At 41.9% G+C, this 72,089-nt stretch overlaps 1 protein-coding gene across 9 annotated transcripts; it reads left to right on the forward strand.

Moving 5' to 3' along the window:
- The first annotated feature begins 16,922 nt into the window (after positions 1-16,922).
- DET1 (DET1 partner of COP1 E3 ubiquitin ligase) lies at positions 16,923-59,605 on the forward strand. Of its 9 annotated transcripts, XM_069984814.1 has the most exons (9): positions 16,923-16,994; positions 17,950-18,015; positions 18,088-18,170; positions 23,460-23,533; positions 25,680-25,757; positions 35,508-36,613; positions 40,652-40,842; positions 43,297-43,488; positions 58,958-59,605. In XM_069984814.1, exons 6-9 carry the CDS (start codon positions 35,516-35,518, stop codon positions 59,145-59,147), a joined length of 1,671 nt encoding a protein of 556 aa, XP_069840915.1. In that variant the 5' UTR covers positions 16,923-16,994; positions 17,950-18,015; positions 18,088-18,170; positions 23,460-23,533; positions 25,680-25,757; positions 35,508-35,515; the 3' UTR covers positions 59,148-59,605. The 9 variants fall into 9 exon arrangements, with proteins under 9 accessions (XP_069840915.1, XP_069840906.1, XP_069840958.1 ...); XM_069984805.1 differs by lacking the exon at positions 25,680-25,757; XM_069984857.1 differs by lacking the exon at positions 25,680-25,757 and having other exon boundaries at positions 16,924-16,994; positions 35,508-36,607.
- The last annotated feature ends 12,484 nt before the right edge of the window (positions 59,606-72,089 follow it).

Genomic DNA, 72,089 nt, shown 5'->3' on the forward strand with positions numbered 1-72,089 from the left:
AGCGGCACTCACCATAAAATTCATCTTTATTGAAGTACAAACATGCTGTATTGGAAACGAGAGGACGCTCCCTCCCCACCTACGAACGTTTCACGCCTGTCTGGCGCTTTCTCAGAATGCCTTGAGAAAGCGCCAAACAGTACTTCAATAAAAGGTGAATTTTATGGTGAGTGCCGCTGAAGACAATGTTTCTTTATACATAAATAGGATTTATGTTCTTATTAACATATTTTATATTTATACATTTTATTATACAGTATACGCGCACACATATTTACTATGCAATATCAGATTTACCTGTATATGTGCCATCTGTATTGTAGCATAATATCTTTCCAATATCAGGAGCCTTACTACGCATGTATTCCCTTATTTTGCCATGTGTAACAATTATGTATATGTATATATGTCTCAATGTGTTTAATTTGACCCCATCATGCAATTCCATTTCCAGTCCCAAAATTATTTACTAGAGTTTATGTTCTGCAGTATGTAGCTTGCTTTCCGCTTGAAATTCCGCCCCTGAAATATGAACAAAGCAATGTCCCATTGTATTCAATGGTATTTCCACACTGTAAAATTTTCAAGCAGAATTTTCTGCTGCAGATCTGCTTTCCACTCAAAGAATTGACATGCCAATTCTTTGGGTGGATTCTGCTAGAGAAATCCTATAGTCAATGGGGCTTGATTTCAACTTGAATTCTTCTTGAATTCTGCTCCTATTCTGCCAGAGTTGGATAGGCGTGGAATTTCAAGCAGAAAACTTTCCTCTTCAATTCCTCATCTATTCCTCAGTTTGCACATACCCTTATAGTTTAAAATGTGAGAAATCCAATTGTTCCATTCTATTGAAGAATTATTTATTTTTTCTATCATTGCCTGATTTTTTTGTAAAGGTGTTAGAAAAACATAGCCTTTTTCGAGAAACAGCTCCAATCTTGTCCTCTGTGTGTTTGGTTTGCACCTCAGTTCTAATAAAGTGAGTGGAGCTCATTGATACTACTCACAACCCGAGGACAGGAGTGACAACATTTTTTGGAAGAAGGCAGCTATGTTTTTTTAATCCTGAATAATGCCTTTAATGGTCATTTTAGCTGAGTACAATAGAATATGACTAGTTAGATACATGAACCAACCAGGGTTATAACATACAGGGTTTTGAGGGGGGGGGGGGGGGAGACTATTCGGTAACATTGACCCGCTACTTTTAGGATAGCGAGTACATGTTATTACTGGAAATTTATTACAATTAAAAATTTACACTAATATCAACTTTGTCAGGAGTATTTAAACAAAAAAGTCACTATTTTATACACTACTTAATTGATAAATTCATGTATAAACAATATACATTAAAGAGGAATGACAAAGACTTGGAACAAGAATGGGCGGCATTATGGTAAGGATGATGAGGTGTTGTTAAATACATAATATTTTTCTAGTATTTGATTAATACAAATTGATTTTTAGTACCTCATTGGGATGTCAAAGGTATTGCCAAAAGATGCATCAGATTTGGCATCTTTCTGAAGTGTTCCTTGCATTATCGGAATGGTATTCATTTAGATATATACCCACTAGAGACACCGATTTTTATAAAGAATTGTAACCCATTGCTACTCACATTTGTCTGTTTATTGAGGACGTAAATGGAAATTAATTTATTAGAGACACTGCAGATATATCTATATAATTCTGGAACTGGCCTCTCGAAGGTACCCTGAGCACTATGGCCATGTGTTCCAACACAGGAAGATGCTGGAAGGATTAGCAATATGGAACATATAGCAGTTTGTGCAAATAGACTGAATTTAATTTCCCTGATGCCCCAATAAAAATACACTATTGATCATTTTAAAAAGTCTTTAAAAAAGGATTTTAAAAAACCCAGAGCTTCTTTCTTGCAAAAACAGCACCACCCCTGTCCCCAGGTTGTGTGTGATATCGCAATTCAGCTCCGTTCACTTAATTGGAACTGAGCTGCAAACCCACTTCCAAATGGAGGAAAGGAGAGGTGCTTTTTTGGGAAGAAAGCGGCTATGTTTTTGTAAGCCTGGGTAATCCAAGAGGGGATAACCCCTTTAAATCTAAAAATACTAATTGCAGATATTATTAAAGGGCTTATCCAGTGCTACAAAAACATGGCCACTTTTCCCCCTACTGTTGTCTCCAGTTCAGGTGCAGTTTGTAATTAGGCTCCATTTACTTCAATAAAACTGAGTTTCAAAACTGGAGACCCAAACTGGAGACAACAGCAGGGAGAAAGTGGCCATGTTTTTGTAGCGCTGGATAATCCCTTTAAATACCTGTCAGGTGATTTATCCTTCCTATCTAAGAGGAGAGAAGCTGAGCTCCATGATACATAGGTTTATGTGATTTGCTGGAAAAACATTTACTATGTAGACTGGAAGTCACTTTCTTTATCCACTCCTATGGGACTGACATTTTTTCCTATAAAAAATATAGGTTATTTATTCCTTTTTACATTAACTAGCTTCGGATCCATGTTGATAAATACATATGACATGAATATCATCTATGGCAATTTACTACTCCGAAGAAGGATCTGTCAGCTTATATAAATGAGCTGCAGATCTAGCAGATAGGTTACAGGGCAACAATATCAAACATACTTTTGTTACAGCTGATGGTTTTAACACAACTTAAGTTGATGATTTTTGCCCAGTGTTCAAGTGTCCAGTAGGTGGGGCTGATCTGCTTAAAGTGTCACTGTTGTTATAACTTTAAAAATCTAAATCAACAGTAGACGTGATATAAAGCAATTTTGCAATATACACTCATTATTTTTGTTTTAATCATCATGGAAAATACAGCACTTCCTGTTTTCTGACTTTCTTTTTTCTAAAAACAGGAAACAGTCAGAAAACAGGAAGTCCTGTGTATCCCAGGCCATCTGAGCTCTCACAGAGAAGACAATCATGTGATTCATGGACACATTGAGCAGTGACTCTCTGTACTAGCCGGAATTCCTGTGTTTAGTCTGTTTTTGTCAACCAGCACAAATCAGAAAATCTGCCTTCAAGAGACTGGACCTGGATTTCTGGTAAGTACAGCTTTGTTTTACAGCATGAATACAAAAAAAAAAAAAAGATTGTATATGGCAAACTTGCTTTATATCACATCTACTGTTGATTTAGATTTTGAAAAATGTAAAGAAAGGTGCTGCAGCATCACACACCCCTTGGCTTCCTTGTTCTTCCTTGCCTTGGTTGATTGACATACAGGGGTCATCTTAAAGCGCCGAGCCCTGTCTCCAAATTCTGTGAATGAATAAAAAGTATCTGAGTCCATTTTTTTTTTTTTTAGATTTATGACTGCCATGTAAAACATATGTAACATCACTTGTATATTAAAAAGAAAATGAATTGTTATAGTTGGTAAACCTTTGCTTATAGCTTGGGGCATAAGTCTGCATGTACAGCAGATCTCTAATACATATAAATATAACCTATTAGCAAGTTTTCTATTTACAACCCTTGCACAGCTGCCCCTCTCCTCTGGAAGAACCCAGGTGCTGTGAAGTGCCCCTGTATTGTATTAATGGCATTGGGTAGAGGCAGTGCGGAGATACAGATTTCTCTACTCCCTTATTAGATGACTCAATCCTTCTTGTAAAGATGGATTCACAATGTGGTGTCATTCTTTGCTACAGGTTTGTCTGCAGGAAAGCAAAGGGCAAAATTCACATGGTTTACACATTAATTCTATTGTGGATTTGGGTGCAGATTTGCATTGCAAAGGGTGAAGACTACAGTCAGGTTCCAGAAAATTCACATTAAAATCTGCAAGCAAGTGTGGACTTTGTTTTAATCCACCCTAAATGGAGTGATTTAGCTAAAAGATGTAGATTACATTTATTTTAGGAACTGCTTTGGTTCCAGTGATTTTTCCCCCTTTTTTTACCTTAAATATCATTTGTTTTGACACTAATTGCATAATAGATAGATACAGTAGATAGATAATGGATAGATAGATCGTGGATACATAGGTAGATAGATAGATAGATAGATAGATAGATAGATAGATAGATGAGATAGATAGATGAGATAGATAGATAGATGGATAGATAGATAGGAGATAGATAATAGGTAGATGGATGAATAGATAGATGAGATAAAGATAGATAGATAGAAGATAGATAATAGGTAGATAGATAGATAGATAGATAGATAGATAGATAGATAGATAATAGATAGATAAATAGATAGATAGGAGGTAGACAGATAGATAGATAGATAGATAGATAGATAGATAGATAGATAGGAGATAGATAGATAGATGGATAGATAGATAGGAGATAGATAATAGGTAGATGGATGAATAGATAGATGAGATAAAGATAGATAGATAGAAGATAGATAATAGGTAGATAGATAGATAGATAGATAGATAGATAGATAATAGATAGATAAATAGATAGATAGGAGGTAGACAGATAGATAGATAGATAGATAGATAGATAGATAGATAGGAGATAGATAGATAGATAGATAGATAGATAGATAGATAGGAGATAGATAGATAGATAATAGATAGATAAATAGATAGATAGATAGATAGATAGATAGATAGATAGATAGAGAAAAATAGATAGATAGATAGATAGATAGATAATAGGTAGATGGATGGATAGATAGATAGATAGATAGATGAGATAAAGATAGATAGATAGATAGATAGATAGATAAAAATACAACTTCAATATTACAATTTTTTCGAATTCAAATTTTAGATGACACAATCTGACTGTTCATATAAGATTACTATATCAAATGTTTACATGCAGCTCACATTTTTGTTGTTCCGATGAGCATTTAGTAAGAATATATTATCCCGTAACTTCCCCGAATCACTGCCTCTTAAAAAAAAAATTATATATTTTTTTTATCCATATAAAAAAATAAAACGCAATTGCATCGCATTTCCCATAATGGCAAATCACACTTAATTTAACAGAGAATAGGTACCTACATTACTTGTTACCATAGTGACAAAAATATGTAATGTTCTGCAAAATGCTTTCAATTGCTTTAAACTATAAAAACCTAAAACAGCCACCCTATGGTATAGAGGTAGAAATAAGGGTAATTTTGTGCCTTGCTGATTAAAATGTTATCCCCTTAGGCACCTTACGCTCAGCAGCAGGTCAGCCACAATCAGGTGATGTAATTCTAGCTAACAGATTTGTCTGGATTTCTTGCCACCTGTGACTCTACGACTTAATTCTTGCTATTTTATTGTGCCAGTGCAAATCTAATACTAGCATTGCATACCTCAGGCGAGATCACGGATTAGGAGCACTTTGTGTTTCTGTAAGCCCTGTCCCTTACATACATTGCAAAGACGTCTTGTTACAGGATGCATTTAAGTGAGCATCACAAGGTTGGACAAGGGGTAATGACTAAGGAAACTACAGAACGGTACATATGGCTTTGTGCAGTCCATGTGCAGTCTATACGCTTTGTACATTGTTATATTTGATGTATCTATTGTTACCTATTGATAAGGAAGATATTTTGGAATGTGTCTGTATTCCATATAATCTGGATAGATTTTCTGACCCATAGGGTTTTATTGGGCATAGACACCCTTCAGAGTTTTTCCTGAAGGGTGTCCAGGGCAGAAAATAGGCCTGGAAATTATAGGACATGTCCTATAATTGTCCTGAATTCCAGAACGGTTACCCCATGGGGGAATTCAGAATTCCGGACTGTCTGAAATTCAAGATGTATTGATTGGCAACACGGGCCAGGGCCAGCCCCAGCACCCTGGCAAGTGCTGCCAGGTGCTGACTCTGGCCCTTTAACTGTAACGCTCCTAATCAGGGGCCCATACAGTTAAATGCTGCACTGTGACAGAGATGGGAGCCAAGCCCTGTCAATCGCTCTGCTGGTCAGAGGCAGCATTATACCTTCAGCCACAAGAGGCCCCTCTTTCGCCCCCAGCATTGTGACCTCACTTGCTTGCACAATATGAAGACAGAGGGAGCAGCAGTCCGGGAGCACCGCTGCAGCAGGTATGTATTTTTTTTTCTACTCTGTTTTTATGGTAAGGAAACACCGATGGTTTCCTGAAACCTCTTGAAAGGCTTCCTGGTCTGTGATTCTGACCGTATAAACCCCTGCAGAAGTGTAAAGGCAGTCTCAGAGTTTGTGACAGTATAAACAGCAGCTGCAGCATTTAGGGATACCCTATCTACTTCCCTATGACGGACATGTGCTAAAGGGTTGCCATAGCAGGGGGAGCTAGAAAAGAACCCAGTATAGGTTTTAAAAAATTTTTTCCATTAAACTATAATTACTACATCAAGTCAATGGAGCCAAAGTTATGAAGAAAAGAAAAGCTTCTCCTATAAAGTCTAAATAACTAGGAAATGGTTAATTAATGTAACTAACATTAAACACAAGGCAATTCCGTTGAAGCCTAGTGAATGAAGCATTTTATGATGCATCTTCATTGCCATGCTTCTTTGTCTAACAATTCAACCAACAATTAAGCTTTGGATCTTTAGAATAAATTTCTATTGAAATAAAATTAATTTATTCTGTTCATTGTATATAAAATGTTTTCTTCATCAACCTATTTAGCTCACTTGACTTGTGTTTCCTTAGATGTATGAATGCAACCTCCTGTTTAGTTATGACATATCGATTACATTTCATGCTTGTTGCTGTAATCATATGAGCCACCCTATGCATATATGGGTTTCAAGAAGCCTGTTCAGTTACATGGCAGGCAGCCTTTGTAAGCCAGTCATTTGCCAATCTCCTGATATAGGGTATGTTCACATTGAAATCGGTGAGGAATTTGAAGTGGAATCCATGCTTAATTTCTAGCGGATTCCGCTTGAAATTCCGCCCGTAAAATATGAACAGAGCAATGTCCTATTGTGTTCACTGGGATTCACATGGCGGAATTTTCCGTCACAGATCCGCTTTGACATGTCAATTCTTTGGGCGGTTTCTGCTAGAGAAATCCTATAGAAGTCGAATTCTGCTTGAAATCCACCAGTACTCTATGAGTATGTTCACACTGAGGAATAGGCAAGGAATTGAAAAGGAAAGTTTTCTGCTTGAAATTCCTCACCTATTGAGCTCTGGTGGATTTCAAGCAGAAAACTTTCCTTTTCAATTCCTTGCCTATTCCTCAGTGTAAACATACCCATAGAGTACTGTGCAAAGTTTAGGCAGACATGGAAAATGCTGCAAAGTAAGAACGCTTTCAAAACAGACATGTAAAAGTGGTCATACACCTTCAAAAACTAAATAGTGGGTTTGTCTGAAAAAAAGTATAGGGAATATGGACCTTTAATAGTTTGTTTCTAGCAATTACCAAAATAAAGAGAAGAGAAATGTAAATCAGAACAATCTTTGGGCTGACAGTATCAGCTCTTAGAGGTACCTATGTGTCTGAAGGAACTCAGCAGGGAGGCTGTTCAAAACATCTTGCAGAACTAACCTCTGATCTTCTGTGGATGTTGCCCCTCCTGTCCTTCTGTCTCTGTAATCCCAGACGTGATCATATTGAGATCAGGGCTCTGTGGAGGCCATAGCATCACTTCCAGGAATCCTTGTTTTTCTTTATCTTAGTAATAGTTTTTAATGGCAGGGGCTGGATGTTTGGGGTTGTTGCCAATCAGATACTTGACTGAATTGAGCGTCAGTCAAGCATACATGCTTCCACTTTATTCAAAGTCAATAGGATTATTAAATATAGCTGAGCGCTGCATTCAGTCTGTATTCTGTGTTATTTGTTCAGCTACACCATGTTTAGTCATTGGTGGTGTCACATAGTTACGTAAAGTATGGTGATATGATTCAGGTACTGTGCTAGTTATGCACTCACTATACAAGGGTGTTAGTCATGGCATTTAAGTTTATAAATCACGCTACTGATAAACATGACACAAATTATGATGAATATCAGTGAGTGCAAACGTAGCTTTAAAGGGGTACTCCAGAGGTGAGCGAAAAAAATACAATTGCTGGAAACAATGTGATATAGTCATACCTCTCTGTCCAAGCGCAGTATGTCTTAAAATCCTCCTCCTATTGATTCCATACCACCTGAAGGTATAGACTGTAAAATGCTCGACTTCTGGGTTACACATCGGGGTGCATGCTGCCTCCTACTTCTAATCCCTTGATTCCTTGCCCCTCTCTGCATTCCACCCAGAATCCCTGTTTTCTACCGCCAATGCCTCCCATTGTATACTCCCCTGTAAAGCCAGAGGTTCCTACAGGCCTGGGCAGGGAGAGTAATCAGCAACATCAGAAAGAGGGCCGGTCACAAGCCGACATCAATGAAGGCCAGGCCCACTCACAGGTCCAGATTTAGTGATGTATTGTCACAAAATAGCTATGGGAGCGGAGGACGGAGGGGTCGAAAGAAAGACCCCAGGTATAGAAGTATGTAACTTCTGGCTTAAGCATCGGGGCAGAAAAGTGGGAGTGGGAGTGTATCCATATTGCATTGATATATATTTACAAATCCTTTTTATCGCAGGATAAATTTAACAAGAGTGTATTCAGGGTCAGGTGCCGCGCCATAAATATGGCCGGGAGGTATTTACATAACTCTTTAATATGTCTCTGCTGGAATCAAACATCCAACTTCTATAGTAAACTTAAATGCGCCAATTAGAAACAATGAAAGATAAAAAATAAAAAAAGTCAAGTGACTCACCAAAAAGGATGTAAACAAGCCACTTCATCAAAGGCACATAGAGAGAAAAGCAGAATCCAGTTAGAAAAATCAGACCCTTATCTCCTAGTGACGGATACAGCAATAACCTGTAACATATTGTAACCATTGATTCTAGAAGATGTACATACTCAGATACTTACTGTCTAAACAAACAAAATGTGATCTACACAACAAATCTCTCCTATTTCTTTTCTTTACACCAGTTTGATAAATTTCCCCCAGAGTGGCCAAATTTCAATCCAAAACCATAGGTTCACCACCACTGGAATTTACCATAAATATCTGATGACACCAGCTTTGGGAGAGCTGCTGCACTGGCACCTATACACAGCAAACAGACCCCATCAATTATTTATGATACACTGGGCCCTCCTTAATTAGTTACAATGCACTCGCCCACTTAATAATGTGACCCCCTTTAAAAGCACTTAGAACTCTGGGAATTTTTTATTTTGCTTATAAAGTACAGCATAGGCTATTGTGTTTCTAACGCTGACTACATTTCCCATGATGTCTTTGGGATTGCCGAAAGAGGGGATGCCGAGAATTTGGGGGTTTGTGAAACAGAACTTACTGTAAGTTCACTCAACTCTAATCCTGAAGCCATCCAGATAGCAGCAGCATACAGACAGAGGTGGGAATTAACTTATATGAACAAAAGGGCATAGCATATATAAAGTACTTATAAAAATGCATTTTTTTGTAAGAAATAGTAATGTTTAACTAAACCAAAGGAAAGGTAACGGTGGACACATTGAGAAAGTGGCCAACCCCTTTAACCCCTAGACGAGCCAGGACGTACCGGAACGCCATGGGTCACTGTCCCCAGACGACCCTGGGCATATGGGTATTTTGAGCAGCCCAGTCCTCACCGCTAATGACAGACTGCAGCAATCATGCTGCCACGTGTCATTAACCCCTTAAACGCTGCGATCGTAGTCCCCTGTCACTTACCGATTGGGACCACCGACGGAGATCTTTCACCTTCATACGTGCGGTCCGGTCGGCGCTCTGATGATTAAATCTGCCACAGGCAGACTTAATCAGCAGAGCGCCTATCACACTACTCAATGCTATGCCTATGACATAGCAATGTTCAGTGTGTATAATCTAATAATTGTATAAAAAATTCCCCCAAGGGAAATAAAATGTGTAAAAAAAAGTAAAAATGTCTTTATAAATACCCCAAAGCCCCTCCCACAATAAAAGTTTAAATCACCCCCTTTTCCATTATATAAATAAAACCTATAAAAAAAAACATATAATATACCGTAGCGTGCGTAATTGTCCGATCTATTAAAATAGAACAATTGTCATCACTAATGGCAAAAAGAGGGAAAAAAGGATTACCGATTTTTTGTTATATTATATATATAAATAAATAATAATAAAAAGTGATCAAAACGCCACCCCATACAGCCCCATAGGTGAAAAAAATAAAACCATTTTAAGCGTCACAATAGGCCCATTTTATTAATAATTTTAAAAAAAGGATTTCATAAAAAAATATATATACCATTAGAGAATCTGAGTAAACCTGCATATGTTTGTGTTCGGACTGACCTATAGAATAATGGTATCATGTCGCTTCCATCATACATGTTATGGTAGAATGAAAGATGCCATTACAAAGTACAACTACTCCTTTAAAAAAACAAGCCCTTACTTAGCCCTGTAGATAGAAAACTGAAAGTGTTAGAGCTCTTAGAAGGGGAGGAGGAAAAAACGAAAACACAAAAATGAAAATTTGTGCGGTCTATTGGGTCATTTTGGGCTTGGTCCTCAAAGGGTTAAGGTAATTCAGGAAAGTGAATAGTACTTGTGAGTTTTACATGGGCAAGTGCAGGAAAGGGATGACAGCATGTGGATAGAATCCACAGAAAGCATTAATGGGTAATAGGTCTGAAAGCAAATAACAGCTAAAATAAGGATACAGGCATTGAATTTGGTAATTATACTGTGTTAGCTAAAGATAGCTATAGTAATGTTAGATATCTATATATCTGATAATATTCATAACAGTACTTCCCCTTAGTTCCCTTTTGGCTTATTTCTGGTATAATTTTGATTCACTTGGAGAAATTGTACAGAAATACGTTGCTGTTTTTTTCTTCTTCTATTAGTTTATAATGTTTTTTTTAATACAACCATTTCTGTATAACCTAAAATGCGTCAATATTCTCAATATAAGTCTATGAGGAAATATTGACAGAATGAGAAGCCGGACAGGGCTATATGTTCTAATCAGAGCCGCTGATGAGACCCGTTGTGATCATTAAAGAAGTCCAGCAAAAAATTTTTAATAAAGTATTGTATTGCCCCCCAAAAGTTATACAAATCACCAACATACACTTATTATGGTAAATGCTTATAAAGTTTTTTTTAGCACTTACTACTGCATCAAAGCTTCACTTCCTGGATAACATGGTGATGTCACTTCCTGGATAAAATGGTGATGTCACGACCTGACTCCCAGAGCTGTGTGGGCTGTGGCTGCTGGAGAGGATGATGGCAGAGGGATGCTCAGTGTCCCTCCAGTGCCCTGTGTCCCTCACTGTCCTCCTGCCATCATCCTCTCCAGCAGCCACAGCCCGCACAGCTCTGGGAGTCGGGGCGTGACATCACCATGTTATCCAGGAAGTGACATCACCATGTTATCCAGGGAGTGAAGCCTTGATACAGTAGTAAGTGCAGGGGAAAAAGCACTTCCTGTAAGCATTTCCTGTAATAATACATATACATGTCTGATAACATGTCAAAAGTTATTTTTTGTCACTGTGCCCATTTAAGGCCAGGTGGTCCTTTAGAATTTATGGTGGGCCTAAAATAAGGCCCCCCCTTGTGTGGAGATTACAGGAGCTCTAACAGCCGGGCATCCACTGTATCTATCAGAAAAGGAGAAACCACAGAATGTGAGCGCCTCATGTAAAGCATGTGGAGAGAAATACCCATTATTTTATCACTTTATTGCTGTGATTGCTATATTTTGCTGTATCTGCCTCACAAAAAATTGTAAAAAAAGTCATAAGAATTCTAAAATGGTACTGATACAAAGTACAACAAAAAATAAAAAAATAAGCCCTGATATGGCAAAGATAGAAAGGTTACATTGCTTAAGAGGCGACCATGGAAAAACGAAAAAAAAAAAAAAAAAAAAAAAGACTTGGACATAAAACCTTTAAGGACAGAGCCTAAAATGCCCTTAAGGACTGGGACAATTTTCATTTTTTGCATATAACTCTTTTATTTTTTCATCTTCATCTTCCATGTGCTTTTTTTTTTTTAAGGAACAGGTGTACTGTGGAATTCCGCCTTTCAATCTACCATAAAATGAATGACGTAACCTTTAAAAGATAATTTATGGGGTCGACTTGGGACAAAAAAATGCAATTCTGCAAAAAAATATTTGGGGTGTGTGTGTGTGGGGGGGGGGATATTTAGACTTTTATTAGGGGGGGCTTTTTTTTCTTTTACACTTTTCTTAGTCCCCCTGATTGCAGCCAGTCCTCACCCACTATGAATCGATTGCATTAAGACCCACACAGCGAGGTCATACATGTACTCCCCCCTTTGTTAAGGGGTGAAAGACCAGAATGTATGCTGAGGGATAGAGTTAAAACTGTATATTTATTTGTATTTTTTATAAATATTTGTTCCAATGTTCATATTTTATGCCCTACAGGCCAATAGTGAAGCGCTTTGAAATGAATGACTTGTATAGATAGATGAAACGAATATAAATGTGATTCCTTTTTCTTTGCATTATTTATAATTCTGTAATAAAACACTAAAACATTGCAGGCTCTCACAGGGGCTTTGTATAGAGATTTATTTCAATTAAATCCCTGTTACGTGGCTAACAATGACCATAAAATTCTATTGCCAGAACAGGCCTTATATTATAGAAGCAGTAGACAAATTTATTTACAATTTACCAGTAAGTCAAGATCCTAAATGAATCTCTTGAGGCTCTTTTCCAACTAACTAGTTTATGTTTGCCGTGAAAGGGACTGTAAGCCATTTCCGTTGGGAGTTGTTTTGATGCACAAAGGTCACAAGCTAATCGAGAGCTCAATGAGTATTGCACACCTTTAAGTGAGCAAAAGCAGAAATCTTTAGCTTGCCAATCTTTCTGCCATCCAGCAAATAAACTACATCCTGCATTTGTAGCAGATGTTGAATTATGGTGCTATCCAAGTTCTCTTATATCTCCTCATGTCTGATTTTGCTGTTTTACACATCAATAATTTCCATTTAATAGGCATCTTTGGCTTACTATCAAGTCTTCTGAGCAAGTGAATTTACACACGTTACGAATGAAAGTGTCTCTTAAGTGTTGCCTATGTAGTAGTCATGGCACAGTGCCACCGCAATCCAATGACTCTTTTTCCTACATTTGTTTCTTTATTTTTAGTAGATGTAATAAATTCAGCAATAATAATGTAACGCAAATAAAACAGCAAGTAAAAAAAGCTCCAAACAGGGAAATGGAACAATGAGAGCTGGGTTCTGGAAGTCTGGTCTTTCACAAACAGAAAGAAAGAAACAACCTGATTATAATTGTGTTCTTCGCCTTGTGTGCCCTTGATGCTACATGCATTAAAAGAGACAATATGGCCATGGATGAACAAAAATATAAAAGTACGACATCGGAGAATACTCAAAAAAAAAAACCTGGCATAGGCTTCGCAACAGATACTTGGCATACAGTATTTGCATTACTTGATGCACATTTTCTACAAAATGAGACCCCACCTCTAAAGTGACAACTGTTAACATAAGGAAAGCATGCAAAATCTTGTGGCCACACACATTATAAATATTGTAATTGTGGCTTTTTTATATCTATAAGGGAAATTAAAAGGGTAATCAGGAGAAAAAAATGTTTTAAAATCAGTTGGTGTCGGAAAGTTATATAGATTTGTAAATGACTTCTATTTAAAAATCTCCAGTCTTCCATTACTTATTCTTTCCAGTCTGACACGGTGCTCTCTGCTGCCACCTATGTCCGTGACAGGAACTGTTCAAAGCAGTACCAAATCCGCATAGAAAACCTCTTCTGCTCTCGACATTTCCTGTCATGGACAAAGGTGGTAGCAGAGAGCATTGATGACTACTTCCACTTCCTGCTGGACATACAGCAGCTGATAAGTACTGGAAGACTTCAGATTTTTAAATAGAAGTAAATTTAATCTGGATAACTTTCTGACACCAGTTGCTATAAAAACTATTTTTTATTATTCTCCAGAACACCTCTTTAAAGCAGCCCCTAGATACTTTTTGTGAGTTAAAGTGTCCCCAATCTATACAAATAGCTGTTTACAGGTTTTTATTAGAGATGAGCAAGTAGTGCAATATTCAAATTTTCAAAAATCGAGTCAAGTAAACCCCAATACTTAAATATTCGATCGAATATCGAATTCCATTAAAGTTGAGAGAAAAATGCTTGTTTATTGGAAAACAAAATTCGACCACTTGGAGGTCACCAAGTCCACAATGACACTTCTGGAAATGATGCCAACACCACTGGAATGCAACTGGGACAGCAGGGGAAGCATGCCTGGGTCTATCTAACACGCCAAAGTCGCATAATTATGCCATTATCACAGCCTCTCAACAATAAACTCCAAACACCATGTAACCTCTATGTAAAGTGGAAAATACATCAGGAATCCTTCTTTCCTCTACATTGGCATGGACAGAAAGCCACATTTTAATCAAAGGAAATATTTTCATGCACCCCTTTAAATCACGTTGCCTATGACAACTACAGATGGCATAGGCAAGGGGGAAATCAAACAGCACCCACCACTATCATAGTGTGTGTGTGATGTGGTCAGACACACATAAAGGGGTGTGGTTCTCATAGAAACCATGTAAAAACTGAAATTGAGGCCCATTGGTGAGATGAGCCCTCCAAAATACTGGGAGTTACAGGAGAACTGATAACAATACAGTCTTCTTAGGAGACCCTGGAATTTGAATGTTCACACTTTAAATCCTTTAAACAGTATCTAAGAGAAGGTAAATTTAAATTGAATTTGATGTAAAACCACCCACTACTACTGCCTCTACCAAACTGATTGATCATCCCTGCTAAACAGCGACTTCATTCAACCAAAAAACATATAGAAAGAAAATTAGAAGGCCCTTGTAGTGAGTCCTTCAAAAAATTGATTTTGTGGCCTTTGAGGTGAACCCTCCACCATTCCCATTAGATTCAATTTAATAAAAAAAAACGGAAATGAAAGATTCAATTGAATTCGAGTTAATTTGAAAACGAAGATTAAAAAAAAACAGCCTTTACCGACCTGCCGGCTTCTGCCTTTGAAACAGCTACAAAGTGAAAGGAAGACGGAGGACACCCCCAGCAAGTTTATATCCACATTTAGGCTGGGTTCACACTACGTATGTTTCAGTCAGTATTGTGGTCCTCATATTGCAACCAAAACCAGGAGTGGATTAAAAACACAGAAAGGATCTGTTCACATAATGTTGAAATGGAGTGGATGGCCGCCATGTAACAATAAATAACTGCCATTATTTCAATACAACAGCCATTGTTTTAAAATAACAGCAAATATTTGCCATTAAATGGCGGCCATCCACTCAATTTCAACATTGTGTGAACAGAGCAAATCCACTATTCTATGCATGGTCCTTGAGATGAGACCTCTAAAAATTAGCTTGAGGCATATGAGGTGAGCCCTACAAAAATTAGCTTGAGGTACTTGAGGTGAGCCTTTTAAAAGCTGAGTTAGAGGTGTGGGGATTTGTTTAAATGGCAATAGAAAAGTCTCCCTCCATATGCAGTTTAGCCAAATATTTTATAAGGCAATGGAAACCCAGCCTGGAATTCATGGGAGCAGTCATCCCACCCAGCACTAAGACTGCTCCAGTGAAAGACTGGCCCAGATCAGCTGTGCCATATTATTTTATTAAAGTGACAGTAACCTATGCCTACAGACAAAAGCTACCGGTTTACTTCACCGAGACCAGGCACCTTGGTGACGCATTTCTGTCATATAATATGACACCTTGTACCTTTTCACAAGGCTCTTGAGTTGAGCCTTTTAAAAGCGGAGTTGAGGTCCTAGAGGTGAGCCCTTCAAAAATTAGGTAAGACCTCTAAAAAATTATATGGAGGCCCTTGAAAGAGCCCCTGAAACAATTATGAGCATAGCCCTAGAAAAAAGTATATGGATGCCCTTGAAAGAGCCCCACAAAAAATCATGAGCATGGCCCTTCAGGTGAGCCTCAATGCTGTTTTTTTTTTTTTAAATGGCCTCTTTTTTAAAATGGCACCTCTGTGCACACCGCATTCTCCCTTATAACGATAAGGGATTCTTTGAGGACGTATAGGTTCCAATGGTTAATGTTACCCACAGAACACAAAAAAGTAGTACCAAATTATTTATTTTGGCACACTCTCAGTATACAGCAGTATACCCTATATATGATTTTTTAGAAATACCTTCAGGCAATAGGTGTTTCAATGGTTAATGTTAACCACAAAACGCAAAAAAGTAGTACCAAATTACTGTATTATATTTTTGTCACACTCTCAGTATACAACCAAATACCCTATGGCTATGTTCACTTGTTTTATCAGCTCACTTTAAAATGATGTCCGTTATTTTTTTGAGTCTAAAATAATGGAGGTCATTTAGCTGTCTGGCTGTTGGTACATTATTCTAATTTGGGTTTACTAATTGGCCTTTGGGTGTGGCTTAATTGAAAAGTCAATTGAATTCAATAGTAAAAGCGGAGACAAAAGAAAAACTGTGAACAACTAATAAAAAACGTCCGTTGCAAAATACGTCCAAAAATAATGATCATGTTCATTATTTTGACGTCCGCTGTAAAAACGTCCGTTATTCAATACATTATGTGCATTGGACGTCCGTCTTTTCATTGACTTCAATGCATTGCCATAGCAGTCAGTTAAATCGCGGCAATAACGGATGTTGTTTAAAATTTCAAAATCGGACGACTGTTCTCTATTTTTGTGTGAACATGGCCTATATATGATTCTTTTAGAAATGCCTTCAGGCAACAGGCGTTCCAATGGTTAATGTTACACATAAAATGCAAAAAAGTAGTACCAAATTATTATATATTTTTGGCACACTCTCAGTATACAGCTGTATACCCTATAAACTATAAAGTTTTCAGCAAGAAGATACACTGCAGCATATTCCTCCCAGTGCACTTCGGCTGCCTGCCTATCTGAACACACTGATGTGCTGCTAGCCGGTTTAATAGCGGTATATACTGTATGTGTGATGAAGCTCTGCTGTTTATAATTTTAGCCCCAACAAGGACTTTTAGGTGTCCCTTCTGCCTAAAATCACCTAATACCTGACTGTCCCTGCTACACACTGTCTCCTTGTCTAGCTCCAAGTAGCATCTGAATACAAATATGAAAATCACTACTCTTGTACTTTGAAGGTCACATGGTTTAGCCAGCCAACGAATGTAGATGCTTTTCTATCACTTCCTGTGTGCTCATAGTGCCTGTCCCACACCCCCTGCATAGTTAAAAAAAAAACACCAGGGAAGGTGGGAGGGGAATCGAATTTTTACTGCGTAAATCGTGTATTTTGAATAGTGTACTACTCGATTGAATACCTGCTCGATTGACCAGTACTCACTCATCTCTAGTTTTTATAAATATGCTCCTCAGTATAAATAGGTAAACTGATGTGGTGCTTTGTTGCAACTAGTTGCAAAACCCATTACTTTTCTCCTGCAATAACTTTGATAAAGCTCGCCTATAAGCAGGGCCTAGTTTATTGGTAGTCAAAATAGCAATATTTTTTGTGATCTCAAATGCAGCCCTTGACTCCAATAAAGGGCTGAACATCCTATTCCGCCAGAGCTGGGACAAGCAGTAAATATGCACACACTTAAGAATCACTTGGACTGCTATATTTGTCCATATATAGTCTGTTTCCGGTTCAATACATTTTTATTGAGAATTTTTTTAAAAATTTTCAACAACAAAATATTTTTTTCATTATAAATTGAAGTATCTTGCAATGTGTGTCAAAACATACACTTATTAGTAAAGTACGTATCATCTTTACAGAAATATTGGGTACACAATATAACATAAATATAACAAGTAGAACTTGTCCCTTAGGGACGTCAACAAACATCCAAATGAACTAAACTGTCTTCCAAAAATATTAAACATATTTAATGTTCTCTTTAATACAGGTTTTAACATTGTTTGCATTCCCTAATTTCGGTCAGTGAGAGTTATAATACTCAGGTGGACGTTAGGTATGTTATAAGGTCAATTAAAGTGTGGTGATGCTATAAACCAAAATATGGATTTAGTATATTTCCTTGCAGGATGTAGACAAACTCCATGGACCCCATGTCCGTGTGAACCGGTCAATGGATCCCGAACCCCAGGCAATAATCTTCTCATAGTGGTATGTATTGTTCAGGGAGTCATTAATATAGTTTCCATAAAAAAAGGTTAACAAAATTCCGAATCCTTTCATTCAATCAGTTGTCACCTCACTGGCTATTTTGACTGGCTGCATGACAGACTAACCTACCATCACTCATGTGGTCATCCTGTCTTCCATGCATTTCTATCGGGAGCATCATTCTATCACCATACTGAGATCCCTTTAATATTTTGGTTTATCAAAAGATGCATGATAAATTAATAATAAGTATTAATGGGTATTTGATTTAATCTTTATTATTATTTTAGATGTACCTCTAGTGTATAGTCTTTTTTCCACTAGGAACTGGCGGTTTATATTAGAGTGATGTCATCCTGTATTGTGCCAATAGAGCTAATGTTACTTATGGTGCCTATGAATTCCCATCTCTTTTCAGTGCCACTGCTGCTACAATTCTTCCTCCCTGCCATATTATGTGGGTGGCAATGTAACAGTCAAAAATAAGCTTTAAAATGGAGAAATTTAATAGATCCATTATATGATTATCCTATTTTCAGATTATGGCATATACGTGAGCTATACTATATAATATGGAATTGTTCCCAGCTCTTTATTTCCATAGTTTTCAGATACCACTAAACACGTCTTGGTGCACTTATGGAGGGTCTTATAGCAGTAAGATATGAAAGTGAATATTAATGTATAAGGTGGGATGACAGTCCTGTAAATGTGAGAGTGGTCAGCACAGGAAGCAAACACAAAGCCTTTATGAATATAAAGCAAGTCAGTGAACAATTTATTCTTTCTTCATCGGCTGCCAACTATTTATCTTTCCATATTTATGCCCTGCTGCGTTCAAAGGCGATATAAGTTAAGTAACCCGAGAATGATCCTTAAATGAATTCATTATATGTATGTCAGCATCACCTGCTCAGAGATTTTCAGAATATGCTCATGAGCAATCTGTCAGTACAATAAAATGGTCACTAGGACAGGTTGACGCTACAATCCAGGGTTTCATACATACACACAAAGTCAATTCAGACTTTTCGAGCTGTGATCAAGTGACCCAGCAAATCCATTTAGGATTTGACCAGTTGATAAATAATATTAAAATAAAACAGTAATAAATATAAAAAATCCAATCCACAGACATCATATAGACCAAAAGGAGCTGGGCAAATAGATATATAGTTTTGTGCAAAAATTTCCAGGGTATCATTCATTCATGTTCAAATATCTATCTATAATTGTACATACTGTATAGGGAGAACTGTTGTTCATTGAGTAGGACCGCACAACATGAGTACTTAAAGGGGTAATGCGGCTGTAAAGAATTATTGACAGAATAACACACATTACAAAGTTATACAACTTTGTAATGTGTGTTATGTCTGTGAATGGCCCCCTTCCCCGTGTCCCACCACCCCCACCCGTGTACCCGGAAGTGTGGTGCGCTATACTCACCTGTCACGTGCCGACACCAGTCTCCGATCTTCAGCGAGTGACGTCTTCTTCGGGCGGCCGGCGAACAGCTCCGACTGTCCCGAATGCCGTCCGCCCTCTGCAGAGTCATCCGATGCTCAGCCGCGATTGGCTGAGCATAACTGTGCTCAGCCAATCGCGGCTGAGCACAGTTGTGACGCAGCGGAGGGGGGACGGGCGGCAGCGACTCGGCCGTCCGTCCGAAGATGACGTTTGGCACAAGATGGCGGACAGCCCTCGACATGGATCAGGTAATGTATAATGCACCACACTTCCGGGTACACGGGTGGGGGTGGTGGGACACGGGGAAGGGGGCGATTCACAGACATAACATACATTACAAAGTTGTATAACTTTGTAATGCGTGTTATTCTGTGAATAATTTCTGAGCGCCGCACTACCCCTTTAATCCAGAATGAGAAGGGACTATCCTGAAAAAAAATTCTGGCCGAGAAGCAGAGGGCACTACTTTATGTTTATAGACCATAGTAGGGCACATAAGCAGGTGTTTGCAAGGTCATGCTGTAAATGTTTCCCTTTAAATGAAGACACAAACAGACAAATATAGAAAATGATTTTTTTTACCTTAAAATTGTGCAAAAACTGCTATAGTAAGCTTGGCAGATTCAGATACACAAAGGGCTCAAAGCTTTATGGTTACAAGACACCAGTTGGTACTAAGACTTGTATAGGGTATAACTTTCTAGACCTAAAGATGTTAGAAATTGCATTCAGGGATGACTACAACATCACAGGAATGCCCAGAGGCAACTAACTGATATGGGCACAGACTGCATCTAGGTTGAGATGGAAGAGTACGGATCACTACCTTACCTTATCTTGTGACCCTATGCCTAAATCCAATTGACCCAGGTTTACATGAGTCAATACACCAGGTACACTCGGGTCTAAGTACTGTATGTCCACTTCCATCACCCAACAGCACCTATCCATAACCTATCATCCAATTGTTCCAAACAATCCAGCCTTGGTCCCTTTTCACCTGATAATACAATGAACTGACCCCTTTATACCTAACAATGCACTCAGACTATTTCCCTTTCGGGACAAGTTGTTTACCTCCAAGGCTATGTCCTTTTAACCCTACCTAGATGGCAGTCCACAAATATTCAGCTCAACATACTTAATGAGACTCTGCAGGCCTTGCTTGACAGCCCCTTGAGGTACACCCCATAGTACTGGACCTCCGATGGTAACAAAGATGAACCACAACACAGTTTCTATACAGGCCTAAGTCATTTAGAGACCGTTGATGCTCATTGAAATCTGCCACCATAGACTCACTCATCTCTACCACAGGCAGGTGTCACATGCACTAAGAACACAGCCATATATCAACCCTCCCAACACCTCCATCTGGCTTTGCTAGACTGTACACCAGCATCACAACAAGTGCCTCCTTAATAGTTTTAGGAGCCCACCGTAGAAACCTCCCCCACCTGGCTGAAAATCATTCCCACTGCCTAATGTGGTAGAGTTTGGTACTGCCACCATGTACCACTGTCCGTCAGCCCCATAAAGTTACATAAATGGCAGACTGGTACATAAGGAGAGAGAGGACCCCGCCTGCGAGGGCTTAAGTTCTATGAGTTAAGGGGAGAGAGACAGAAGGTAAAGTGCAGCCAAAATGTGGAGCAGAATTATTGTAGGTTATAGCCTAGTTTGAAAAGATGGGTTTTTTGAAGGTCTTGATGGTGGATTAGAGCTGGATGTGTCTGGGTAGAGAGTTCCAGGGTATGGGAGAGGCTTGGGTGGTTGTGTGAAGTACAAACAAGGGGGGAGTACAAATGGAGGTCGTTGGAGGATCGAAGGGTGCATGAAGGATGGTAGCAGGATATCAGGTCAGAGGTATACTGACGGGACAGGTTGTGGATGGCTTTGTATGTCATGGTCAACAATGAAATACGTATTAAATGAATATGTATTAAATGAATACGTTGGGCAATGGGGAGCCAGTGAAGGGATTGGCGGAGGGGAGAGGCAGAGGCAAAGCGAGGGGAAAGATGGATTAGCTGGGCAACAGAGTTAAGTATAGACTGGAGGGGGGCAAGGGAGTTAGATGGAAGGCCAGAGAGGAGGATGTTACAGTAGTCCAAGTGGGAGATAATGAGAGCATGTACCAGCAGTTTTGTTGAGTCAGGGTTGAGAAAAGAGCAGATTTGGGAAATGTTTTTGAGGTGAAGGTGGCAGAGGGTAGTCAGGGATTGAATGTGTGGTTTAAAAGAAATTGTGGAGTCAAAGGTGACCCCAAAGCAGCGGACTTGGGGGACAGGGGACAGAGTGCAGCCATTAACTGTGATTGAGATATTCATTGGAGGGGTGGAGCAACATGAGGGAAAGATGATTAGTTCTTGGGGGACACCAACAGTCAGGAGACAAAGTAGTGTGGGAGTAGGAGACACTAAAAGTGTGCCTAGAGAGGTAAGAGGAGATTCAGGAGAGGGCTGAGCTTGTGACACCAAGGGATGAGTTTGTAGGAGGAGGGAATGGTCAACTGTGTCGAAGGCAAGGAAGAGCACGTAGTATTGGTGTGAGGCTTTGGCAGTTCATTGGCCACTTCGGTGAGGGCAGTTTCTGTGGAATGGTGTGGGCCAAAAGCCAGACTGTACAGGGTCGAAGAGTAAGTTTGATGAAAAGTGGGAAGATAGTTTATGGTAGACATATTTTTCTAATAGTTTTGAGGCAAAGGATGGGTGTGATTGTTGCCTGCTTATATGGAGACGGAAAGATGTCAGTGGTTAGTGATAGATTGGAGAGTTGAGTTGGTGCTGGTATAAATGCTGAGGTATAGTTGGGAATAAGGTGGGATATGATTTGGTCAAGTGCTCAGGTGGTGAGGTGTGATGTGGAGAGTGTAACGCCTGGAGTAGTGGATCCACTGGACCGTCACTAGCGATGGCACTAACCTCACCAGGGAGCGGAGTCTAAGGGGCCGCTGGTTTTCACCAGAGCTCGCCGCAAGGCGGGATGGAATTGCTGCGGCAGGCGACCCCCAGGTCGCTACCCCTGGCTTGGTTGCTAGTGACGGCAGGCGAGGCGTGGCAGGAGCAGTAGGCAGGAGATGGTGCTGCCAGAGGTCTGTAGGCGTAACCGCAGGTGACAGGCTGAACACCGGAGCAATAGTGTAACAGAGGAGCAGGAACCAGGAACAAGGACTAAGGACCAGGTAGCGGACAGGAATCAGGAACAAGGACTAGGGACCAGGTAGCGGACAGGAATCAGGAACAAGGACTAGGGACCAGGTAGCGGACAGGAATCAGGAACAACAGGGAGCTGGGCCAAATGCTATGGGAAGCATGTAGAGGCTCCAACACCTGGAAGGGGGCAGGGCTGGAACTTATAGGGGAGTGATTGACATACAGGCCAATTAGGAGCGCACTGCCCCTTTAAATCTGAGACAGCCGGCGCGCGCGCGCCCTAGGAGGCGGGGACGCGCACAGCGACGGACAGGAGCGCGGTGAGGTGAGGCGCCCCCCGGGGCCGAAGCAACAGCAGCGCCGGGTCCCTGCCTATGGACACCGGCTGCTGCAGATGCGGGAGAGAGGGTGAGGCGGCGGTCCGGAGCACGGGACGCCGCCGTGGCCCTAACAGAGAGTAGTTTACAGAGGTGTTCTACAATGGTGGTGGAGAGGTGAGTTAGTGGGGAAGAGCACTGAACAGGCTTGAGGGGGAGTTGAGGCCACTGTAAGTTGGAACTTTCTTGTCACATTGATGTCATCCACAGTCCCTAATAGTTACCAATGGGACTCATCTCACACATAATTTCATAAGAAGACAACTAATCTGTACATTTTTTTTTAGAATTTTGTCAGCAACAAGAGTACCCAGAAGAAACCTGCAACACATAGTATGATTTACCAGCTTTGTACAGCAAGGTCAGCAGAATCTTAGTGTATGTTCTACTGTGCTGTAGCTAAACTCAGGGTTCAGTTGGGGAGTCTGATATTGTTCTAATTTAATTTATTTGCAGCCTGACCTGTTTCTCCGCTAGGCCACCCTCCGCTTCTCTAAGCATGCACCTGAGTAACTTTCTGTAATTTAATGGTCCAGAGTAGAAGATTTCTTGGTGTGATGGATTATATACCTGCAAACTTATATTTGGGCTTTGGACTAAATCTTTGAGTCTAATGGTGCGTTTACACAGACAGATTTATCTGACAGATCTTTGAAGCCCAAACCAGGAACAGAATATAAACAGGGATCAGGTCATAAAGGAAAGACTGGGATCTATACTCTTTTCAAATCCATTCCTGGCTTTGGCTTCCAAAATTTGTCAGATAAATCTGTCTGTGTAAACGCAGCATAAGCAATTAGGTTCTGCAAAATTCTATCTGTGCACAGCTGGCCTGTTAAGGTTTTCTGTTATGACCCGAGTCTGCTCCTGGCTACATACTGTTTGTTCTCTGCAAGCTCACAATTCTCTAACTACAATTTTGCCCCCCTAAGAATATAAAGTAACTGGTGATGCATACATGTACACATCGCCACTCAGTATTGTACAGGAGCAGGGTATCCAATGGTAAACAGGAGACTCCTGTATAAATATACTGTGCATGCAGTATACAGAGAGTACCCTACACCAATAGCATAGTATGCTACAAAATGCACAGAGAGCAGCAAGGACTCCAGTTTTGTCTGGCTTAGCAGCTCCTGTACTGTACAAATGCACAGGGCTTCTAGTCCGGCCACAGTCAATGATGTTATTTAACGCCTGCAGAAGAGAGGGGGGCAAACTATCCACTTACTGGGGGCAATAATTTAATTGGGGGAGGGGGACTCCTCCTACTGGGAGCATCTGCCTAACTGGGAGATTACCTAATAGCGACATCTATTGAATGGGGGAGTATCTACCTGCTGGGGGCATCTATATAACTAGAGTGGAAATTATTCAAATGGGGGATTACCTGCCTACTGTCCATCTACCTAATAGTGGATTATCTATGTATGAGGGACTTCTACCTAATTCAGGGGTGATTAAATACATACTGGGGGCATCTACCTGCTTGAGGGGTATTGAGGTGTTGCTTTTTTTTTTTTTGGGGGGGGGGGGGATAAACTACTGGGGCTTTTACCTAATGTCAATTATTTATCTACCGTGGGCTCTGGTCTACTGTTGAATCTCCCACCCACCTCACCATAGGGTTGATGCTACCATCTGAGGGCATCCACCTAATGGGGAGAAATTACCTACCACTGGGACCTATCAAACCCCCCCCCCCCCCCCCCCCCAAGTTACACACTTATTATTTGGTACACTGAGGGTAGAAAAAGGTAGAGAATATGAAAGAAAAGTGTGGATCTCAGCGATTTTTTTTTAAGGTTAATTAATAGAGATGAGTGAACCGGGTTTGGGTTCAATTCCATCTGAACCTGATCGTTCGGCATTTGATTAGCTGGGGCTGCTGAAGTTGGATAAAGCTCTAAGGTTGTCTGGAAAACATGGATACAGCCAATGACTATATCCATGTTTTCCACATAGCCTTAGGGCTTTATCCAACTTCAGCACCCACCGCTAATCAAATGCCGAAAGTTCGGGTTCAGATGGACTCGAGCATGCTGGAGGTTCGCTCATCTCTATTAATTAACACACATTATGCTGCATTTACACGAAACGATAATTGGCCCGATCGTACAATTAATGATGTCAGAGTAACAATTTTTTTTTCATAACAATCAGCGTTTAAACGGAACGATATAACGTACGAAAAATTCGTTTTGCGATCGTTTAAGCCTATCTCACACATTGGTTAAATCGGCAAACGACTGTTTACACACAACGATCTGCAAATTTTTTGTGAATGACAAACGATTTGAGAACATGTTGTAAGATCAAAATGAACGATTTCTCGTTCGTCGTTTGATCGCTCGCTGCGTTTACACGTACGATTATCGTTCGAATTCGATCGTTATCGTGCAAATTCGCACGATAATCGTTACGTGTAAATGCAGCATTACAAAGGTATATAACTTTGTAATGTGTGTTAATAAGCTATCTTATCGACATCTTGTGAATGTCTCCAGAGAAGGGGGCTGGTCTTCTTCCTCCTCAGCGTCTTCCACTAAAGTGAACGGGAGAGGAAAAGGCTGCTGGTGCACTTGGTGAGTATAAAGTGTGTGTGTCTAGTTTTTTTTTTTTTTTTTAATAATATCGCTGAAGTTGTCAGCAACTCTGCTACTGAATGTGTGTTATTATTGCACGGCAGCACTGAGCACTTTATTAATGTTTTGGGGAAGTAGTCATGTAGTCATACTGTATTTTTATTGACAGAAAACATTCACTGAGATCTGTTATGCAAGGGTTACTACGTTCTTTTGCCGAATCACTGTGCCACCCATCTGAGGGAGAGTAAGTCGGGTCACCGCCCTCTTCTAAGCTCAAAGTTTCACCCCATTTTCTAGAACCAATCATTCTCCACCAATAGGAAACCTCCATGTAGCATATGAAAAGTGGGCTGAATCAGGTCTGAGAAGTTCAGCCTAGGAGCCAGGCCTCTGGCCAGGACTCATGTCAGTTAGTGTTCCAGTCAGAAGAGATCCTGGGTTCCTGTGAGCCATGCAGCCCACACTGCAAGATACATCAGTCATCTTTACATCTTTGTCCACAGTTGAAGAATTGTGTTCTTGCTTATAGGCCCGCTGGTGCCACCGTCTTTGTTCAGGCCTAACTGATCGAGTATTCCTTAAGTAGTCGCCCATCTCTCTTTCAAGTCACTTCTCAAGTATGTATATCAATGTATATCCTTTCGCACTGAAATTCTGCCAAATTCTTCAGTGTACAGCAGAAGTGCTTAAGGAAAAAGTGACCCGACCAACTAACTTTCAGGCTGTTGAGTTATCTGCACCTTGTGATCAAGGAACTGCATTTTCTATTGTATTGTCATAAAAGAACTGTTCAGTGAAGTTCCAGTTATTCCAAGAAAGAGTTTGCAGGTGTCCTTTGCCTACATACTACATGACAGGGATAACTGATTTAGTAAAAGTGTTTGTGTGACTTTGAAATTACTAATGTACCAATCTCTCACATGAAATTACAGTGACACCAGTACGACAACACCCAGTTAGCCTGTATTATAACACCCTCTGCAGATATCCCAACACACCACAGAAAGCCTTAGATGTTTGTCTGACATATTCTGCCAGCAGAGTCATGGTTAAAAGAATGTTCATGGTGGTCTGAGCCAAATAGGGGAGAAAAGGAAAGCAAATTACTTTAAAAAGATGCCCCCTATAAGTCACTGGATGTAATGGCTTTGTAATCATTTATACAGGCTGCAGACTGTGCAGAGCTGGGATCATCACTACATGGGAATTATCTGAGGGGATCTTAGTCTTTGCACAGTGGTTATATTCAGTGTAATGGTAGTGTGGTAGTAATGTGTCTTCCTGGTGAGAAAGTATTATTACTTTTTTAAAACCCAAATTTTGAATGTGCCTGAGGTGAGTAGTGATGCATACACTGTATGGTTATACATATACTTACATTCACGGCTAGGCACAATTGCCTTGCTCTGGGTGCTGCCAACCTATGCTATGCCATTGCATATGGTTTCATTACTGCAGTAATTCTACCAGCTAAAAAAAAGGTACTTTTTTAGGCGTTTATATTATGAAAAACTTAAACTTATATTCCATTTTGCTTTTGATAAAATTAAGGCCCTGTTCTATCTATATAGTCTATCCTTCAAATTCTTAAGAATGCTTGACACTTGATTCAGAGTGCTGTGAAAGACAAGGGAATTACATAGCTGGCTGGAAATTATAGGATAGGAATTAAAAGCATAAAACGGATAGAATAACATTAATAACACTTGCGGCAATATTTCACCAAAGGCATGAAGAGTTTTTAAATCATTGTCAAGCATTTTATAATTAACATTCTTAGTGACAATTTTCCTCTTAAACTCTAAGAAGCCACAGGTATTATACACCTCCGAGACCAGACTCATTCTAAGTGTTCACTATGTAGGAACGCAGTTTGTATTTGTACCTGACACAAAATGAGTCTTATTTACATTATTCGGGGCAGATGGAAAAAAAATTTTTTATTTAATAATACTGAATAATTTTGTAATGATTGTTCCCATCTTAATAGGCCTCTTTATACTTTTCCAGTGCACTATGTTTGAGGCATATATCAGTATAATAAAAAATTATGACAAAATAGTCAGTCATGTACTTTCCGGGGTACTTCACTGAGGAAAACATTTAGGGGGGATTCATATTATATTAGGCCCCGCCCCCTTTTCCCGAGCAGGATACACTAAAAGGCGCACGCTTCTTAGTAAATCCGGCCGACCAGGCGCCCTAATCTGTGCCCGGCATACGAAATCTACACTGTTGTTTCCCCAGCCAAGGCCTTTCTTCTATACTGCACTTGTTGGATACCTATGAAGATATAAGGATAAAAGAGTCATGTGGCACACCTAGAGGTAGGCAATGACAACCGGACAGGGGTGGGTACCCAGTAGAAATATTGGAGTATACTGAATGCTGGGAGATGAATTTTCTTGACTGGGTGCCATACTGATCATTGTTTCCAAAGGTTTAGAACAAGTGTTTACAGCTGTGTACACATACAGGAATGGCGTCAAGAAGTCGGTGTGGGGGGCAGTGAGTGAACCAGATTTGTTTGTGCAATTTTATTTTGAATCGCTGGAGAACCCCTTTAAAACTGATATATATTTATTTTGCAAGTCAGAATAATTACAACCATAGAGAAACAAGCTTTTGAATTGCCATATTCTGACCTCTATTTGACTGAATTTGACATTAGCTATTGTTTTTTTGTTGACGCCGATCACTGTGCGGGAATATTAACATTATATTTGAATACTTTGTACAATTCTGCATGCAGCAATTCCATATCTGTTTGCACGTTTCTATTTGAGAAATTGGGGGAGGGACTTTTCAGCAATTTTAAAAACCTGTTCATTTTTTGGGGTACACTTTTTAAGTCCCCCTAGGGAACATTGTTTACACCAATCAATACAGTGCTATTGCTGCTCTGTTAGTACAGCCTGCCTGAGGCAGATAGTACAAGCAGATTTACCATGGTAGCAATGCTTGATGCTAGAGTACACAAAGACATTATGGACAGTTGTAGCTGGGAACAGTTTGCGTTTGTGTTTTTTCTGTTCCAGCATAACTGTGCCCCAGTGCACACAGCAAGGTCCATATAGGAATGGAGAAGTATAGTGTGGTAGAGTGTATAAAATAGAAAATAAGTCCAACCACTCACCGAATGAAGTGATCTCTTTGTGCGTTTATTCAGACATCACAGGGAGGGAGCGGTGGCAAGGGTGGCGGTGGCAACTGTGTCTGCTACAGCAGAGCAATAACAGCACATGTGCCCATCAATGTAACCAGACCAGCGCAGAACTCCTTGTGCACATACAGATACCTATTACCGGAGGACAACTGAGTGTTCACAGAACAGTTCTGCGTTTTGTCTAACTAGTTCTGGGTCTAAATCCAAGTGGACTAAAGCGGAACAAAATATGCGATCAGTCGACGATTGGGCGTTTTCCCACTCCTTGGCTGATCGCTGAAACTTCTCCATGGAATGATATTGGAGCATTTCTAGCAACACTCCTTGATGATAATCGGACCATTTAAAAGGCCCCTTACTCTATGAGAGAATTCCAAAGCCAAGTGGGCTAAAGGATCTGGTCCCTTTGTTAAATAGAATGGTCTATGGCCTAATGGTAGTATTATATAACCTGAGCCACTCTGTAAATGAGCACCAATCCTGTAGGTTAGAGGTCATTTACAAATGATACAACTCCATAATCCTGTGGGGAGGGTCCTACATTTTCACAGGATAGTTAGTGCGGCCCTTCGCTGTTGACCCCATATTCTTCTTTACGTGGGGAGAGATGTGTGGCCAATGAGTTTGCAAAAATGTTGGCTGTTAATCCCATAACTGGGCTTTGTAGCAAGGGTCCTTCTGCCAGTGAGGAGGAGCGAGTCACTCTTACTAGTCCTTAGTTTGTATGTTTGCTACTATTATAGTGATCCTGTACATGGTACTTTTATGCTACCTCATTGTCTGAATGTATGTATTGTTGTTGGTTAGTCAGTCACCCTGTGCCCAGAGGGAGGTGCCCATATTTATCCCTGGGTTTGACACCACTGTTGGAGCAGCTGCAGAAATGACAGTGTAGAGAACAGACCGCTGCCGAGTGGCCCCTCTTTAGGGAATGCCCATGTGCCACAAGTAAAAATTCTCTTCTTTAAAAAAAAACATTTTAAATCAACTGGTGTCAGAAAGATATACAGATTTGTAATTTACTTCTATTTGAAAACCTTAAGTTGCCAGTACTTATCAGCTGTTGTATGTCCCGCAGGAAGTGGTGTATTCTTTCCAGTCTGACACAGTGCTCTCTGCTGCCACATCTGTCCATGTTAGGAACTGTCCAGAGCAGCAGCAAACTCTGGACAGTTCGACATGGAAAGAGGTGGCAGCAGAGAGCACCGTTTTAGACTGGAGAGAATCCACCACTTCCTGCAGGACATACAACAGCTGATAAGTATTGGAAGGCTTAGGATTTTTGAATAGAAGTAAATTCAAAATCTGTATGACTTTCTGACACCAGTTGATTTAAAAGAATTTTTTTTTTTGCCGGCATACCCCAATAAAGTAAATGTTAGATGCTCTTGACATTCCTGCTGGCATTGTTAGATCAAGGAGACACATGATACATTGTACCGCTATTGGCCGCACATCTTATTTACAGAGGGAGATGTGCGGCAGATAGTGATCCATTTCAAAGCCACAAAGAAGATGCTAACAACAGGCATTTACTGGCTCCTCGGCTGATCGCTGACACTTACATGGGCCGATTATTGGGGGAATTAATGTTTTTAGCAATGCTCCTGGCTGATACAGAACTTAGCATGACAGCACAGCCACAACCCTCTGTCCCTGCAGAATATTGCATAACAGTACAGCCACAACCCCCTGTCCCTGCAGAATATTGCATAACAGTACAGCCACAACCCTCTATCCCTGCAGAATATTGCATAACAGTACAGCCACAACCCTCTGTCCCTGCAGAATATTGCATAACAGCACAGCCACAACCCTCTGTCCCTGCAGAATATTGCATAACAGCACAGTCACAGCCCCGTCCCTACAGAACATAACAGCAGTCACAGTCCCCCTATCCCTGCAGAATATCACATAACAGCACAGCCCCCTGTCCCTGCAGAACATAACAGCACAATCACAGCCCCCTGTCCCTACAGAACATAACAGCACAGTCACAGTCCCCCTGTCCCTGCAGAATATCACATAACAGCACAGCCCCCTGTCCCTGCAGAACATTGCATAACAGCACAGCCCCCTGTCCCTACAGAACATAACAGCACAGTCACAGTCCCCCTGTCCCTGCAGAATATCACATAACAGCACAGCCCCCTGTCCCTGCAGAACATAACAGCACAATCACAGCCCCCTGTCCCTACAGAACATAACAGCACAGTCACAGTCCCCCTGCAGAATATCACATAACAGCACAGTCCCCTGTCCCTGCAGAACATTGCATAACAGCAAAGCCCCCTGTCCCTGCAGAACATTGCATACCTGCACAGCCCCCGTCCCTGCAGAACATTGCATAACAGCCACAGCCCCCTGTCCCTGCAGAATATTACATAACAGCACAGCCCCCTGTCCCTGCAGAATATCACATAACAGCACAGCCCCCTGTCCCTACAGAACATAACAGCACAGCCCCCTGTCCCTGCAGAACATAACAGCACAGCCCCCTGTCCCTGCAGAACATAACAGCACAGCCCCCCCCTGCAGAATATCACATAACAGCACAGCCCCCTGTCCCTGCAGAACATAAGAGCACAATCACAGCCCCCTGTCCCTACAGAACATAACAGCACAGTCCCCCTGTCCCTGCAGAATATCACATAACAGCACAGTCCCCTGTCACTGCAGAACATTGCATACCTGCACAGCCCCCTGTCCCTGCAGAACATTGCATAACAACCACAGCCCCCTGTCCCTGCAGAATATCACATAACAGCACAGCCCCGTCCCTGCAGAATATCACATAACAGCACAGCCCCCTGTCCCTGCAGAACATAACAGCACAGCCCCCTGTCCCTGCAGAACATAACAGCACAGCCCCCTGTCCCTGCAGAATATCACATAACAGCACAGCCCCCTGTCCCTGCAGAATATCACATAACAGCACAGCCCCCTGTCCCTGCAGAATATCACATAACAGCACAGCCCCCTGTCCCTGCAGAACATCACATAACAGCACAGCCCCCTGTCCCTACAGAACATAACAGCACAGCCCCCTGTCCCTGCAGAATATCACATAACAGCACAGCCCCTTGTCCCTACAGAACATAACAGCACAGCCCCCCCTACAGAACATAACAGCACAGCCCCCTGTCCCTGCAGAATATCACATAACAGCACAGCCCCCTGTCCCTGCAGAACATCACATAACAGCACAGCCCCCTGTCCCTGCAGAACATCACATAACAGCAGAGCCCCCTGTCCCTGCAGAACATCACATAACAGCACAGCCCCCTGTCCCTGCAGAACATAACAGCACAGCCCCCTGTCCCTGCAGAACATCACATAACAGCAGAGCCCCCTGTCCATGCAGAACATCACATAACAGCAGAGCCATGCACAGACAGCACCGCATACAGCAATCTCTCAAGCCTTCACTAACTACAATAACTTTTCTGTGCTAAAGAAAACCCCGGGAGCACGCAGGCTGAAACTAGCTCCGCCCACACAGGGAGATGGTCACGTGGGCATGATGTCATCAAAGGTCCTTTAGCCCATTTGGAAGTAGCATCTACTGGCAACGTTCTGGCAACGCGAGAGTAGGTTTGCGCATGCACGGTCCTGAACGGTGAGTACCCGGAGCTCGTAGTGCTGTAGTATCAGTGCTGAGCGCCGCCACTTACCGGCAGGGAGCCCGAGTATGGGGAGGCTGGTCACTGTAATGGACGCTGTGGGTTATAAAGCAGACATGGTTCCTGTTCACACTCACTTGTCTGCTGCTCATACTACCGCCTGAGTTTACAGCTACTTTGTTGTGGAGACGTGTACGGGTGGGAGAGTCCCTATGGCCCACCGCTGTTCAGCCCTTGTATGTGGTAGTGCCGTAAAGGAAGACGTCACTTCTGGATAGTTACCCATTATAAACGTGACGTCACAGCTGAGAGTTTGCTACAGTTGGATACAGTCTGAGCAGTCCTATGGGTTACAGCCGTGCTCTCCTTCCTATGGCCGCCTGCTGTTGGGAAACTCCTAGACTGCTGGGTGTTGTAGTTCACCAACAGCTGGAGAGCTATGAGGTTACAGTCTGAGCCATTGGTTTACATCAGGGATGGGGAACCTTCTGCCCGCCGGCTGTTGTAAAACTACAAGTCCCATCATGCCTGGACAGCCATAGCTTTCTTTTTGGCTTCCCAGGCATGATGGGAATTGTAGTTTTGCAGCAGCTGAAGGTTCCTCATCTCTGATTTACATTACATTATTGTCAGCACAGGGCAGAGTATTGCTGTGCTGCTGGATGCATGTAGGATTATCATTGGAGTCCTACAATATATGTCACTCTTTGACCTCTTGGGTTTACATCACTGACATTTTCCTATCTATGCTTAATAAATGTAGCATATAGAATTTCATTGTGTAGTTCCTATAATAGTGTATGTAATATTGTGTAAATGGGGGAATCACTAGATGACAGTGTATTGTCTATCCACCTATCACCTATCCATAGGATACCAGATAATCGTCTGATAGAATTGCTCAGACCTCCCCCACTGATCCTGCGATAAGGTTAGAAGTAGTAAGTAGTGACCTGTCAAAGTGTACAGGTTTGGAAATGTTCTCCGAAGCTGAATGCTTTTAAAGTGACTGTACCACCAGGCCCAGGCTGAAGCACTGGAGGCAGGCCAACCCACCCTTAGGGCCCTATTCCATTGGACGATTATCGTTAAATCGTTTGAATCTAAACGATAATTGTTTGGTTGAAATACAGTTAACGATTAACGACCAGACGAGAAATTGTTGATCGCTTTATAAGACCTGGACCTATTTTTATTGTTGCTCGTTCGCAAATTTATTTATTTGATTAGGGCTCTTCGTGGGAGGACACCCTAGCCCCGCTATGGTAGGGTTCCATTGATTCTAATGGAGTCACGTCATGGAGGGGCTGGAGTTTCCTCCCACTAAAGGTGGGTCGGCCGCCTCCAGTGCTTCAGCCTGGGCCTGGTGGTACAGTCACTTTAAAGAGAACCTGTTATATCCCTGGTTCCTCACACCCTGGCCCCAGGACCTGACAGATGGGCAAAACAATGTTCTAATGCTGCTCTATGCAACACTGAATAGCGTTAAAGGGAACCTGTCACCCCCCCCGTGCCAGGGTGACAGGCTCCCGACCCCCCGCTACAGCCCCCTATACTCACCTGATCCCGCTGAGTCCAGCGCTCCGTCATTCTCTATGAGCGTTGGACTCATCTCTCAGCGCGCGCGCGCTGGGCTGCAGCGGCTGAGATCTCCGTGACCTGACCAGATCCAGAAGCGAGACCCGGCGGGATCAGGTGAGTATAGGGGGCTGTAGCGGGGGGCCGGGAGCCTGCCACCCCGGCACGGGGGGGGGTGACCGGTTCCCTTTAAATACAGCTTTGGATGGCGCTTGTGCCATATATAAGTGACTGCTATACAGACACGGGGGAGTGGACATGATGGCTTCAGTCACGCTTGCTGTGCCCTCGTCCAAGGAGAAGCTTTGCATTCAGGCCATCAATCAAGCCTGACTGGGTGAAGGAGGGTGACTCGTGACTAGTAGTCACCACATCTTCTCCTCTGAGACTGGATAGCACTCTCTTGTATATGTTGTGTCCTCCATGCAAAGATGTCTCTCAGCTCCATGCAGTATAGCATAGAGAATAGGAGAACAGCGTCAGGTCCTGGGGTCAGTGTGTAAGACTGGCTAAATATAATGCTATATTTACATATGGAGCACATTTTTTAATATATGTGTCAGGAAGTAGTGTGGAGTATATGTATATATAAACATATTCTTAGACGTCACCACCAAAGATTTAAAAAATTGTCAGTTTGGCCATTATGTGGGGGGTTACCGGTTATTTACTGCAAAGTACACTGTGAGGTATATGGTTATTTATGTATGATGGATACCACTTCATGACATTCACTATAGATATATATCAGGTGTACAAGTATATGTTGAAGAAGTACGCCACCATACACCTCTGATGAATGCTCCACAACCCAGTGTGGAAAAAGCCAGGGACCTGTTCATTCCACTAGTAACCAAAAGGGCACTAAAGTTATGTGCCCACTATATTTATAAGGAAAGGCTACTCCTTATAAGGCTATCTTCCCATACCGAGAAAACAACGGCCGTCTTTCTGGACGGCTGTCACTTTAGCGACAAAAGTCGTCTGCCCCTTGATAATGATGGGCGCAAATGATGTTCATAATTATTTGCGTCATTATCAATTGGCATCTGTCCAAGAGGACGGCCACAAAAAGAACCTATTGGGCACAAAAATGTGTACATGGGATGCCACAGAGGTTATTTCTTCATGACGCACATTGTTGGTCTGTGTATGTATGGGGGTACTCTCCCCTGTAAGCATTGCCTCTACATGAGTGCATCCATCTACATAGAGCAACAGACTTGTTCTGCAGGGGTAAAATTTCATTGTAATGGAGGGAATCCATCTGACAAAGTCCACTTTATAGGTTTATCACTAATGGTTAGAAATGGCTCTTGGGACAAAGCTCTACTGTACTTTTGCAGTTGGATTTATTGGATTTTCTTTTCTGTTTTATAGATGAAGTTATGTTTAAGATGGATCATGACGCCCCTACTATCAGACCTAGGAGAATTCAGAACCAAAATGTAATCCATCGCCTCGAACGTCGGAAAATCAGTTCTGGAAAGCCTGGTTCTCACTGGCACCAAGTTCGTGTTTTCCATCAGAATGTCTTTCCCAACTACACTGTGGTCAATGTGGAAAAGCCGCCTTGTTTTCTGCGCAAGTTCTCCCCTGACGGTAGATACTTTATTGCCTTTTCCTCAGATCAGACCTCCTTAGAGATTTATGAGTATCAAGGCTGCCAAGCAGCTGAAGATCTTTTAAATGGGTACGAGGGGGAGATCTTGGCGAATTCTAATGATCAGCGGTCCGTGAACATTCGAGGGCGATTGTTTGAACGTTTCTTTGTCCTCCTTCATATCACTAATGTAGCTTCCAATGGGGAGCACTTGAACAGAGAATGCAGCTTGTTTACTGATGACTGCCGCTATGTCATTGTGGGATCAGCAGCCTATCTTCCAGAAGAACCGTACCCACCTTTTTATGAAATTTATCGTAATAGTGAGTCTGTGACTCCCAACCCAAGGTCTCCTCTTGAGGACTACTCCCTTCACATAATAGACCTCCACACGGGCCGACTCTGCGACACAAGGACCTTTAAATGTGACAAAATCATTCTTTCTCACAACCAAGGCCTCTACTTATATAAAAACATTTTGGCTATTCTATCTGTGCAGCAACAAACCATTCATGTTTTTCAGGTCACTGCGGAAGGCACCTTCATCGATGTACGGACAATAGGACGATTCTGTTATGAGGATGACCTTTTAATATTGTCAGCTGTTTACCCCGAAGTTCAACGGGAAACTCAAACTGGAATGGCAAATTTATACAAAGAGCCATTTATTAATTCTTTAAAGCACAGACTTTTGGTATATCTGTGGAGGAGAGCAGAGCGTGATGGAAGTGCAATGGCCAAAAGGCGATTTTTCCAATATTTTGACCAGCTGAGACAACTTAGGATGTGGAAAATGCAACTTCTGGATGAAAGTCACCTATTTATCAAGTATACTAGTGAGGATGTGGTTACACTACGAGTCAACGACCCATCACAGGTACAGGTATAAAGACATTTCTAAATTCTTTCATGGGGGAGGTAACAGTTTATTTACCCTTGGAAAATGCACTCCGATCTGTGGGCACCATGTTTTAGAGTAAAAGATGATTATATGTATGGTTGTAGGAAAAGATTCAGTAAAAGTCATACCTTATTCATCTAAACCTTCTCTTGGGATTAGTAGTTAAAGGGGTATTCCCCCGCCCCCCCCCCCCCCCCAAGAGCAAAAAAAATGTAATGCTCCCAAACCTAGATGGTCTTACTCACCAAGTCGCCCTGAGTATTTTGAGCCGTCTCCCATCTTTCTAGCTGCTGTCGTTCCTGAGTTACACATTATTTTTTAAAAGATGGTCTATTATCAAGATAGGAAACTACATTTCCCATCATGCAATGCTTATGCCTGATGATGATGATGAAGTAGCAGAGCTGAAATGGTGACACAGTGCAGCATAGCTGAGATGGTGACATGGTGCAGCAGAGCTGAGAAGTTGACACGGTGCAGCAGAGCTGAGAAGGTGACACGGTGCAGCAGAGCTGAGAAGGTGACACGGTGCAGCAGAGCTGAGAAGGTGACACGGTGCAGCAGAGCTGAGAAGGTGACACGGTGCAGCAGAGCTGAGAAGGTGACACGGTGCAGCAGAGCTGAGAAGGTGACACGGTGCAGCAGAGCTGAGAAGGTGACACGGTGCAGCAGAGCTGAGACGGTGACACGGTGCAGCAATGCTGAGAAGGTGACACGGTGCAGCAGAGCTGAGAAGGTGACACGGTGCAGCAGAGCTGAGACGGTGACACGGTGCAGCAGAGCTGAGACGGTGGCACGGTGCAGCAGAGCTGAGACGGTGGCACGGTGCAGCAGAGCTGAGACGGTGCAGCAGAGCTGAGATAGGTGGGTGGACGGGTGAGACCGATCTGTTGAGCCCAGGGGGAAGGGGTGCCGCCGGTAAGCTGGGATGGTGAGGGTGATGGGGGTGCCGCGGGCGAGCAGCACAAGTGAGCCGCGGGTGAAGGGGGGGGGTGTGTCGTGATGGTATGCCGATGGTATACTGGGACGGTGATCGGGTGGCACGATGGGACGGGAGGTGTTGCGGATAGGCCTAGCAGGGGGGGATGCCGCCGGTAAACTGGGGTGGTGAGCGGGCAGCACGAGTGAGCCGCGGGTGACCAGGGGGGGAGGGGTGCCGCGATTGAGCCCAGCAGAGGAGGGGGGTGCCGGTTAGCGCTGCCGCAGGTCACGGGAGGTGCCGCGGAACAGGCCAGCAGAGGAAAGATGTCGCCGGTGGTGAGCGGGCGGCACGAGGGAGCTGGGGTTAACAGTGAGCCGTGGGTGACCCAGCGGGGGGGGGCGGCAACGGGGGGTGCCGGTAAGCGCCGCCACGGGTGATGCCGCCGATGAGCCCAACGTGCGAGGGGGGGGGGGTGAGGGGTGCCGCTGGTAAGGAAGGTGAGGTGCCGCGGATGAGCACGGGGGGAGGGAGGTTGTGTTGTGGGCGAGGGGCGCGAGTAAGCCGTGAGTGACAGGGGTGATGGGGGGCACAGTTAGGGGGTGAGCTCTGGGGCTGGGGGTGGCACACGGTACAGGTGACTGGTGTGGCTACAGTTAGAGAGGGAGACAGTGACAGCTGCACTGATCACTGTCTCTCTCTCTTACATCAGCCACCCCGAGTCCTCCTTCACTTCAGTTTTAATGGGTTACATGCTAACCCGGCCCATTGAAGAGAAGGAAGACACGTGATGCTGTCTCGGAGGGTGCGGGCCAGGAGCAGGGAGCGTGTCGGGTTGGACTGAGAGGTGATGATTCTATGCATATGGTGGGGGTGAATGTACCTAGATAACAGCAAAACTGTGCAGAATCTTTAATACCTTGATATTGGAAAGATGGAAAGCTACGGGTGGGCGACGTATTAATGCAAAAATAATTTTGGGGGGAATACCCCTTTAAGCGCATATACCGAGATAACCGTCAGTCATTTATGGAACCGCCCACTGGACTCCTAATACCAGAAGATGGTTTAAGTTAGTAATGTTTTAGTTTTACTGAATCCTTTCCCATTAACAATACTTATAAATCTGTTTAATATTAGTCTAAGATTAGTCTACATTTTCAGCATAACAGATTCTCTTTAAGGGTAGCTTCACACGTACCCGATCCGCAGCGGATTTCATGGCTCCTGTCGCTCCCTATAAGCCACGGCAGCACTGATTGGCTGATGAGAAGCGAGGGGAGCCGGGAGCTTTACACAGGTGCAGCGCCGAGCAGGTAATGTATACTCCGGGCCTCATTTTCATTCCGCTTTGGATATGTGACTCCATAGAACTTCACTATACCAGGATCCGCAGTGGATTTTACTGCAAATCGCAGGGTAAAATCCGCTGCGGATCTGGTACGTGTGAAGCTACCCTATGGGTGCTTTCATATGTACAGGATCTGCAACAGATTTGAGGGCGGAGATTTGAAGCAGCAGATTTTATGTTGTGTTCAGTCATAAAGACACAATATCTGCAGCATCAAATCTGCACTCATCTCTAGTCAAGACCCAGAGGGTCCAGATACCAAGCTGTCAGGCAACTTCCCTCTGAAAGGCACAGAGCAGCACTATATCTGAAAACACGTGGCTGCAGAACAGAAACTGAATGTTTTTATTAATGACCTATTCCTTTTTGCACTATAATAAGTACTATGCAATCATTAAAAAATACATTTATAGGACCATAGCATTTAAAGCAAAACACTATTATGGCTATTATGTAGAGAAGGCTTAAAGTGACACTGTCACCCCCTTTGTTCATTTTGACATCTCTACACAGGTGTAAAGGGTAAATTTAGTGTTTTTCATACCTTATTTCATATCATATGTCATGGTGCTTGTTCAAGTAAAAAGTGTCCTTTTATCATCTGCAGATTGTATTAAGTGGGCGTGGCCTCGCGGCACTAGCGCCACATAACCCCGCCCACAACGGCACACTTGGCCCCGCCCCCTCGCCGGCCATTGGAACAGGCTGGCCGAAAGGTCTAGACTCCACCCCCTTTACGTTGGACAACCAATGGGCGTCAAGGGGGCGGGGCCAACCGTGCCGTTGTGGGCGGGGTTATGTGGCGCTAGTGCCGCGAGACCACGCCCACTTAATACAATCTGCAGTTGATAAAAGGACACTTTTTACTTGAACAAGCACCATGACGTATGATATGAAATAAGATATGAAAAACACTAAATTTACCCTTTACACCTGTGTAGAGATGTCAGAATGCACTAAGGGGGTGACAGTGTCACTTTAAGTGTAATGTGTTGACTACTATACAGAATTTTGGAAAAAAGCAGTATAGGTTCTTTGTGCCAGACATGCATACAACTACTTTTCTGGGTGCAATCTGCTACATATTACATATAGACTATATTTGTTAAATGTGTTATAGGATTAGTAAAAAAAAAAAAGGTCATACGGTATCAAAACTCAAAACAGGCTAATTTTTGGGCAAATACAGCACCACCCCTGTTGTTGTGGTATTTCCCTGGTGTCAGTGATCAGCTGTATATGTTGGTAAAACTGTCAGCACCATTACATAGTCCTTATTTACAGTGGACTGTCTTTGTCCAGAGTGAGATGTCTTTATCACCACACTGTATTATGGAGAAGAGATGAGAATCCTGAATAGAACCCCCCACCCCCTATCTTCTGAAAATTCTTCAATAGGGTATTTAAAAAAAATCTCAACAAGACAACCCCTTTAGGGTAGAGGCTGACAACAGAACGAAAGGTCTAGATGTTATAATTTAAATGCGAGGTCCCATATGCATTAGAAGGTCAGTGCATCCCATAAAATTGGCATGGGCATTGGAGTTCAGTGACATTAATGCATATGGGCAGCTTTAGATTTGTAGGGTGGATCTTTTTTTTTTTTTTTTTTTTTTAGAGAACTGTGTTTGTAAGTACTTATTGGAAGAAAAATGCAAACGTGTAAAATAATATTACAACATATATTTAGTACGGTACATGATAATTTCTGAATATTTTATGCTAGTCTTGTATTTTTTGTCTTTTCCAGCCTTCATTCTTTGTAGTGTATAATATGGTTACTACAGAAGTCATTGCGGTCTTTGAGAACACGTCCAATGAGCTGCTGGAGCTGTTTGAAAACTTCTGCGACCTTTTCCGCAATGCCACTCTTCACAGTGAAGCCGTGCAATTCCCCTGCTCAGCCTCCAGCAACAACTTTGCCAGACAGATCCAGCGCAGGTAAGGTGCCATTTTGTCTTCTAAACTTCAACTCGTACACAAATAAGCCCATAGACATAGTGGATATTTGGTGTCAGTCCAGTTTTAGTTAGTTTGCTGTCTGCTGTCCACTTTCCTACAATTAGCTGTTGTCGCTGGGCAACAAACCATGGTAATTCCCAGCGATCAGCAAGGGGGTTGTTAGAAATGGCAGGCAGATTAACAGATCTATAATTTTGCATTAGTTTCTATGCAGATCAAAAAGTGTAGCAACTAGAGATGAGTGAAGCTCGAGCATGCTTGGGTTCGTCTGGACCCCAGCGTGTGGCATTCAAGTATCGATGGCTGAAATTGGGTGCATTCCTAGGGAGTCCTGAAAAACATGGATAGTGTCTATGTCTATCCATGTTTTCCAGGCATCCTTAGGGCTGCATCCAATAAATGCCGCACAGTGAAGTTCGGATGAATATTCGCTCATTTCTAGTAGCAACATAACATCTAGTTATGCTTAGACTCCAACTAAACTTCCCAGACCAATTTGAATGTCCCAACTCATTTCCCTGATTTCATGTAGGGTTTATTAGGGGAATATAGAATTTGATGATAACTCTATGGAACGCTAAAAATATAAATGAATAATACAAGTAAACAAAATGTAGTGTGAAGGATTTTCTGCATGTTTATAAAACGAATGGTCTTGTAGAAATCCTGTGGAGTACATAGGGCTTAATTTTCTGCTTCTCTGTTCAATTTTTGGCTTGTGAATGGCTGAGGGGGCCGTTTACTAATCTTTGTTCCCTTCTGCAGTCAGGACAGGGCGTGAAGGCTCTTGCCATAGCCAGGTGTGTTACAGGAAGAGACAGGACAACACTCAAGAAGAGAGGGAGATGAGGACATGATTGAATTCTTAGAAGATTTCTTTCTATTTTTCTCAGTTTCAATAGCAATACGAGACAGATGTTGGCGGCACCAAGTCTTAAAGCGACTCTATACCCACAATTTGACCCCCCAAACCTCTTTTACCTTCAGAAAGCTGCTCTTAATCCAAGATCTGTCCTGGGGTCCGTTCGGCAGGTGATGCAGTTATTGTGCTAAAAAACAACTTAAACTTGCAGCCCTGTGCAAAACGGCCGTGGCCTAGATTGTGTATACAGTAGGCTGGCACACCCTCTCTGTCCCTCCTCCCCACCCTCCTCTATTAGGAATGCTCCAGGCAGATTTTCAACTATTCATCACCTGTGTCAGCAAAGCACATGGGCTGGATTGTTAAGGCACCTGTGCAGTTTTAACTGAAGAGGAATAGGAAAAATGGTGAAGAGAGTGGGGAGGAGGGACGGAGGGGTGGTGCAAAGTTAGGGCACAGATACTCCAAGCCACGGCCGTTGGGCACAGGGCTGCAAGTTTAAAAGTTGTTTTTTAGGACAGTAACTGCATCACCTGCTGAATGGAACCCAGGACAGATCTTGGATTAAAAGCAGCTATCCGAAGGTACAAGTGGTTTGGGGGGGACAGATTGTGGGTACAGAGTCACTTTAAATCTTTAATCCTAATCTATCTTTAATCCTAATCTTCTGCCCAGTCTTCAAATCGGACATAGAGAGGGGCAACCATATGACATCCGGAAAGTTTTGTATGTGAGTCTTATTAATTAGGAATAGACCTGTGCTTGGAACTCTTTGGGTACCGTGCATTAGGTCTCTCTTTTCTCTGCACCTAATCTAAACATCAGTATTACAGATACTCTCTAAGCATGTTGGGTTTTAACATGAATAATGTTTTTGCTCAACAGGGCAATAAGCCAATGCTTGAATTGTCTGGCAGCAGCTTCTCTATATCTCTTCATTAAAATAAATGTGTGCTCGTCTGGGCTGATTTTTCTGAGAATAATTAGTTTTGGTTTTTTTTTAAGTGACAGCACAAGTTTTAGACTTCAATAAGAAGAAAAGACAAGTAGATCTGGTGGTAAATATTTAGATCACAGATAGAGATCTGAAGAAGCATATGCAAAGCTGTTTCCAGACATGTTAAATTGTATTGTAGATCCTCAGGATGCTATTGTTTTTTTTATCTGTTTAGAGGAGGGTTATAATGTCCAAATACTGTTAACTGTAATCCCCCTCAAAAAATACGAGTGGTCTCTGCCCTGTCCAGCCCCCTTATAATCCATAATCTAACATCTTCCTCCATCTGCAGGTAACTACCTGACCTGTTTTATGCCCCCCCCCCCCAAGGAAAAAAAAAAGTCATCATCATCATCATTTAAAATTATCCAAGAAAGTAAATTATGAACAAAGATTTTCAAAGGAAATTTAAGATTTTCTAATGTGTTGTAAGAAAAAAAGGAATAAACATGTTCTTTGTGGCCTTCAGTTGTGTACTTTATGTATTCTCTTTATTTTTCCATTTGTAGAATATATTGTTCTGTGCACTTATCATTGATACTCCTTATCTGACTGCATATCTCTGTGCTTCTAGGTTTAAAGATACCATTGTGAATGCCAAGTATGGAGGCCATACTGAAGCAGTGAGGAGGCTTTTGAGCCAGCTTCCTATCAGCGCCCAGTCTTACAGCGGTAGCCCTTACCTTGACCTTTCCCTCTTTAGCTACGATGATAAGTGGGTTTCTGTTATGGAGAGGCCTAAAACATGTGGCGATCACCCAATAAGGTATAACAAAGCCCTATGCCGCTGACTATACACTTGTAGATTATCAAAGGTATTCACTTCTTTTCATAATGGAAGTCTTGTATCATTTGTCAATGGTTATTACATTCCTGCCCTTTATTCCTCCGATATCACCTGCTTTGTGTCTATTCTTCTAAAAAAAAAGTAATTGTAGTGCATTTGTTTAACTCCTAAAGGTTTTAGTAATTGATCACAGCATTGTTTCAAGATAAAACAATTACCGTATTTTCCGGAGTATAAGACGACTGGGTGTATAAGATGGCCCCCAACTTTTCCAGTTAAAATATAGAGTTTGGGATATACTTACCGTATAAGACTAATCCTCTTCCAACGCACACCAAATAAAAGTTAATTAAAAACATCAGACAGCCGCGAGATCTGAAAGGCAGAGAAGGAGTTACAATAATACCGGGAGAGCAGACGGGTGAGAGAGGTGTGTTTTTCTGGGTTCAATGCCACTCTACCATATCTCTTTTTTTCCATACCCCGAACACCTGCAGCTTGCTCTGCCCTTCATATGGTCGCTGCATATGGTGGGGAGGCAGCCATTTTCTATCTCCCCCACACACACACACACCATATGTGGCGACCACAGATTTTCCAGTCTGGTACTGAAGTTTTTCAGCACCTGCCCTATAAGACGACACCCACCGTATAAGACGACCCCTGACTTTTGAGAAGATTTTTCTGGCTTAAAAAAGTAGTCTTATACGCAGGAAAATAGTGCATTTGCGTGTCTTGCTTAAAAAAATAGGAGCCAAACCCAGTTCAGTAGTTGCCAATTTAAATAAATATATAGTTAATGTTCTAATAGAAAATTTTTACTCTATTCAGAGTCCCAGATCACCTCATTCTGATTCATCCTTTTCTGCTTCTTGCAGTTCAGCTTTGATCCTTAAGGAGGTTATCCCTTATCCACAGAACTAACTGATTGGGTCTCTGCTGGGGCCCCCACCGATAACAAAAGTGGAGGTTAATTGTACCCCGTGTGAATTGAGTGGCATTGACTCAAACTCAGTATGTCAAACTCGGCACCATTAATCCCCACAGCCCGGGAACATACTGTACGGTATGTTCCCGGGCCACAGGGGTTAAAGGGAACCTGTCACCCCCCTATACTCACCTGATCCCGCCGGGTCCCGCTTCTGGATCCTGTCTGGTCACGGAGATCTCAGCCGCTGCAGCCTGGCGCGCTCATAGAGAATGACTGAGAGTCCAGCGCTCCGTCATTCTCTATGAGCGTTGGACTCATCTCTCAGCGCGCGTGCCGGGCTGCAGCGGCTGATATCTCCGTGACCCGACCGGATCCAGAAGCGGGACCCGGCGGGATCAGGTGAGTATAGGGGGCTGTAGCGGGTTCCCTTTAATGGCGCTGAGTTTGACATATTCGCAGTGAGAAATCCGCTGCGGATATCTTGCATGGGAAGCTACCCTAAACAAAATATCGGTTATCTACAGCCACTCTCTGGAGGCTGTCACTGTTCTGTTGTTTCCCGGCCCCTTGGCCAGGTGCTTGCTGTTTGGTGTGATGTCAGTGGTGGGCAAGGTTACAGATTGGACCGTTACAATAACTGTCCAATTTATGTAATAGAAACCTATTACAAACAAGCTTAGATTATAGGCAAAATTTTCTTAAGTGGAGTACCCCTTTAAATCATTGCATCTGCAGTGTCTGTATGTGACCTAAATGTCAGTGACATGTACACATCTAATTTACTTTTTGCAATTGATAACTGCCCTATTTTATTTTTTTAAGAAGTGTCGTGATTTTTGTTCGTTCAGATAAATGTAACTGCAGCATTGAAATTCACTTGTAAAATGAGATTTGCTACCATAACTGCAGATATCCATGGAAGCAGCTCTACAGATATTTTCTAAAATCAAAGAATCAAAACCAACATGCTGTTCGGCCATGGTTTTCATTCTGTGGTTCTGATGCAAGTGTTAAATCCAAACTCTGAACCTAACCTTGGTGCTATACAAATAAATTAAAATACTGGAAACAATAGCTCTAACATATTCTGCAACACTGTATAAATTGCATGTAGAATTATATTATAGCTCAAGTCAGTTTAGTTGCAAAACCAGAACAAGAGTGGTGCTGTTTATGGAAGAAATGGGCAGGTTTTTGTAATCCTAGATAACCACTTTAACCTTACAATATAGTTTTAAGTATGGTAGAAAACTGGAGGACACGGTGGAACCCAGGACCCTAGTACTGCAAAGCAACTGTGGTGCCATGTTCTACAAAACCATGAGACTTTTATTGCATCAAAAACAGCTGAGTGACGGCAAACAGTATGTGAGTCTGTATTTGTTTCTGTAAACCCATGAAGCATGCCGTGTGTTTATGACTTTTTATACCACCTGCTTGGGGCCCAAGCATACGGCAGGAGTGGCATGGAGGAACACTCTCGTCAGCTTTAAAGCGTTATTGTCATTTACAGTAAATTTTTGCATCAGGTCTTGTACCCGTGAACTGCTGTGATATTGAGATATAGCCATTGTGATCAGTAAATGTTCACATGTCTGAGAACATAAAATAAAACAGAAGGAAACAGCTCACCCAAATCCATCTAAAACAATACTGAGGTTAACTAAGTGCAAAAGCAACCGTAGAACCATAAAATACAAAAATCAGCCCTCTGGGTATTAAGCTTATTGCCCTATGAGCATTTATTAATTAAGACAGCATAAGAATGTATAGTAAGTCACATAAAAAAATCTACAGGGATCAAAATACAAATATGGCTAAAATATAAATAGAAGCTTATGGGGCCGAACCTCAATGAAGGGAACAGTGGGTCAGGCAGGTCCAGGTCATACAGGAGAGGGGAGGAAATGCTAGCATACTAGCATAAAGCCCCCTCCCCATGCACTGTGCTGGATTTTCTAAGAGGCACCTGCATCTTAGTAAATAGAGCTGATCTGGTGAACCCTTTAAATAATAGATGTCTATGTAGGATAGGTGGGGGAAGAACTAGTAATGTGTCCACTGGTCCTTTAAAATAATGCAGAACTGTGCAGCTGTCCCTTGTAGACAGAAGATGAAAGTGCAAAAGGGAAGACTATGGTCTATGGAGAGTGCCAGTGTGGAGCAGATGTGGGAACAGAGCAGGGGCTGTGGCAAGAGAGTGAGGAGTGCAGCCCCTGGGCCGGCACCTAAACTCTGTGCATCTAAGTTGCAATATATGTTTGGTTTTGTTTTTTCACTTTGAAATGTATTTATTTATCTTTGAACACTTTGTGCTGCGGTTTGTGTTAGAGCATCTCAAAATTATATTATGGCTTGGGCTGAACACATGCTAGGAAGCCAATGTGCCCAACTTTCTGGCGCCTATCACTTTGGTATAATTTTCCTATTACCATGGCACCTCCTGACCATTCATCTGTGCAATGTTTTGTCCATCAGCGCAGTATAATGCTGTAAAACAGATTGATAGTGCTGTGTACCTACGTTCCTGTACATACACATATGTAGTAAAACCGCTGGCACTGCCAGCTTTTGTGATCCGAGAGAGAGGTGCAGACTCGATGATGCTACTAGATGAATTGTGTCTGCAGTAGATTGATTCATATTTTGTATACTGGGCATTGAATTAAACACCTGGAACGGTAGCAGAATCCTCTTATTGGTTATTTCCATCAGAATAAGTCCGCTCATGTAGACAATAATGTAATTGCAACTCTTCTTTTCATGCATGTAATGGGTAAGCGGCACACAATATTATCCCAAGGGTAAGTTTAAATTGCTGCGCTTGTAAACCTGTCAAAATAGAGGATGTGATAGTACACTCTTACAGCAAAAAGGAATTACCCACAGGCAGAGAAAATGCCCCATAGCGAACCTGTGTCACACCTAGCTTTTAAATACATAAACTGCATGGTGCTCAATAATCCCCCTTAACATGCCATTTACCTAGTCCATGACTTCTATAGAATGAAAGAAAGCGAGATAGCTCATAGTCTTCTGAGCTGCGGCCTCCTGTATGTTAATTTGACATAATCTTGCATTTCGGACCACATTTAATGTCGGTAAATGAGTGTAACTGCCTTCTAAATGGCTCGGATTCCTAGCTGTTTAAATTATATTTTTGGTTGTCAGTAACATTTGTCAGAAATTACCGAGAATTTGCCCCGTGTGCTGCAAATTGCTTCACATCAGAGATTTACAAACATAATTTTGTTAATGTTTTCAATGGAAAAAGCTGTTCTCTTTAGTACTGGAAATGGAATCAAAACAGAAAATAAACGTAATTGTCGCCTTCAATTACGCTCAAAACATGGTTGTGATCTCTAATGGGAAGAGCAAGGAGTCCAAAGCATTTTTTTTCCATTTTGTACATGGCTTGCATGTTTTTGTTTTTATTCCCAGGTCTGTTGGAAAACCAGGTTTAAAGGGGTATTCCCATCTACATAGAAGATTGTCGGCAGAAAAAAAGACCACTGGGTCCATCTAGTCTGCCCTTTTAGTATTCCTTTTTTTTTTTTTAAGGATGGATATCAGTTTAGCCCAGGAATGTTTATATTGTGTTACTGTAGATTTACCAACCACATCTGCTGGAAGTTTGTTCCATGCATCTACTACTCTTTCAGTAAAGTAATATATTTTTCATGTTGCTTCTGATCTTTCCCCCAAATAACCTCTCACTGTGTCCTCTTGTTCTTGAGTTGTTTTGTTTTTTTTCTAAAAACCCTTTCCTCCTGAACCCTGTTTAGTCCTTTAACATATTTAAAGGTTTCTATCACGTCTCCTAATTCCCTATACAGATTCAAATCCTTAAAGTGTCACTGTCATTATAACTTTTAAAATCTAAACCAGCAGGGGATGTGATATAAAGCAAGTTTGCAATTTACATTTATTATTTGCCCAGTTCCCACTGAGCAAAAACGGTGGAATTCCACAACGGAGCTCTCAGGCACGGAATGCTCCGCCATGCTCATTGTCCTGCAGTATCTTAGCAGAGAGGGGAGGAAGCGGAGGTGCACGCGCCCTCCCATAGAGATACCGCAGGACACTGAGCACAGTGGGATTCCGGGGCGGATTGCCCCAGCTGCTGAATTCTACCGTTTTTGCTCACTGTGAACTGGGCCTTATGGTGTAAAAGAAAGTTTTACTTATCTTAAATCCAGGTCCAGTCTCCTGATGGTGGCTTTTTAGTTTTGTGCTGGTTAAAAAAAAGAGACTAAACACGTCAAGTCCTGACCTGTACAGAATGTCCCGTCTCAATGTGTCTATCAATCACATGTCTTCTCTGTGAGCGTCCAGAGGACCTGAAAAACATGGAACTTTAACACAAAAGCAGCCACCCTGGTATTTCCCTATTTGTGTCCCAATACTGGCAACTGAGTGGGACTTAAGGGGCTACGTATCAGGGTGGCTTGGTGATCTCCCCACAGGGAGACACCCCTTGGCAACAGGTTTTTCTTCCCTGGGGGGATATTTGGCTATTCCTGTGTTTTGAGACTCGTAACTGAGGCTCCATGGACCCCTTTTTTGCATATTCAAATTTTATAGGGGGCAATGTATCAATGGGGACTCTTTTATAGGGGACAATGTATCAACGGATCTCCCTGAGCTCAGTGACTGTTGTGTTTTGTGTAAACACAGGAAGTGCAGTGTTTTCCATGATAACTTAAGTTGCAAATATGCTTTATATCACATCTACTGTTGATTTAGATTTTGAAAGTTATAACCACAAATACACTTTAAGTCTTTCCTGATATGTTTTATGCTTTACACCCTCCACCGTTTTTATAGCCCGTCTTTGGACCCGTTTTATTTAATCAATATCCTTTTTTAGGTGAGGTTTACAGAATTGTACACAGTATTCCAGATGTGGTCTCACTAGAGCTCTATACAGCGGGATCACAATCTCCCTCTTGCTACCAGTTATACCTCTAGATATACAGCACAGTATACAATTTGCTTTCCCAACCGCACGATTGCAGTCACTACCCCTAAGTCCTTCTCTTTTAAAGACTTCACCAACGCAGAACTGCCAACATGGTAATTGGATAAATGATTCCTTCTCCCCAAGTGCATTATTTTACATTTGGAAACATTTAACTGCAGTTTCCTTTTGTTTTGACCACTTATCTAGGCTAAATAATAATCCATTTTACTAATACCTCCAGGAATATTAACCAAACACTTTTGTGTCATCAGTAGAGATGAGCGAACCTGGAGCATGCTCGAGTCCATCTGAACCCGAACTTTCGGCATTTGATTAGCGGTGGCTGCTGAAGTTGGATAAAGCCCTAAGGCTATGTGGAAAACATGGATATAGTCATTGGCTGTATCCATGTTTTCCATACAACCTTAGAGTTTTATCCAAGTTCAGCAGCCACCGCTAATCAAATACTGAATGTTCGGGTTCGGATGGACTCCAACCCGAACCCGGTTTGCTCATCTCTAGTCATCAGCAAACAGACAAACCTTAGCTACCAAACCACCTCTTAAAGGGGTCTTCCACATAACTTTTGAATTGTTGCTGCCCATGGTGAGACTAACAATTCATTCCACACTTTTTCTTATGTATTTAGACTCCTTCACCCAGTTCTGAGCTGCAGCTTTCTGCTAAAAACAAAAAAATCTGTGTGTAAGCTTTTCTTTCCGTCTTCCCCTCCTTCCCCCTCCCTGCCAAGACAGCTGATTTAAACAAGTCTGTGACTGGCTTTATCTGCAACTTTGTAGCTTCTTTGTAATGCTTGGAGGGTTACTCTGAGGTTAAGTTGCTAATAACCTCACTGTGATTATCCCTTCTGGCTTTACAAAGAATCTACAATGTTGCAGATAAGGCCAGTCAGGGGCTTGTTTACATCAGCCGTCTCAGAAGGAAGGGAGGAGGAGGAGACAGAGAAAAAAAGCTGTCACAGATTTTTGTCTCTTCAGCAGAAAGCAGCAGCTCAGAACTGGGGAAAGAAGACTGAATAGATAATGGCAAGTCCTGGACTGTTTCCCCCGGATGGCATGATGTATCAGCATCATGCTGGCAACAGGAAAACTCTTTGAATCACTGAAGTACTGTAATGACAGAGCCACAATTCAAACAGTTCAGGATTTGCATTCAACGACTGTGTCGTCCTTGTTTCCCTGGATAGAACACGAGACACGTGAATGCAGCCTAAATCTCACTATGGGCAGCAACATATCAAAAGTTATGTTTGAGTGGAACACTCTTTTAAATTACTTAAATATAATAAACAAAACAGCCCCCTGGCACACCACTTGTAACCTTTGTTCTCAGAATAGACACTATTAATATGATAGGGAAATACATTGATTTATGAGATATATAGATTACAGTTAGAGATGAGCGAACCTGGAGCATGCTCGAGTCCATCCGAACCCGAACTTTCGGCATTTGATTAGCGGTGGCTGCTGAAGTTGGATAAAGCCCTAAGGCTATGTGGAAAACATGGATATAGTCATTGGCTGTATCCATGTTTTCCAGACAACCTTAGAGCTTTATCCAAGTTCAGCAGCCCCAGCTAATCAAATGCCGATCGTTCGGGTTCGGATGGACTCGAACCCGAACCCGGTTCGCTCATCTCTAACTACAATGTATATAATACATATCTGCATACATCTACAATATCTATCTGTCTAACCATCTACCGACCCTCTGATATCTATCCTTCAGCCAACCACAAATCTACTGATGTATCTAGGGATTAAAAGGAATGTGTCATCAGAAAATGGGCTATTGTTTAAATAATGTTTTTATGGTAAACCTATTTATTAACTTTTTTTTTTCTAATTTTCTATTCTACCATCTATATTATAAAATGTTCTTGAAACCTTGCAATTCTTGATTCTCACCACTAGGTCTTAAACTAAGCTGAGACTTCCTGTTCTGTCTGTAGTTATAAGAGGAGGCTGTTTTGAAGTGTAAAATACAGGTGACACCAATTGACAGATAACATCAATAAAAGACAATAGCAGCCCCCTTTGCAATGACCTCTTCAGAGGTCACAGAGTAAAGGCCCTATTCCACGGAACGATTTATACGGGCGATATTCGTCCTGTGGAAAAGAAGGCAACGATCAGCCGACATTGTTCATTGATGACATTGTTCAATTGACATTGACATTGTTCAATATGATGAAAAACAAACGACTCTTATAGCAGCGATCTGCTGCCGTCGCTCCGTGGAGTGTCGGCAGCAGACGTTGCTATATGCTACGGGCTGCCCAGACGATCTAGCGATCACCCAGGCAGCTTCCCGCGCCCCCTTCCCCAGACGAGCGTTCATTTGCTCCTCCGGTCGCCCCGTGTAATAGGGGCTTAAGTGATACATTCCCTTTAAGTCCAGTTATCACTACCTTCCCTATCAGCTTTTTATGGGGAACCATATTAAAAGCTTTGCTGAAGTCCATATAGGCGATATCCACTGCACCACTTTTATCAAGCACTTTTGTGACATATATAAACCCTACTGCAAATATAAGCCCTACTGCAAAAAATTAGCCTTAATTGAAGTCAGCTGGCCAGATATCTGACTATGGGTGCTGAGCATCAGCCAATCTGGTTATGCTGCGCCCCACCTGCTCATCACAAGCTGCAAGGGAGGCAGGAGTGCCAAGAAGATGCACAGTAGGGGGCATTGAATATGGGGAGGGGCAGAGAGTACGTGGGTCAACTATAAATAGCAGAGGGAGGTATAAAGTATGGGGACGACCTGCAGAGGGGGATGTATACAGTATGGGGAAACAACTTCAAAGAGGGAGGGAGGTATATAGTATGTTTGACCTAACTACAGGGGAATTTACAGTATAGAACAATAACAGTGGTTTCACTGATTTCTGACGTGTAGCCCGACGTGCGGCCAAAAATGAGAAGTGAACATAACCGTGAGTTTGACTCAGATTGATCATTTATATTGATATAGTCTGGGGTACTCCAGACATCAGTGATATGTACTCGGGGGAGCCTCGGAAAACAGTGGAGCACAATCCATACAACAGAAGGCAATTGCTGTGTCCAGCCATATTTTGATTTTGGAACCATCCTGAAAAAACTGAGCTGTTCAAATGGTTGACAACTGCATTATCCCCATCAATATAAGTATTCTTGACGCATTTTTTTCAGGCAGACTTGAGCTGTTTCTTATAGTGAATATTAGGTTTAGTAATTGGAAGGAAACAGGAAAAGGAGTCTGATAAGTAAAGTGTGATTCTTGCAACAAAGTTACCTATTTAAAAGCACAGAGTGGGTACGGAATGCACGTGAAGTGCCTCCTGTTTGTGGGGTCCTATGAGTGACCAGTGATGATCCGTGCATCTTTTTACTAGTGATGCCACAATTTTCCAGGCAAAATCATGTTTGCTTTGGTAAGAATATGCTGACTTAGGGGCCTATTCCACGGAACGATAATTGGCCGAATCGGCCTGATTAAGCCGATTATCACTCCGTGGAATAGAGAGAACGATCAGCCGATCGTGTCATCGGCTGATCGTTCATTTAGGTTCAAACTTAAAATCATCGGGGGCCACCCGCGCATCGCTACGTGGAATAGCGAGCGGTGTGCGACCGACAATTTAAAAACATCATACTTTACATATCCAGGCTGCAGGTCTTCTCCTGCAGCAGCTTCGGAGCAGCCTGTCTGAGCTGACAGACTGCTCAGCCAATCACTGGCCAGCACCGCCGTGGCCAGTGATTGGCTAAGCAATCTGTCAGTTCAGACAGGCTGCTCCGAAGCTGCTGCTGCGCGCAGGATCCGGAGAAGGACTGCAGAAAACCTGCAGACTGGATAGGTAAAGTATGGTGTTTAAACAAGGGCTGCAAGGACATCTGTAACTATGTCCCTGCAGCCCTCGCTAAACGATTATCGGGCCAATTAAAGATTATCTATCAGATCGGTGCTCGTTTACATTGTTGATCGGGCCCTGGTCGGCCCGTGGAATAGGACCCTTAGTCCACCTGTAGTAGCTGCTCTGTGAAATTTTACCTGTAGGGGAACAAGGAAACAGGAGGTTGCAAACAGTTTCAGACAGCTGTACTGTTAAATCCGTATATACGATAAGGGAACGTCCGCTTTAACAACCGTTACGTGTAGAACATTTACTACTATAGGTGGCGTCTGGAAGAGGAACACCTATTACTACAATTACTACAGGTAAAAATAATTCATTAATTTTAGAATATGCATGTGATAAATACAAATCTGCTTGTATCCACAGACACTTCTATATACACTTTCATATTTTTAACCATTATTGTTGTTGGGGGGCCCCCCACATACTACATTCAGGTCCTATTTATACATGCCAAGAAAGCCAGCTTGTTGCTAGGCAACACATCATTTTAAAATCGGCGCAAACACACTCATGCTAGACCTCTGTTTGAAAGAATGAAAACAAGGTACATACATTTATTGGATTTTTCACGTAGAGGAATGGTTTGTCTGCCCGGTACATTATTTCTACTGTCGTGCTGGAAATGAAAGTAGAGGCATTGCTAATGATGGAAAATTAGTCCTTATATCCTGAAAAGTGATCACTTTAAGACATGACGCTCCATGTTTTTACATTTTCATAGACAATGTTGTACAGACGCAGTATCTAAAATACATTTTGTAGGGGTTGGTAGAATGCTAAGAATGGACTTTCTCCTAAATGTTTGTATTTTTCTAATGTTTTTTTAAATCATTTTCATCCTTAAAGCAAATGTACAATGTTCAATCCACATATTTACGACCCTATGGGTGACTTTGTGCTGATTCCGCTAATGCAGTTGTTTTTTCATTCTGCCACCCGGTTCCCACGATCTGCACCATTTTTTAACTATGCAAATGAGGTCATTAGGTGCACTGAAGGCAGGTCTAGTGCCCCCGTGCACCAATATCCCCTCCCCAGGGTGACACACTGAGGCAGAGCTAGGCCGCGGCCAGACTTGATTCAGAAGACCCAAGTCACCCTGGGGCGGGAACATCGGTTCCTCCCTTTCACAGTGCAACCTAACTTGCATGTTTAGAAAACAGTGCAAATTGCAGGGACTGGGCAGCAGATTGAAAAGAGGACCACACTAGCAGAATAAGTGCAGCATAAGGTTGTATGAAAAGCTTTATATATGGATTGAACTGGTCCCTTGTCCCCTAGGTGAAGAAGCAGCAACATGCATACACTACCACTTCACCATTCATCGTCTCTGGGATTTTCAGTATCAATCAATGGTCCCAGAGAGTGAATGGAGCAGAGGGCATTGGTTATTAACCAGGGGACAAGGGACCTCCATTCTTGTGATCAGTAGGGGTCCTAGTTATCAGATTGCAACCTTTTTAAGCTAGTTTTTATCTATCCTTTGGATAATCTCTTTAAAGCGAATTTACCATATCCAATACAATTTCTTATTTTTTATATGACTTGGTCGGCGCCAAGGTTCCTGCCTACTGCGCCAGTTATATGCAAATAGGGACATATTATAATGGGGGGATGATTGACAGGCAGAGAGACCGGTTAGTGGGCTCTCTGCCTGTCAATTATCCCTGCAGAGCGTGCTGACTGTCAGAGAGATGTGACTAGTCCCTCCCAGATGACTACTTGCTGCACCTCTCATGTCCTCGCGCGGAGGGATAAAACGGTAGCTTTACAGCGGTGAAAAGCCTTGGGGAGCTGCACAGCAGAGCTATACTGTGCAGAGGGAACCATATTGGCACAGTCATGCTAATTAGTCCCCTTTATCAGTGGATTGGCTGGTATCTTCTTCCCTGAAGGTATTATAGATGGCGTGGAAGAGGGTTATGCCATCCCTGGTGGCCAGAAGTAGTTAGACTTCACTTAACCAGTGGTCTAGGTTCTCGGCTTTGGGGGAACATACAGATTTGCCATGAGGTACTAACTCCTCATGCTATTCTTTTAATGTTCTTTGCAGTGTGTGCTCATAGCCTTTTGGGGTACTTGCAATGACCCAGACACCATTCTATTGTAGAATCTATCTGCATTAGCTCAAATGTATTATTATTTGTGGTTAGAAATCTTCTGCGAAACCTTCACCAGAGCATCTTTGAAGAGATATATATCTATATTTATCTGTGTATGTATGTGTGTGTGTGTGTGTATATATATATATATATATATATATATATATATATATATATATATATATATATATATATATATATATATATTTTATTTATTTATTTATATTTATAAATATTAATAATGTGTGGACATTGGTGATGGATATGTACAAGGTTGTTTGAGCTGTCCGTTCTGTTAACAGCACAAACGTTCATTTCGTAGTCACATGTACTATTCTCGCACTAGGAAAATAGTAGCATCTGTACAACCAGAATCCTTTTTCTGTGCCAAATGTGGGATTTCATTATTTCTTCTAAAACAAGAAGAACTCACTAGAAAGGAAACCTTGATATTTCTATATCCAGACTGTGGCTCCCTAACTATTGTGTCTGTGTTCCTAATTATCGGAATATTCTATAAAGTCATCACACAGAAGTAACATTATATGACACAAATGAAAAAGGGATGTAATCCATTTTTACAGCTGTAGCAATACACCAAAATACCCCTGTCACTCCTGTATGGCTCCTTCACCCGCTATTGTCTTCTCGTGAATACAAGGAAACACTGGTTACCATGGAAACATTTGCTTTTATGGTACTTATGGTGAATAGGCTACACTTCACGCCTGCCTCTCTCATCTACACAGAAACCTACTTCTCGCCAAGCCTTGCCCATCTGCTCGAAATCCTGCAATGCACATAGAAAAAAAAAAAAGAGCTGAAATGATTACAACATTGTAGTATGAATGTATATAGGTATGAATGCTTACACCACAGGTAGAATGCCATGTGACCCGCGGTACTTGCCTCTCATTGTCATTTTCTTTATTTTGGTCGATGCTTACATTCTCGCCATTCTAAAGCCTTATTGATCCTTTTGTGATCCAGACACACGTTATTTTCCAAGGGTTTTGATTTTTCGCATCTTATATCACAATAATATTTTGTGATGTGTCTATGATACAAGATAATGAATTTGAGTACTAATCTAGAAATCTATATCCTTTTTTTTTTTTTTTTTTTTTCTATGAGAGACAATATTCTCCAATGTTTTGTCGAGAGATGAACGTGTGGGTCATAAAAATGCCATTTCGGAGGTACAGTGACAGTAATAGCCAATGCGTTTAACAGTCTCTCTTTAGCAACAAAAGATTATGATGGTTTTCTGCTTAAAAGTGCTCCGCTATATATTTAACTTCAGACCTATTATCCCAGATTTTCTGTCATCTTTCTATTTTTCAAAGACAAATGCAACAAATCCTGTTTATGTAGATATTTACCTTTCAGTACTTGTTACCTGCATACTCAAGTGGAGAACTATTATCATGACTTTTTCTGTAATTTAAGGCAACGCATCATTTTAGTTGTCTTGAATTTCCTTCGGTTGTCCAGAGCAATTTCTATGCTTTTATTCTTTATTAATGTCCTTTTCTGCTCAACCTAGTAATTTTGCTGTTCATCTCTAATACAGCTATTTTATTACAGCACTGAACTAATTTATGTGACAGTATGCATCTTTTTATCTGACGAATCAACATCCTTTATCTCGGGGAAAGCCTTTAAAGGAGTATTTCTTAAAGTGAATTTCATGAAAAAATGGAATATGAGCTGCTAACAGTGCTATGTATTATGCAATAAAAGGATATAGGGAATACTATTGTATATTGTGTCCATGTATGTATTCTGTGGAAAACTTCACTGTTCAAGTGTCACAGAGGCGTGGCCAAGAGTATGATGTGCTGTAGTTCCTTACTCCTTCGCTCCATGACAAGCCTTATTCAAAGTATGTATTGTGGTGCATGTGCGGTAATCAAGTGAGGGCGATATTAAAGCCGTCAGATCTTAGTCTGTGTTGCCAAGCAAAGGAACGGCACTTTCATGTGATTTCAGTAGGGTTCTATGGTGAAAGCAGAATCCGAAGGGGCAGTCAAGGAGCGAGAGGGAGTGTAGTCACAGCACAGTTTATCAGACCCTAGGCCATACTTCTGTGACACTTGAAAATCACATAAAAGTGCATTTTTCCACAGAATATAGACACAGTATACCAAGGTATTCCCTGTGTCTTTTAAAGGCATACTGCATAACAGTATTTTTAGCTGATCCACAGGATATGTCATATCTGGTAGATGGGAGGCCACCTCTGGTATAGTAGGGCTAGAGGTAAGTGACCTTCCACCCCCAAATTTTAGAGAGATCCATTGGCCTCTTCTTTTGCATCTGTCGAGCCTGCAGCTTAAGAATGTCCTAACTCTGAAAGGGCCCCACAGAAAGGGGAATTAAAAGGTTTATCCAAGATTGGAAAAACATCACTACTTTCTTGCAAAAACAGCAACACCCCTGTCCTCGGGTTGTGTGTGGTATTACAATTCAGCTCCATTGACTTTAAAGTTACTCTGTATCCACAATCTGTCCCCCCCCAAACCACTTGTACCTTCGGATAGCTGCTTTTAATCCAAAATCTGTCCTGGGGTCCGTTCGGCAGGTGATGCAGTTAGTGTTTTTAAAAACAACTTTTAATCCGGCAGCGCTGTGTCACACCTCTCCTTCCCTCCTCCCCACCCTCCTCATGATTAGGAATGCTCCAGGCAGATTGCTTCCTATTCCCCACCTGTGTGCATAATGAACATGGGCCGGATCGTTAATACACCTGTGCAAAGCTCAAACAGCAGTAAATGTTCCTGGATCATTCCTAATGCTGAGGAGGGCGGGGAGCAGGGAGGGAGAGGTTGTGCCAGCCTAATGCATATACAAATGTAAGCCCCGGCCGTTAGACACAGCGCTGCAGGATTAAAAGTTGTTTTTAGGACAATAACTGCATCACCTGCCGAACGGACCGCAGGACAGATCTGGGATTAAAAGCAGCTATCCGAAGGTACAAGTGGTTTGGGGGGGGGAACAGATTGTGGGTACAAAGTCGCTTTAACTTAAATGGAACTGAGCTGCAAAATGAACACCCAAACTAAGGACGGGAGTGGTGATGTTTCTGGAAGAAAGTGGCCACAATTTTCTAAGCCTATATAAACCTTTTAAAGCCCCTATACATATTAGGAAAAAAAACATCCAAACCCACCAGCTGTGTGGTGGCCTCCTGACACACAATCTCTATCCATCTATGCACATAATTGCTTGGTTTAGCTGAGCATTGGTGTGTTCTGAATGAAGAGAGGTGGGTACAATGCTGCTAGACACCTCTCATGATAATTCTGGTGTATCATTGCCACCTTAGCCTTCATTTCATCTCATCCGGCAATTAGGGTCAGATTTACGAAACTGATGCAAGGCCATAAAATATGAGCTAGATCAAGGCATCCAACATGTCAGTAGAAAAATCCAGACTGATTGATATATGTGAAGTTTCTATTGTGACGATTGGGTATTCCGAGTGCAATCTTTGCCTTTAATTCATTTGCTTCTTTTTCCAGGTTTTATGCAAGAGATTCTGGACTTTTAAAGTTTAAAATCCAGGCTGGCCTTCTCGGGCGACCGATCAACCACACCGTGCGTAGGCTTGTAGCCTTTACATTTCATCCATTTGAACCATTTGCAATTTCTGTGCAGAGGACTAATGCTGAATATGTGGTGAACTTTCACATGAGACACATCTGTACGTAGAAGGAATTTACAGATGTAACCCGCTGCCTTAATTCCCCTCCATTATTTTATTTTATTCATATATATAATTTTTTTATACCAGAGACCAAATCGGAGTGTTCACCTCAAAAGCTCACCGTACAACTTTAGAATAAAATACAGGATGTCGAAATCCACCACACTAATATGTTTAATGTTGGTGCGAAGTTCACCCGGACCTTTTTTCTTTCTGCAGTGTGATCCACAACAATTAGGATAGTATCTACCTCCTGGGCTACGAGAATTTTACCTTTTGTCCCTTGTGCCACCAGAAGTGGCAAAGATCACATTCTGTTTGACTTTCCAATGTGTCGCCAAATAAAAAAAAAAACTCTTTATAATCAGCCCTTACTTTTCTTAGGGGCATTCACACACAGCTTTTTGTAGGAGTTTTCCGTTCAGTGTTTTTTTTTTTTTTTTTGTTTTTTTTTTTTTTTTTTTTTTTAAACAAAGTAGAAACAAAAGGAATAGAAAATATAAAGGAAGGGCTTGATCCATTTCTGGCTCAAAAAACTGGATTAAAAACAGCTTTTTTTAAATGTTTTTTTTTCTTTTTTTTCCCTTTTCCTTTTTATTGATGATCTAAGCTGCTTTTTCCCTTTGTTCTGTTAGTAAGATAGAATTCTCTGTCAATTTGTTTTCCTAAAAGGTCCCTTTTAATGCATTATACATGTTATAAGTTAGTAGAAGAATTAAATTCTACTCTGCATTATAAAACCAGATTTAGTCGTGTATGCTTTCTTGTATAGTGGTAATGTATAATATATGTAAGGAAAAGGTTATTGTTTTTTTTTTGTTATTGAAATAAGATCCAATTACTTTATTCCTACCAAAGTGTCACTTTTCTACATACAATATTCATTTATAATGCAGTGTGTGTATGTATGTGTATATATGTATATGTGTGTGTGTGTATATATATATTAATGTAATATATATATCTCAAAAGTGTGTCTACCATAACATGGATACGAGCCACTGTGCTTTTGCAGAATTAAAAAAAAATCTGCTATATTTCATCTAGATTTGACCTATGTAGCAAGAACTTTAAAAATTATACGTTGCAAGTCACATCACAAGCTGGCTATAGATAATAAGTTCACATTAGGATAGACATCATGTGGGCGTCATATGTCTATCCTAGTGTGAACTTATCTATATCTAGCTTGTGATTTTACTTGCATAATAACTACCTGCTATATAGATTTTTTTTTTTTTCATGCCGCAAGGTCTCTGCGGTTCAAACCTATATAATAGCAGGCACTCTTTTTATTGTTTTCATTCCTACACTGTATTTTTAATTTTACTGCCTTTAATCACATCTTTTATATACTGTACTGTATGTAGAAAAGTGACACTTTATTATTAAATTAAAATGGATATTGTTTTTAAATTTTCCTTTAGATATGATATTACACCATACCACTACATGAGAAAGCCTTATTTGTATTTACTTACTTTATACTTTGGGTAATAAGGGTCTTTTAGTATCCTCTGCTCCAGTACTACACTTTTTGCAATCATTGTGAGCTACATGTTTTATAATATATAAGGTGGTTATAACATTTACTACTAAGGTTATACGTTATTAATTACAAATGTATTTTAAATGTAAAATAATGACTTATTCTTTTAGTTTAGCCTCCACGGTGCTTCATGTGCATCTGTCACTAGAGAAATACACTAATTATTCTTTAATAACTGATCAGTCAGCCCAACCCCTATCTCCAGGCATTATCTGTCAGTGGATGGTTGAAGAGCCCCATACACCCTTATACCAACGACCGAACCTACCGCAAACGGTAAGTACAAAAAAGCAAAGTATAAGGTACATGGGGACCTTAACCCAGTCAAAATATTCTCAACTGAGAAAAAATCCTATTGGTAAAATCTGGAAATTGTGACTTCCATCGATGTTAGGACTCTATATTGCGCTCAGTCCTCTTAACATTTTAAAGTGTAATAGTCGTTATACAAAACTTTTGACATGTCATAGAGACATGCCAAAAGTTTTGATCAGTCCAGGTCAGAGTGCTCTGACCAGTACTGCAGCTGCGGTCTCCCGATCAGTATTGGTCTGAGCACTCAGACCTGGACCAATCAAAACTTTTGACATGTCATTTTCTCCTGGCATTGAGGTACGTAACGACTCGACTGAAACGTCATAAAAGGGTAGGATTTAGCCCGGTCCTGCCCCAGTCACTAATTGGCTGAGCAAGACATCCGTCAGCCGGGTCGTGATGTAGCAGGAGGAAAGATATGAATACTCTTGGTGGGGGTCTAGGAGCGGGATGCGGCGCTGTACAGGCATCGGGTTCCCCCCAAAAAGAGAACATATATTAACTAATGGGTGCTATATATATCTACAATACAGCTATCCAGACTTCAGATCAGGTGACTCACTGAGTGGGCATTGTAATGTGAAGGACTTCCTGGTCTTTGCAACTCTGTACCTCTTAAAGAGCTGATTGAGGAAATGTAAAAAGGGAGTTCCTTACACTACATGTCCCTATTAACTGATCAGAATGTGTAATGTTGTCCATGTTATACTATGATCTTTTTCTGCATCATAGTATTGCTATTAAAAGCCAGACGTTCTGCTGGGATCCCCACTGATGTTTCCCGTATTTTTCACAGGAACAATAGTGCAGTTCTACCCTTGCTGCCTAAAAATACAGGTCTAAATCCAAGTTATTTGGGTCAATGTACATTGCCCAACATGCTCTATGTTGGGCAATGATCACCGTAGATTAAATGCATTGTCCAGGATTTATATTATGGTTTTCACACTATAAGCATAAATAGAGAATCATTATATAAAATATTATATAAAATATATGGTTTGTTAAAATCAAAACATGGCACAGCAGGTGAGTGCAGTCCCCGCCAATGGTGAGCTCTTCTAAAAGTACTGTTGTAGGTAAGTGATCTGAGACCACCACTGAGTGTTGAAACAACAGGGTCTCAGAGCTAAAACCTGGTTCTTGAAAGAGTTTTGGAAGTCCTTTTGGAGCCCTCCCACCTAATAAAGACTTCTGATCATAAAGCCTAGAGGGTTTATGGTAAAGAGTTCAGATCAGTTAGAGGTCAGAGCTGTCTGCCTCCTTTTCATTTTTAGGCTACAAACCCACTTGGCAGGTCTGCAGCGAGTCTCCTTGCTGCGTTTTTGCAGCGAGACTCGCTGCAGATCCCAGCCCTATACTTTCATTAGCAGAGAAACTCGCAGCAGGGATGTACATCCCTGCTGCGATTTTGTCTGCAACCCGCCCCATTAACCCCCTAGCCGCCGGACATTATACATTACCGGGTCCCTGTTTCTGCTTGCTTCGGCGCTCCCGGTGTCTTCACGGCCCGCCCGGCCGATCAGTGCGCTGCGGCGGGGCAGCGCACTGATTGGCCGGGCGTAACGCGCAGGGAGCTGCCGAATCGCCCCCCGCAGCCCCCGGCCGCACGATCGCCCCCCGCAGCCCCCGGCCGCACGATCGCCCCCCGCAGCCCGTGCGGCCGGGGGGTGCGGGGAGCGATCGTGCGGCCGGGGGGTGCGGGGGGCGATCATGCGGCCGGGGGCTGCGGGGGGCGATCGGGGCTGCAGCGGGGGGCGGGCAGGATATACATTACCAGGTCCCCGCTCCTGCTTGCTTCGGCGGCTCCCGACACGTTCTGCCCGGCCAATCAGTGCGCACTGATTGGCCGGGCGGGCCGTGAAGACACCGGGAGCCACGAAGCAAGCAGGAACGGGGACCCGGTAATGTATAATGTCCGGCGGCTAGGGGGTTAATGGGGAGGGCTGCAGACAAAATCGCAGCAGGGATGTACATCCCTGCTGCGAGTTTCTCTGCTAATGAAAGTATAGGGCTGGGATCTGCAGCGAGTCTCGCTGCAAAAACGCAGCAAGGAGACTCGCTGCAGATCCGGCAAGTTGGTTTGTATCCTTAGGGGGAGATTTATGAAAGGGTGTAAAATTTAGACTGGTGCAAACTACCCACAGCAAGCAATCACAGCTCAGCCTTAGGCAGTGCTGAAAGGAAAGCTGAGCTGTTATTGGTTGCTGTGGGCAGTTTGCACCAGTCTAAATTTTACACCCTTTGATAAATCTCCCCCTTACTGTGTATATCAGCACCACGGCTCTGGCAAACAGCTGATTGGTGGTATGCTGGGCATTGGACTCCCACCAATCTGATATTTATGAACTTTCTAGATGGTCAAAAAAAAAAACTTTAAGGGTAGCTTGACACGTACCATATTGCAGCAGATTTGATCTAAATAACTGAACGTGGCATCAAATCTGCGGATGTGTGAATGCACCCCAAGTCAGTTTTCAATATATTTTTCCTGTATGAAATCCCTGAGTTAGCGGAAGGCTCATGGACTGCATTACAATAATTGGGATGTTAAATAACATATAAAGGCACTTGTGTCATCTTTGGTATTTTCTGTTTAATCTATAGAGATAGAAGAACATAAAAGACAACAGTTATCATGTGTTTTATTTCATTTTAATACATGTGAATTATCTTACTGCAGATTTCAGAGCAAATACTCTTGGCTTTGAGCTAAACACACGGCTGTATTTTCTCTTATTGACAGAGCTTTGTATGAGAGGCATTTAGAATCTGTATTAAAATACAAAGACGGAATTATGGGCTAAATTTCCAATGATTGATCGAAAACCTTATTTTGTATACTTTTCATAGAATTAGTATGTGTTCTTTGATAGCCAGGTCTTATTTATGAGCACTTCTATCTCCTTTGTTGGCCCCTATGACATGGCAGGCTCTTAGAACCTTAAATGTATTTGAATATTTCCATCTGCAATGGCTTCATACATTGCCCTAGTATGAAACTGTAACAGACCTTTTTCCTAAAAAAAACGTACTACCCTCCAATATTGAAATGTTATTTCCATTACTAACCAGATGCCCAGCATGCCAAGTTTATGTATAGTTGGTAGCACAAGATGCAAAAGAGAGAGAATCCTTGTGTTGTGCATCACACCCTCAGGCCCTAAACTAGTCAGAATAGTCTATTAGGTTTGTCCACAGTATATTAATAAAATTAGGTTTCCAACAGGTGTTCAAGGAAATTCTGTAAGGTGGTGTAAAAAAATGGGTGGAGTTCATAGTTTTTAAGAGCCCTCCCAGATGCTATCAGGATGGGGTTTACATCTTATTTTTTGTAATGTTGGTAACTTTAAAAGTGATTAAAATATATTATCTGACTAGTTGATGAAGTATTAGGCTATGTTCACACTGCGTATATTTTGGTAAAACTACGGCCGTTGTTGCAGATTGCAACAATGGCCTTGATTAATACGAAAATTTACATAATATTGCCGCCTATGGAATCCTGGCCGGAGTGTATACACATAGTATACGCTCCGGCCAGGATCCCTAGCGGCGCCACGAAAAACTGACATGTCAGTTTTCTGCGGCCGCTATTCATTAAATAGCGGCTGCAGAAAACCCTGTCAGTGCGCAATATGGAGCGAGCGGCTCCGGCTGCACGCTCCATAGTGTGCAGTTGGGAGTTCTTTTCTGAGACCAGCCAGAATGGCAGGTCTCTTACAAGGTCCGAATATGGCCTTACTGTCATAAAAAAACAACAACTTTAAAATGTCCCAGAGACATGTCAAAAGTTCCTGCAGGGCATGCATCGACTGATAAGTACTGGATGGTGATTTTTATTTTTAATTTGAATTACCCTGCCACTACAAAAACACTTATTACAGAGCATGCATATTATGCATAGAGGCAACTCCACAAGTCCGATAATCACCATAGACAACAGACAATCAGAGTTATAGTCAAAGATTTTATTCTCTTTCCTGTTTAGTCATCAATATGTACAGTTTTTTTTCTAGGATTGGGATATTTTTCCATAAATCAGCCTGACACACTAAGGCTTGCCCTTCACTACACATATGGCCTTACAAAACAGATCTGTCTGATGGATTTTCCAGCCAAAGAAACGCTGACTCCTGTCATACCTTGTCCCAGCATACATGTGCTTCTATAGCCAGCCTCAGTGGTACAGAGCTTGCTGGATCTCTATGCCATGCTTTGTATTACATTTGGGATGTGATATGTGAAATGTTAGGGGTTCTATGTAAGCTTTGCGTTACCAATGTTGTGCCACTTATGGAAAGGTCCTTGGGTTTAGCACCTTGGTATTTTTTCCCCTTGCAGTCCTTTTAAAAACCATGTAAAACTCAAATCCGTATAGCAGAACTTGGGAAAACCTTGTAACCTTGTGTTTTGACAGTGCTGTAAAACTAAATGCAAAAGTCTCTGTAAATGACAAATATATCTAGGATGAAGGAGAAATCCATTTTCGGTGAAGCATCTCCTATAAAGATCCTCACTTCATGTCAGACCTTTCCACCTGGAGGTTTATCGGGTACTCTGTCTTTATTCAGCAAGTCTTTGTCTACCGAAGGTGAAATCTCTGTGTGGGCGTAATAAAGCTAAACACATATTTTATTTAAAAAAGACATTTTCATGTAAGCCTTTAAAGATCGTATTTTCTAGCGTGATCACTTTGTCTACACATTTTAGGCTTTTATTTTTTTTAAGACTGTATTTTCTTCTAATGTTTTTGATTTGTACAGGTTTTCATGCCAAAGGTGGTACTTTTTAACGTGTTTGGCAGATGACCATATTTTACACTGTGTGGATGAAATCTACACATACCCATATACAACAATGTACTTTTTGTATACATATGTAAAGATGGCAAAATATTTATGTTTTAAATTAAAGCTTTTTTTGTTTTATTTTTTTTTACATGTTTGAGGTTGCTTATATCATCGCATAGACTGCTTATTGTTTTTTCAGTGTCCAGGTTGAATAGAAGCAAAGTGGGGAAATGCATCAAAACTGGTGCAAAGGAACGCTGATGGCGCCAATAGTAACAAAGATGTTTTTCTATTTCAAAATGACCCTGGGGAAATTTTATTTTCTTTTTTTTATTTTTTCCTTTAAGAAATTGTACCACCAATTTTGGGATCTCTTAGCTTAGTTGCAAGCCTGTATTGACCTACTGAAATAATTTTACATGCCTGAAGTTCACTCCTCTGTGGATATATACATTGCATGTAAGATTCAGTTGGTAGCAAGAACAGTAGCAAATGGATACACACTCTGTAGAAGGATAGGTAAATTAGTAGAACAGTGGTCCCTAATGTTACAATATTAAAGAACCTGTTAACGTTGGGAAAAGTCGTCTATTCTGCAGACAGCGAGCAGATTATAGCATCCGCTTGTATAGCTGAGTGTGAGTGCAGGCACAGTATAGCAGGAAGGGAGAGTATGGGAAACACAAGGTCTGACAGAGACTGCAGGGAGCATGAGAGAATGAGCAGGGCAGATGTAAGCACATAGAGGGGTTACAGCTATAAAGGGATTACCTCCACAGTCCTGTCCCCTGATGCAAGCCCCAGCCTGAAGTGGATCTGCTATGATTTGGAAGGTGAGGGAGACTTCCTGACTCCGGGTACAGGGCTGTAGACCACCTATGCAGACCATGCCTCTCCCCCACTCTCCCTCCCACCCAGTACTGGGAGCTCTTAAACCAAAGCAATGCTCTTAAACCAAGTTACAATTTTGAAAAACTGTGAGCTCTTCTTGCAAAACTCTCTTAATCCAATTTATTCTTAAACTAAGGTACCACTATCTATCTATATACACAGCACATTCTGCTTTATAATGCGATGCCTGCAGATTGAAATTGACCAGGTTTATGTTTCCCTGAGTGCTGCGTAAACCAGTGACCAATCTACTTCTCATGCAGTAATCTCCTAAAATCAAGGTTTATCTCCTGCACCTTGCATATGCTCGTCCACTCATGACATTTGTTTGCTTAGTTTTCTCTCTCCTGCGTGCCAGCAGTTTTTCATAATAGTGCAGAAATCTGGTGATAGGGCTGGAGTGTGCTTAAAGGAGAAGTCCGGCCAAAATTAATTTTTATGTTATTACTTACGGAAAGTTATACAAATTTCTAATGTACATTAATTATGGGAAATGCACATATAGGGCTATTTCCCCTAATTTAGTAGATCAGATTCTCTCAGATACAGTGACGTCACGACAAAAGGTGTAATTCCTGTGTGATGAGCGGCTCCCCCCTGCGCCCGGCAAGTGATAGCCATAACCCAGCTAGACTTCCATCACCTGCTCATACAATGAGCAGATGATGGGAGCAGTAGTTCAGTGTATCGGCGGGAGTGCGGCGGATCGGCGGGCTTACTGTGATAAACCTAATGTACTGACTGAATACATTTATGCGATACTTTGGGGAGCAAGGACACTTGCTCCCCAAAGTATTCCATAGATGTATTCATTCAATAAAGCATACGGTTCTACATTACATTACTTTACATAGAAATCCATAGAAACAATAAAGTCCCATAGACTTCTACATATAGAGCACCCCCTGCTGGACAATCCATAGGAATTACCCTGGGTCGTGACGTCACTGTATGGGTGGGTTTAGACTGAGGAATTCCGTCAGCTGTCTGCCCGCACGGGCACGCGCTTTTCCGCCGGCCCCATAGACACCATTCTATGGGCCGGCGTATTCCGCGATCCGCTGAAAGAAGTGACATGACACTTCTTTCAGCGTATAGCGGAATACGCCAGCCCATAGAATGGTGTCTATGGGGCCGGCGGACAGCTGACGGAATTCCGTGGACATTGTCCGCGAGAATTCCGTAGTCTGAACCCACCCTATCTGAGAGAACTCTAACACTTCCTGATCTACTATATTAAGGGAAATAGCCCTATATGTGCATTTCCCATAATTAATGTACATTAGAAATTTGTATAACTTTCCGTAAGTAATAACATATCAAAAATTAATTTTGGCCGGACTTCTTTTAAAGGAGATATCAGGAGAGCAGAAGAGATCCTACCTCCTCTGCTCTCTGGCGCTCCGCTTTCTCGCTCTTTCCATCTGAGCTGATACTTCTGCACATGAGAGGGGGCAGGAGCATGTTGTGGGCATAGCGTGCGGACTCTGTCATTCTGTATTGCTGCAACAGCAGCAGGATTCTGGCTGTTATATACAGCCGGGATCCTGCTACCACTGCTGAGAATGGGAGGAGTCTTTTCTCAGCGTTAGTTAATCCTTCACATACTGGCCTGTCTCTACCACCTGGCATGTAAAGGATCTGATAGGGAAGAAGCTCCCCTTGTCAGCATTCTCTATATTAGTTAGCAGGTGTGGTTAGTTATGTGTACCTCCTGCGCTCCATGTCTGTACACCGCCACCAGACCCAATAGACTACTCCACTCAGCCAATCAGGGACTGCAATGGTGTTCTGCCTCAGCCACTGTTTGGCTGAGCAGAGCAATCTACCAGGTCTGGTGCCTGTGAACGGACATAGAGCCCTGGTGCTAAATACAACTGGCACCAATCCCCTTTTACCCTTCACATACCGTCACTACTGTGGATCTAAAAACTCCCCCTCAGAAAAGAGACCGATTGCAGGAATTCCAGACCAGTACAGAGTGTCTCAGCTCAATGCGTGCATCTATCACACGACTACCTTCTCTGTGGGCACACGTGACTGGGACTTCCTGCGTGTGGTCCCTTTTTTTCCCAACCATCACAAGACCAAAAAGCTGCTTCCAATAGACTGGACCTGGATTTCAGGTAAGTATAGCTTTTTTTTTTTTAAAAGCTTTTTTTTTTAAAAGCATGATGACTAAAAGAGAAACTCCGAGCTGCTGTAGATTTACAGTACAACTTACACCTTTTATACCCGTTGTGGGTGGGAGGTATGCTGCACCCACCTGTCAAGTGATGCACCTTCTGCACAAGGCGCATGTTGGATAATTCCCCCCCATAATGTGATGATGTGCACAAGGCTTAGATATAAATGTTGGCATTTCCGTTCCTATATACCGTATGACATGTGCAAACATGGTGTAAGCCTAGCCCGACAATAGGTGACATTAACATCCAATTAAGAATTGACAACGCGTCATAATTCACTCGGTCACTGACAAAGCAGAGACAGAATCAGATGTTCCAATAAGCAGTGGAACAATAAATTTACATGAGTATGATGATGATTTTGTTCATTTGGAAAGCAGATGGTTCCTTTATTTTAGTACAGCTATAAAGTCTAGTTGTTTATCACTGGGAGCCTAAGGGAAAGCATCTTGAGGCTGGCGCAGAGTTTATTTGGCTGCCAGCTGCCAGCTTCTCTGCTTCCTTGTAGCTTCCAATAATGAAGGACGGGGTGGGGAGGATTAGATGTACCTGCTGACCTTGGTTACTGTATGTTGAGGTACAGAATGTCTCTCCTCCCTCTAGACTGACTTGATATTTTAGCCTTTGCTAATCACTGTAACTATGGCGACCAGATTGGCTGCAACGCTAAGAATAGCTATTAATAAGGAAATAAATTAGTTTGGTCTGTCCTTCACTAGGGGATGGATTTGCAGACAAAAATATTTTGCACGAACAACAGGAAAATGAAATATTTTCAGAGACATTGAAGAAAAAAAAATTTCATGTTTATTAATGTGTATTGCTGGTTTATTGCATCTAAAAGGGAGTTTGGCTTACAAAGTAATGTATACACTCTGTATTTACCAAGATTTCCTTTCTCTCACTCTTGTTTGGTGACAAAAATAAAATTAAATGATGCATTGCAGCCCAGGAGACCCCCACCTGTCCACAGAACAAAGTGGCTGGACTTATTTCTGTTGACTGCGATGGTGGTGGCCATGCCTTTTTTTTTGTTTTATGGTGAACATCTCAGCAGCTTTTTCATAGTTAGGCTATGTTTACACACTGTACAAGCACCTGCGGCCAGAATGAATGATCATGATCATTAATTCCGGCTGTTGTTTGTACAGTGTGAACATAGCCTTAAAAAGACTCTGTCAGCAGGTTTATGCTGTCCTATCTAAGGGTAGCATAAACTAGTGACAGAGAAGCTGAGCAGAATGATGTATTATCTACATTGTTCTGTGCAGATAATGGGAAGATATCCTCCTGAATAACATGGACAATAAGTAGTCCTCTCCATTATGTGCGTGAGCCCATTAGTCCTGGATATTCATGAGAAGCAGAAAACTCCGCCCACCAGCTACTGATTGGCAGTTATCTATCCAAGCTGTGTATAGTTAGTCAACTGATAATCAGCAAGAGGAGGGGTGTGTGAAGAATCCTATTCTGCAAATTAGAAGAACAGAATGATGTCAGTAATACACCGATCTGTTCAGCATTTCTGTCACTAGTTTATGCTGCCCTTATTTAAGGTGAAATAAACCTAGTGACTGATTCCATTTAACCCCTTAACGACCGTGGGCGTATATTTACGCCCTGCGGTCGGTAAGGACGTTCAGAGCGGGGCCGCGCTCTGAACCGCGGCTGTCCCGGGTGCCGCTTGTAGCCCGGGACCGCAGGTATTAGCGGGCACGGTCCGATCGCCATGCCCGCTAATACAGTAATCAGATGCAGCTGTCAAACATGACAGCTGCATCCGATTACCGTTTGCAGCGTCATCCCTGGTGTCTAGTGGGGAGATCGCTCCTCCGGGACGTTGTCCCAGAGGAGCGATCTCCGTTTCTGAAGCTGGCCAGGGACCGCTCCAAGATGGCGCCGTCCCCGGCTCGGCAGCCGGAAGTAAACAAGTGCCTATCTCATGGATCTCTGCAGCATATCTATGCTGCAGAGATCTCAATGAGAGATCAGAGCACTTATACTAGAAGTCCCCTAGGGGGGCTTCTAGTATAAGTGTAAAAGTAAAAAAAAAAAGTGTTGTTAATAGTAAAAATCCCCCTCCCCTAATAAAAGTCTGAATCACCCCCCTTTTCCCAGGTTATTAATAAAAGTAAATAAATAAATAAACAAACATGTTTGTTATCGCCGCGTGCGTAATCGCCCAAACTATTAATTAATCACATTCCTGATCTCGCATGGTAAACTGCGAAAACGCAAAAAAAATCCCAAAGTGCAAAATTGCGCATTTTTGGTCGCATCAAATCCAGAAGAATGTTAATAAAAAGTGATCAAAAAGTCGTATATGCGCAATCAAGGTACTGATAGAAAGAACATATCATGGCGCAAAAAATGACACCTCACACAGCCCCATAGACCAAAGGATAAAAGTGCTATAAGCCTGGGAATGGAGCGATTTTAAGGAACGTATATTTGTAAACAATGGTTTGAATTTTTTACAGGCCATCAGATACAATATAAGTTATACATGTTAGATATCGTTTTAATCGTAACGACTTGTGGAACATATATAACAAGTCAGTTTTAACCCAGGGCGAACAGCGTAAAAACACATATCCACTAAAAACACAAAATGTGTTTTTTTTTTCAATTTCACCACACATTGAATCTTTTCCTGCTTTTGCAGTGTACTTTATGCAAAAATTCAGCCTGTCATTGCAAAGTACAATTAGTGACGCAAAAAATAAGGGCTCATGTGGGTTTCTAGTCGAAAAAATGCAATTGCTATGGCCTTTTATGCACAAGGAGGAAAAAATGAAAACGCAAAAATCAAAATTGCCCCAGTCCTTAAGGGGTTAAAGGGGTTATCTAGTGTTAGAAAAATATGGCCATTTTCTTCCAAAGACAGCACCAGTCTTGTCTCCAGTTCCAGTTTTGCAACTCCGTTCCATTGAAGTGAATAGAACGTAATTGCAAACAACACCTGAACTGGAGACAAGAGTCTTCCTGTCTTTGATAGAAAGTGGCCATGTTTTTCTAATGCTGGATAACCCCTTAAAGCGGCAGACAGTGTATAGGAGCATGATATATGTATCTTACCGCAATCTGTAAAACCTTTATTTTCCTAAAACATGTCTTTTTTTTTTTTTTTTTTTTTTTTGTGACAAGTGCAATTTAAAGGGAATCTGTCAACACAGTTTTACTGTGATTAGTGCAGAGAGAGGTTAGGTA

The sequence above is a fragment of the Dendropsophus ebraccatus genome, chromosome 1, assembly GCF_027789765.1.
Source record: "Dendropsophus ebraccatus isolate aDenEbr1 chromosome 1, aDenEbr1.pat, whole genome shotgun sequence".
In the NCBI taxonomy this organism is placed as follows: Eukaryota; Metazoa; Chordata; class Amphibia; order Anura; family Hylidae; genus Dendropsophus; species Dendropsophus ebraccatus.

What these genes read in the sequence shown, in the direction of transcription:
- DET1 (XM_069984814.1), top strand. Translation starts at nt 35,516, where the DNA reads ATGTTTAAGATGGATCATGACGCCCCTACTATCAGACCTAGGAGAATT. An exon ending in GCCAGACAGATCCAGCGCAG is followed by an intron (nt 40,843 to 43,296) that starts GTAAGGTGCCAT and finishes CTGTGCTTCTAG; the next exon opens with GTTTAAAGATACCATTGTGA. An exon ending in TGTGGCGATCACCCAATAAG is followed by an intron (nt 43,489 to 58,957) that starts GTATAACAAAGC and finishes TTCTTTTTCCAG; the next exon opens with GTTTTATGCAAGAGATTCTG.